General features: G+C 41.5%; 1 long non-coding RNA gene across 2 annotated transcripts; it reads left to right on the top strand.

Annotated features, from left to right (window-relative positions):
• Nucleotides 1–25,216: 25,216 nt before the first annotated feature.
• On the top strand, nucleotides 25,217–47,013 carry LOC125908616 (uncharacterized). Of its 2 annotated transcripts, XR_007453405.1 has the most exons (4): nucleotides 25,217–25,305; nucleotides 27,377–27,560; nucleotides 36,699–36,887; nucleotides 46,862–47,013. It is a non-coding gene; the product is annotated as an uncharacterized LOC125908616 (long non-coding RNA). The 2 variants fall into 2 exon arrangements; XR_007453401.1 differs by lacking the exon at nucleotides 36,699–36,887.
• The last annotated feature ends 25,076 nt before the right edge of the window (nucleotides 47,014–72,089 follow it).

The following is a 72,089-nucleotide window of genomic DNA, read 5'->3' as shown; positions in this document are numbered from 1 at the left end:
GATGTCTCAGTTATGCGAAAGGAAGATGCCCAATTAGCTTGGATATTAGGTCCTAATAGCATTCCTTAAACATACAACCCCATATAGCACCCCTCCATCTCTGATACTTTCAAAATGCTATATGAATCACTGAATTCTACTCCTGAAACTAATATTACCCTATCGTTAACTAACTAGAATTTAAATAAAAACTTGAAACATTAAAAAAAAAAAGACAGAATGCTATCTGTCATTATTTGAGCTTGTCTTTCTTATTTATGTGTGTGTGTGTTTGTGCTGACCCCCTCCTTTCATGAGAATGGAACTCCACGAGACAGGAACATTATATTCCAAGTGCTTAAAAAAGTGCCTGGTGCAGAGTAGGCTCTCAGCATTTGCTGAGCAAAAGAATGAAGTTACAAGACCCTTTCTGAAAATGCTTTTTCTCTGGACATAGCCAGTCACCTCTAATGGGTCCCCTCTGAACCTCAGGGTTTTTAAGCTCTACTAACATTTGTGGTTGTATCTTAGCAGGGACAGGTTCAGAGGCAAGCATAAGGCAGAGATTCTATCACCAAATTTCCCATAGTCAACTTGGGAACAGTATCAGTCAAGGTCCTGCAGAGAACAAGAGTTAACTCTAATTGGACAATTTGAGGAGAGGCCAATAAAGGGAGGCAGTTGAGGTTTAAAGAATCTAATGAAAGATGCTGCCATCCACTTTGGCTAGTGATGCCAGGAAGCTGTTCTCTTCCTGGAACCCCAAGACTGTGTCCATAAAGAGAGGGCTTTCTGAGAGAGGCTGGGACATTCAGGAGAGAAAATACGGCCAGCTTTGCAAAATGCTGCCAGAACAGAGCCAGAATTGAAGGGGAGCCCGTGAGGCTGACAGGGGCATGGAGAGGACAGAGGGGGATGAGAGAGTAAAGCCCTCTTGGACCTGCTTAGTGGGAACAGAGGTACAGCATCTTCTGGATTCATTGTGTGTTTGTGATTTCCTGATGGGAATGCTGCAGTGTTCTCAAAATGATTACGCCCATAATTTTTGGCTTTATCCCAAAAAAGTACCTGTGGACGCCTTTGGAGTATTTAGAGTATAACATCTTCTAATATTAATTGTCTTTATAGAAGAGCTTGCAGAAGTTATTAGGCTAACTATTCTGTGCTAGTTTGCACCAGGGTAACAATGACCTTCCCCCATCCCCACTCAGGGAGGATGAGGAGGACAAAGCAGATTGTATGTTGGGGATAGGACACCTGTCTTGCCCCATACAGAAAGCGCACGTTAAGATGTTTGGCACACAGTGAGTGACCACAACATGGTCAGTAATACGTATATTAGACTCCCCAGTGGATAGTTTGGCTTTTGAGGTTTTTGTGGCCCCTCTTGGACACTTGAAACAAGCAGAAGTGGAATTCATCATGGACCTTTCAGTAGACCACCCGGAGTTGCCCTCAAAAGAAGCAAATCCAGCCCAGTTCACACTCAGGCAGTCTGGCTCCAGGGCCTTTGCTCTCAAAGCACTATGGATGCCACACCCATGTCTCCTTAGTACTTTCTCTTCTAGGGATGGACAACAGCTGCTTACTGCTGGCCTTATGTTCTCACCCAATGGCTCTCTCTGACTGGAGGCACTGGTACACCAGAAGTACTGAGGAGGTAGAATGCAGGAGCATCCCTCCACCAACAGCTGAGACTTGGTGGGTAAGTACTCCAGTGACTCACTCTTCAAATCTATTCTTTGTGGTCTCTCATGGCCTCCCGGCAGGACTGAGCCTTGGGAGCTCTGCTTGCCCACAGCATGACCTGACTCATTCCTGTACCTGGGATTGGCTTTCTTCCCTTCCCTGGCCCTCTGTCCATGCCTCTCCTGGTTCTCTGTGGGATCATCTCCCTCATAAACTGTTTATACTCAGAGTCTTGTCCCAGAGCCACTTTGGAAGCAAAGCAAGCCTAACATACTGCTCACTCTGATCTTCTTAGCTTAAATTTCCCCCTTGCTTTAATGTTTTCATCCTCCTAATCAACCCTCCCATTAGGAAACAATCTCATATAACACTCAGTGATCATCCTAATGAGTGCCCTCCTTATTGCCCATCACTCATTTAGCCCATCACTAAATTCTACTCCTGAAACCATTATTATACTATATGTTAACTAATTTGGATTTAAATTTTAAAAAGGAAGAAGAAAGCAGGATGCCTGGGTGGCTCAGTTGGTTAAGGCTCCAACTCTTGATTTGGCCTCAGGTCATGATCTCACAGTTTGTGAGTCAAGCCCCACGGCAGGCTCTGCGCTGACTCGTGCAGCCTGCTTGGGATTCTCATTCTCTCTCTCTTTCTCTCTGACCCTCCCCTGCTTGGGCTCTCTCTCTCTCTCTCTCTCTCAAAATAAATAAAACATTTTTACACATTTTTTAAAAAGAAAGGAAATAAAAAGGAAAACAGTCTTATATTAGTTATTTAAACCTTCGAGTGAATGAAGGCAATGTGTCACGATTCCTAAAGTTTCTTACATTTAATGAAGTCAACCAAACTGATTGTGCTTCACCTCCATCTTTCATTAGATGCAGGGAGAATTCAACAGAACTTTCTTTTACTTAATCATTCCCCTGTTTTGCATTCCAAAGTATCACCAAGCTTTGCCCCTCCTTTCTCTCCAATGACCTGCTATGCTTCCATTCTTGGAAAAATAGCTACTTTCTAGAAAAAGAGAAAGAAAGTAACACACAAATCATTTTTATCCCTTTGCTCTTTCTCTCTAGTGCTGGCGTAGTATGTTGATTTTTATGCCATTAGCGATCACATTTGTATGGCGACCTCTAAATCTGTATCACCACCACTGATTTTGCATCAGAATACAGGTCTCCCATTGTTTATGTCTTGAACATTTCTACATACAGGTCCCTTATTCTCATGTACAGCCTGTGGATACAAAGGGGAATTCCTGATGTTCACGTTAAAATATCACCTTTTATTAAGTTGCCTATTTATACTAAAGGTAACCTCATTCCTATAATCCTCCAGCTGCAAAATCCAGTATCCACATGTGGTTCCCTCTTCACATTTGGCTTCTCAACCCCTTACCACTTCCTAACTTCTCTTTAGCCACATTATCTCTCCATTCAGTTTGCCCTGTAGAGGACTGGGCTAATTTTCCTCAAATTCTGCACACATCATGTTCCTGTTGTAGCTCAAAAAAAAAAAAAAAATGCTAGTATAGCTCTCAACTGACTTCAGGACAAAATACAAATTTCTCAAAACCGTGTATGTGTTTTTCCATCTTTTTAAGTTTTGTTTTAAAAATCTGTTCTAGTTTAGCTGAAAACTCTTCATTCAATTTATTTCACTCTGTTTTCCAAAGCAAATTCTTCTCTCCAGGCAGGCTCGTTGATCCAGTGCCCCTAAAAATCACCCTCACTCTTGTCTCTGGGTTTTTGTTCATGACACTTCCCTATTTATAGTAGGGAACATATTTTGAGCCCTTACTGTGTGCTAAATGTTACCCAAAATACTTTCATTACATACTAACTCCTTTGTCTGCTACTTCCGGTTTACATACTGAAAGTTATTACTGTCTACACTTTATAGATGAAGAAACCAGGAACCAAGAAGTTAAGGTACATTGCCACATTTCACAGCTGGAGAGTGGTAGAACAAGATGAGATATTCCCTTCTGCCTGAATACTGTTAAGAAAAAAAAGCCCAAACTTGAAGATCTTTCCAATATCGTGTCCTTTCAGTGTTACTCTGGAGCATTGTCTAACAGTCTTCAACAGAAACACCTTATTCTTCAGCTGTACTTTTGTTGGACTTCCAATTGGCTATTGATTAGGACCCAGACTAATTTAACTTAGTGAAGATTGTCAAGTTTCAAGTGATTTTTATGCCATAGAGATTCAAAGATTCTTGCCCAGTAGGTAGGGGAGCCCCAAAAGTCACTGCTTTGTTGTCCTTTAGAACACAAACCAGTTTTGTTTTTCACTTTGCAATTTTATTTCAGCATTCAAACTCTCACTAATAACATGTTCTTTGATTTCTTCTTTATTCTGTTGAGTCAACATTATTATACCACTGATTCCCCCATTAATGAGCTAAGTGGATCTTTGAAAGGTGCCTACTCTATATTTTTATGAGAGTCACGCTTTTAACTTTTAGAAAATTATGCTTTGACAATGCAGAGCTTACACTCTGAATTATTGTGCTTAGTAATATAGTACCTACCAGTTCCAGAATGCCTGCCCCTTCTATATCCAAACTTTCAAAGTTAAATGAAGGATCACCTCTCCTCTTGACATCTTCCCTGAATATTCCAACTCATGCTCATCATTTTCTTCTCAGAATGTCTAGAATCCTTGGTGGTCTTAATGACATGCTATTTAATTTTACCTTAGTGTCTTATTTGTCTGTCTAGATCTAGATCTAGCTATCCATTCATATATTTTCTACCCCCTCCAGGTGGATAGAGAACTTTATGAAGTATGACTTCAAGAAGCTTTTGAAATTATTCATATATCCTTGCAACCTACTCTGCCCCCAAAGGTGCTCAGAATGGCTTTGGGCACATAGTATACATTCAGTGAAATTGAAATGAGCTTGCAGATTAGCCTTGGCTATAGCTCATACTTCTCCTGATTTATGTTTAAGCAACTCCAGACAAAACAGAGAAGCATTGTATCCAAGAATGAGTAGCCTTTAGGGAAGAATAATAATGAGGAGAAAATTCTGTTATCACACAAGGATGGGAAAAATGTCCTGTGTAAGCTTGAAGATCCTAACAGTTAACTTTAGAATTTACCCTCGTGGTTAAACCTCATTCCAAATGCCACTTCTCTCAAAAGCTAGCTCAGTGGCAATCTGTGCTTTCTCCTTTCAGCCACAATTCTGTTTAATTTCAAGACAAGGGCAGATAAAATATGCTAATACACAGCAAGTCTCCCATTGCTATTCATTAGGAAGTCCCTTTCCAGTGTGAAAGTCCAGTCTTCCGTGAATCCACAAACAAATGATTGCCCTTGTTACTGGCATTCCACACCGGTGATAAAACACGGGAGTGAATCAGCCTTGGCCCAATTGTGTGAGTTTTCTTCTGGAAGGTGCTGTGTTCTTTGTCTTGAATATATATGGGAATGTAACTCTGTGCCCTTGTAGGATGTTTCAAAATCAGTGGGCTTCTACCTGCAGGGACATTAACAGGAAATCTTCCATTTGGTGGTGGTGGTGATGGCGGGGGTGGTGGTGGTGTTTCAGGGGTTCAAAGTCTTTGCACTTGAGCTGTAGGTGCCTGCTGTAAGCAGTGGACTGTTTAGCATGCCATGTGGGCCACAGCCTCTGACATCTTTAACTAGAATAGCAAAGGGCTGGGAAAAGGAGCGTGGTGGAGAACTAGCAGCAAGGAGAGAGCAGGGCTGGAATGCTGGCTCTGACCACAAATTGGTACACGGAACTTGTGTTTTTCATTACAGCTGCTGTAGTAATGCTGGTTTCTAACATTCCAAAGGATATTCAGACTTATATTAAATTAAGTTCTCCTTGAAAATCACTCTATGTTGGAACGACATGAAGGATCAGACTGCAATCAAGAAAAATCAGGAAATATAAAAGAACTAAGTCAGCTCTGGCCTTTGCTTAGGCTGTTGGTATGAATGTAAAACACACGAGCCATGATTCAGCAGGCAATCTGGAGTGTATCTGAAAGATGCAGTATTGCCTTGGGCTTTTCATTGACTACTTAGTTCAAGTTTATGTATATATAACATATGTAATTTGTGGATTGTTGTATCAACTCTGAATGACCATAATACATTTATGTACCAAAGCACAAAGACATGAGGGTATGTTTTATACTGTGCATCAATAAACACTTATGTCAACCATGCATTTGTTTAAATATACATTCATTTGTACAACCTACACCTAAAATTTCCAACTGGCAAAAATCAAGCATTAAGAAACTTGTCCCTCATTCTATAACCAAATCCTCATCATTAGGAAGTTCTATCGTCTGTCTATTGATCTATCATCTATCCCTACTGTCTGTCATCTATCTCTATTTCTCAAACACACACACACACACACATACATACACAAAATCTATACCTGCACAATGATGTTTCTGAGTTTCTCAATAAAGCATATGTAAGGTCAGGATAGGCTAGGCAGTGTTGCAGTGACAAACAAATCTCAGTAGCTTAACACAATCAGAGTTTATTTCTCCCTTGTGTAAAACACCCAGTGAGTATGGACAAATCTTCAGGACAGCTGTCCTCCATGAGCTGACCACACAATCCAGGCTTCTTCAGTCTTATGGCACTTCCATATCAGCCTGTGCATCCAGGACTGTGGCAGCAGAGAAGGAATAGTCTAGAAGGTCAACTGCAGTATTACTACATGTTGTTCCCATGCATATGTTATGGGCCAAAGTTAAGTCACACTGTCTTACATAACTTCAAAGAGGTAGAGAAAAGCTATCTTCCCTGAAAGTAGATATTGGTGAGTAACAAAAATTATATACCATGATTGGTATAGCCTAAGGAATGTGACTGATTTTGAAGTCAATCAGCTAATCCATCTCTCTGTCTCTCTCTGTCTCTTTCTCTCCATCTCTGTCTCTCTCTCTGTCTCTCTCTCTCTCTCTCTCTCTCTCTCTCTCACACACACACACACACACACACACACCGCTGTGTGAGAGTAGGAGATTATTTCTGAAGCACAAGTAAAGGCCTTCCCTTCTTTCCTCAGAATGGACCAATCCTGATTGATTACAGAGGCAGATAGGACATTTCTTTAACTGAAACGTTACTTTTTTTTTTTTTAGGTGTTTCACATTATTCCAAATCCAGTCTTTAATGAAGATGTTCAGTTCTCTTCCTGAAAGTAAGTTGTGTTACAGCAACAGCAACAACAGAGGCCCAAGGTTCTCTTTCTGAGTAAGAGTCAAGGTCAGAAGAAGGAAAGGAAAAGCCAGGCAGGGCTCGGGGAGTATACTTTGTTTCACGCCAATGGCACTCATGTAGCCCTGGAGCAAAGGACTTGGAGTCCTCGAAAAGAGCAAAGTATCTTTTCAGCTGTGATGGATCCAACAGATGAATGGGATGCGATAGGGCTTTTCAAGTTCTAGAAAGGAGCTCTGAGGGAGCCCACTTGCAAAAGGCCTTCTCAGCAGTGCTTCTCCTCATGAAGGTGAAGAGAGAGTGGGGCATCGGGGAGAAGAGAGACACTATGTCCAGGAGGGCTTGTGCATGACCTCCAGGTGAACTTCAGACAACGGTGAATGCTGTTGTATGTATCCAAGGCCAGGCAGGATCTAGCCCCTGGCTACCCAGCTCCAGCTTGGTCTCAGGCCACTCTGCATCCCCTCATCACCTGTCTGCCAAGTCTCTGTTCCCAACATGCCCTTATTCTAGTCCTTGAGTAATGTCTCCTCCTGAACAGGGCCTTTGCATAAGCAGTGCCAAGAGCACATTTCCTTATCTCTCCCCACCTAAGTAAAACCTGCTCATTCTTCTGATCTCAACTCAGATGTCTTTTTCCAGGGAAACCTTCCTTGACGGTCAGAACCACCATTATGTGCATTCACAGTACCACATGTCTTTTCCCCTAACAACTTCTGTAGTTTGTGATCGTATATGGGTTGGCATAGCAGTCTGAATAATGTTGCTCTCCTATAAATGGTCTTTAAGCTTTACAGGGACAATATCTTTTCTTTTTTTTTTCTTTTTTTTTTCTTTCTAAACTTTGTAACTTTATTCTCTATCTTGGTGCCCTGGGTATGTTAGGAAATCAATAAATATTTGCCGAATAAATGCAGTATTATGCAAATAATGACCACAGTCTTCATACTTATATAGCCCTATTTGGGTATCAAGTACTTTCCCTACATTTTCTAATCTTATATTCGCAATAAACAAGTTGAGTAGTGTCAGATGTTCTTCAGTTGTGAATTAAGGGCCAAGGTGGCTGGAGCTCCAAAGCTATGACTATCCATCCAGTGCTCTGACCCTCTTCATTGTCACTCTCCCTTGGGTGTCATCCTTATGTAAATAAGTGCAAGATTCAACATATATCAAGTGGTCCTCCAAATAAATAAGAAAAAAGATCAATACCCAAGAGGCAAGTGGACAAATGGATAAATAGAAAATTGGTAACAGAGAAAACAATAATTAAGCATATACTAAAAGGCCCTATTCCTTAGTGAAATGCAAGGGAAGCAGGTCACAGAAGTACTCACATTGTAATTCAGATGCCCAGAGGAAATGTTTCTTCTTAAAATGTGATCTGGTCTCCCTCTAAGTCACTGTGCACCAGGAAGAAAAAAAGTCACAATCTGAAAAACGTACCCCGATGTAGTGACTGTAGTCAGCACTGATAGGATCATTGAAAGAATTTGCCATAGTTTTGCTCAATAGCCCTAGGTAGAAAGGCTAGTGTCCCGGAGTCCTGCCCACTTTCCTTGTTTCTGTATGACATGACTTCTGGGTGTAGAATGTTAGTGGGTCCTCGTGGTGTGAGAAGAACCCCCAAACCTCTATGTTACGTCTGTGTAATGACTTCTGCTCCAGTGTCCCTGTCCACCTGCTTTGTTGGGCACCCTGATGCTGATGTCTGTAGGTCATGAACTTGTCTGCTATCTCTCTTGACTTGATTATAGCCAGTTGGGCTCAGGACTGGCTGTACCACATCTCTGTTCTCATTGGCCCTCTCTGTGTCTCCCAGCCACACCTTCACCTGAACTTCTGCCTACTTCCCCAGTTCTGTGTGGGGACCATTGTGTCATGCCATGTCGATCCTGTGTCAAAACTGTTGGCTGCAAACTCTGTATCCATGCAGTGACTCAAAATGCCAACCTTGAAGACAACACCCTTCAGGCTCTTATGTGACAGCCTACATTCAGTGAGAGGAATTTTGCTGGACCGACCCAAAAACGGTGACCTAGAGGAAAGTATTTTGAGTTCAAGAAGCAGAAAATGCTGAAATCCGTCAAAAGAGGTGGCATTTAGCCAGCTAGTCTACATGAAAGGATGAGCTTCTTAAAGGTGGCTGAGGAGACACCATCTAGAATCCACTTCTCTGCAGCACCCAGATGGGAGCTGAACTGGGATGCTTAGGGGTTGGGTGGAGGATGTAACCTGAGTGGTGGTATTGAGAGCAGTTGCAAAGGACTCTGGGGACCTTTGCCCCAGAGACTTCAGGGTGTGCCCTGCCTTCAGGAGAGATACAGACTGGGGCTATGAGCCTGTCAGAATAGATCAGCCTGAAATAGAAATACAGAGTCCTCTCAGAATGTTCTGGAAACTAATGACTACTGAAATTAGCCCTCATAGTGTAAAGTACAAAAGAAACCCCGCAGAATCTACTGGAATGGAATCTCCCACCAGCCCAGTGAAATGGGGTTTAGAGCAGATTACATGTGTTTAGGGGTAGAAAATAAATGTGCTGTTGCTCTCAGTCTCTAGTGTGCGAACTAAAATTGTTACCCACACATTAAAGCATAAATATATTAAAAGAGGTCAGGAGAAGAGAAGGCCTGAATGGTTTTCGGGAGTAGCCTTTGCGGGGGGGGGGGGGCGGTGCGGGTAAGTTGAGAATGGTAACAGGGGCCTTTCTGAGTTTTATTCTGTATGTATATTTATTGTTTACATCATTGACCTCAAGACTCCATTGTTGTCCCTTGTGTAATAAGTGTGTACCATCAAAAGAGAAAGGTCGAGCCAGATAATCTCCATGAGTCTTTGGCAGCTCTGTCATCCTTGGGGCTCTGTGACCACGCCCTCTGGAGCAGTTGCAGAAGAGGGTGGCCAGCTCTGCATTGCCAACTGCTTACCTCTCCAGCCATAATCCTCCACCACAGGACCTTGTTGCTTTTCCTTCTTCACATGCTGTGCTCCCTAAATCCCCTGAGGGAGCTATCAAAATGCACCAGACACCCAGACCTACTCCCACAGACCTGGAGTCAGTTGGTCTCAGGAGGAGCCCAGGTTTGGGTGCTTTCAAAGCTCCCAGGTAATCCTCATGGCAGCCAAACTCAGAACCACACTCAACACTTCCTGAGGGTCAACATGAGCACAGCAATGGTTTCCCACCTCGCTTTGTCCTGCTAGACCCTCTGCCTCCATCACAGCCCCTGCTGTCTCCTTCTGTCAAAATCCTATCTCTCCTGGAAGACTCTTCCTAAATGCCACCTTCTCCAAGAAGGCTGTGTTCCTTAGCTGTGACCTTTCCTTCCTAAGCACCCTCACTGGACTTTATTCATCTTTCTTGTGTGGTCTTTATTTTGGCACATTTTGCACTGTAGCTAATTGGGTGCCTGCTTCTGTACAAGACTGGAAGCTCCTTGAGGCTGGTGGCCCATGTTTATTCCTTTCTGCCAGGTCTTTCAGGGGATACATAGGGTTCTAACCACAAACAGTGGGGAAGCTGATTCTGCAGAATCTTCACAATTATTTTAGCCAAGCTAAACTAATCCATGCAGACTAAACTACATAAATGTTTGTGGAAAATGGAAGGAAAAATAAAGGAATCATATTAATTTTCAGAAAAACCCAGCTAAATACTTGTTCCTTGAAAATGTATTCTGTAGAGTTACAATCTCTTTGTGCTTACTGTAGGTGCTGGAAGTCAGGTGAAGAAACTGTCCTGTGCTAGAATAGTATCTATTTGAAGAGTAGTTACTTGAATGGAGGGTCTTGGATTTAGAAATGTGACTTCATTGAAATGAACTTATTTAAAGTTATTTTTTAAGTTTATTTATTTTGAGAGAGCAAGAAAGAGCACACGTGGGAGAAGGGCAGAGAGAGGGAGGCACAAAGGATCCAAAGCGCTGATAGTGCAAAGCTGGATGCGGGTCTCGATCTCATGAACCTCGAGATCATGACCTGAGCCAAAATCAGGAGTCCAGTGTTCAACTGACTGAGCCACCCAGGTGCCCTGAAATGAACTTATTTTAAATTAATCTTCTTAACATCCTCTGGGAGGAAAAATATATCTAGAATTTTGCTCCTACAAGTACAGAGAAAGCATGTCCCAAAGAATCTATGAATGCCAGTTAAGTGGGAAAGGAGAGAAAAAATATATCTATCCTTCCCAAAACATATAGTCATCTCAAACTCAGATTCTTGGAAGTGAAGGTGCTAGTGGGAGCATTGCTGTGAAGTGCTGCTGGCACATGGTCCATGTTGGGATGCAAACCTAAGTTGTGCAAGCCTCTGGATTTAATGACCAGTTTATAGGAAACAGGGACAGAAAAATACATTAAAAGATGGAACAGGGGTGCAGGCAGCAAAATCCAGACTGGGAAAGTCTATCTACTGGACAAATGATCTGGTTGTGTCAACAGGTAAATTGCAAAGGGGGATAAAAGAGATAGAGAGGTAAATTAAAGATTAAGACAACTGGGGTGGCTCAGTCTGTTGAGCATCTGACTTGATTTCTGCTCAGATCATGATCTCATGGTAGTGAGACCAGTTTCCAGTTGAGCTCTGGCACTGGGTGTGGAGCCTGCCTGGGATTCCCTCTCTCTCTCTCTCTCTCTCTCTGTCTGTCTTTTCCTCACTCTCAAAAATAAAATAAAATAAAATAAAATAAAATAAAATAAAATAATAAAATAAAATAAAATAAAATAAAATAAAATAAAATAAATAAAAATAAGCCTGAGGTCAGGGAGTGAGTGAGGGTATGGACAAAATGAGAACATCCCTGAGTTAGTTTTTGAATGAGTACCTGGAGTTTATGATTCTCAGCTTCTGTCAAATTTTGCAAAAGCTTCCAAAGTATTAATAGAAAGCTATAAAAAAAATATTACAGTAAGGCACGTAAAAGTAAATTACTAATAAATTCACACGATCGTCACAGTTTTAAAAACTATCTGGGACCCCGTTTAATGATAAGAACTGTCCGGGCTGCCCGACCTCTGATTCCTTGCAGTAGGTAAGGGCTAAAGCATTTTCCAGCTAGTACTAGAAGGAGGGATGGGGCTGGAGGGAGAAATGTTGCTGATTCAAGAAAGTGTTTGTTTCCTGCCTTAAAATATGATTAAAACAGAAATTAGAGTTTCAAAAAATTAAGGCAATTTGCCTTATGGTAAAAAAACACTGCCTGGCAGTGTTAAGTAAATATCTGGAGGTTATATCTGGAGGTAACAGAGTAAAAAATTGAGCAGAGAACAATTTTTTTTTTTAATTTAAATTTTAGTTAGTCAACAGACAAAGCAATCTTGGTTTCAGGAGTAGAATTCAATGATCCATCACTTAACATACAACCCCCAGTGCTCATCCCAACAAGTGCCCTCCTTAGTATCCATCACCCATGTAGCCCCCCCCCCCCCACCCACTACCCTCCATCAACCCTCAGTTTGTTCTTTATCGTTAAGAGTCTTTTGTGATTGAACAATTTGTTTTTATAAACTCTCAAGCCTGTTGGAAAACGGGAAATTGGGGGAAATGCCAAATCAGAGGGTGGAGGCTGGATTGCACAGAGATGGGGACCCTTCATGGACTAATAAGATGTCGGTCGCTTTTCTATCATGACAAGAATGCCAATGAGCCCCATTTAAAAAATCTATTCATGTATGCAAGATGAGAAGAAATTCATAATCCACCTTTGAACATGAGTCTCTGGAGAGTGACAGACAATGACGAGAAATGATGGTGAAAAATGTCAGGCATTGGAATGGAACAACCAGAAGGGAAGGTCGTCAGCAGGGCTTGATGATGTAAGAAAAATGTATAATTTCTTTTGCTTTCCCTAGATTTTTCATTATTCCTGCTCATTCTTACAGCGGGGCATCAGCTATACTGGTTACCAGTGATTGTCCCAGGACAAGATCTTTACAGGAAAATGAATTGAAAAAAATAGAGACTCCAAATGATTCAGGGCAAAGAAAAAAAACTTGTGGGGTCACTGCATTCATATCACCACACACACACACACACACACCCCTAAGAAAGGATTCTCTGGGCTTCTGGGAGTAGGAAAGGCAGTTGAAGAGGGTGAGGGTAGGGAGAGAGGCAGAGCCCAGCAAAAATCATGGAAATGCATCATCAGGTAGCCTGAGAGAACACTCAACCTCTCTTCAAGCATCCACCCCAAAAAGCACATCTGGGGTCCCTCAAAATCATGGACAGCTGCACTGTGTGCCTTCTACATCAAGTGGTCTTGTGGGATTGTCCCTTCTATAGTTGTGGAACCTCAGAAAAGCCTCAGGAATTAGAGCAACAGGAATGTCTAGAAAGGGTGAGGGTGGGGGCATGGAGGGTTGGGAGGTTTGGTTGAAATTTTACATGAGAAGCTGTCAGACATCTAGACACAACTGATAAAATGCCTCAGTGTAGAATATCTGTGTGAGAGACTGGGGATGGGTTCTCAGAAATCTAAAAAAATATAAAAATAAAAAAATAAAAGAGTTTTTTTTTTTAAGTTTACTTTATTCATTTTGAGAGGGAGAGAGTGTGCATGTGAGCTGGGGAGGGACAGAGAGAGGGAGAGAAAGAATCCCAAGGAGTCTCCATGATGTCAGTGCAGAGCCCCCCAAAAGTTTTTTTTTTCAATTTAACTACAAAAAAAGCAAAATTTTGTGCAAGAAAAGAATATACTTTCAGTACACTTACATGGCTCAACATGAATAATATTTATGTTCCCATAATAATGTAAGCAACGGAAGTCCATTTACTAAAAAAAAAAATAACAGTTCTATTGGGCAGAAGGGCGGGATATTTATATGGGAAGGTAGGTAGAGCAAAATCCTCAACTTTCATAGTATAAAAACAATGAATATTTAAAGGTAGTTGGAATCAAGAAATTAGCAGGATATCTGCTGGTTATTTTGAAATATGGATCTAAGCATCACAAAAAAACATCAAAAATAGTTAGAAGTGGTTGCCTCTAGAAAGCTGAAATTGAGGACAGAAAGTATGAGGTAAGGATTGCAAAATTTCTTTCTTTTGAGGGGAAGGCGGTTATATTTAAGGCAGGCTCTGCACCATCAGCTCAGAGCCCGATTGCAAGCTCAAACTCATGAATTGTGAGATCATGACCTGAGCTGAGATCAAGAGTCGAATGCCCAACCAACTGCACCACCCAGGTGCCCTAAAGTGCACAAATCTTAAGTGCACAGCCTGATAAGTTTTTGCAAAGTGAATACACCTATATGACCAGTGCTCTGATCAAGAAGCAGAACATGTCTAGCAGCCCTACCAAATAACTTTCCCTGCCAACCTCTCCAAAGGGTAACTAACATTTTCAATTCCAAACCAAATATAGTATGTATTCTTTTGTGCCTAGACTTGCCCTTCCCTCAAGTTTTCTAATGTAATTCTTCAACTGCCACTTAACACAATGTATCTATTTGATAGGTGAATAACGCTGCTGTGAAGAATCTGAATTTCTTTTGGGCAATTACCTATGGGAAGAACCACTATGTCACAAGGTATATTTTACGGTCAGCATTAACATATTATCAAGTACTCCTCCAAAGTGATTTTTCCCAATTTACAGTCCCAATAGCTATGACCATGGCCATGTACTTCAATTTTGCCAATAATTGTATGACTAGCTTAAAAAATAGTAGGCTCCTTGGTGAGTGGTATCTTATTATGGTTTTGATTTCCATTTCCCTATGGACTAATAAGTTCGGAATTTTCATAAATTTTATAATTTTCTTTTTATATTTTTGGCTTGGCATTTACGGTAGATCTTAAATCCACAATTTGGTATCCTTATTCAGGTTTTTAAAATTCTCAATCACCATAATTTCAAATAATATTTTTATTCAATTCTCCTTTTCCTCCCAGGACTCCAACTCTTCATAGGTTAAAATTTTCGATCATGTCTCATGTTTTGCTTTCTTGCCCTCTTTATATATATAAAGACACTGGATGATAATTTAGATTGAATGTACATATTAAATCTATATGTAGATCTAACTTATCTATATATAGACCTAACTTATCCAGTGTCTTTTAATATGACATTAAAGCCATTTGACAAGCGTTTAATAGTTACTATATTTTTCAGTTCTAGAATTTTCATGTTTAAAATCTTTTCCAACTTACAAAAAAAAATCATCTCATTTAATTCCTTGGACATACTTAGCATCATGTTTTTCAAGTCTGTGGTTAATAGTTGCAGTTTCCGGTTGCTTTTTTCTCTTTGTTTTCAGTCAACTGATTTCAAATAAACTCATGTATTCTTGTATCCCTGGTTATTTTTTAAAATAAATTATTTTTGGCTTGGAGTACATTTAAATGTATAGAAAAATTGTCAAAATACAGAGCTCCTATATATCCCTCATCCAGCTTTAGTTTCTCCTAATGTTTTCATCTTACATCATGATGGTACAATTTTCAGAATGAAGACACCAACATTACTATTAACTGAATTCTAGACTTCACCTGGTTATTCTTTATTGGGTGCCAGGCATTTTTAATGATAAATTGTCAAGAATTTGAAGCATTGATGTTATTACTTTTCTACAGTGAAAATTTACTTTTTCTTCTTTTGGCAGATCACTGGTTAAGGGAAGGCCCCCTCATTCCACGCCGAAATAGAAATAATCTGAACATGGATTTCAGTCATTCTGAGGACCAATCCGTTTCTGGTTTACCTTTATCCTTTGCTGTATCCATTTGGAGTCCCAAACAAAGCCCTGGGAGGTGTATCAGCGCTGCTCCCCATTGCTAGCCCGGGAACTCCATTTTTTCCCCCTCCGTCTGTGTGGGACTACCAAAAGCTCAGTCCAGCTTCTCAGCCTTGCAGCCACCACTTTCCCTTTTGGAATTCGTAATGGGTTTGAAGGGAAAAGTGACCCCATCTATGTGCATCTTGCCTCTCGTAGCTTCCTTCAGGCGCTGAATCTTCAAAGTCTCCCTGTCCTGTTTACTCTCATGACTTCAAGCGGAATAGATATACACTTTTTCCCCCTTGAATCTAACTTTTCTAGCTGCTCTTAGAGAAGGGGTTGGCCCAAAAGAAACTATTTAGGCATTACCGGGAGTTAAACCCTCAAAACATATTTTTTTTTTAATTTAAAATTTGTGATAAGATACACGTGCCGTAACATTTATCATCTTAACCATTTTTAAGGGCGCAGTTCGGGGCATGAAGTACGTTCACACTTTGTGCAGCCATCGCACCGTTCATCCACAGAACTCTTTTCACCTTGCAAAACCCTAACTCTGAGCACACAAACCAACAATCGCTCAGCCCCTGGCCACCACCATTTTAGTTTGTCTTTATGAAAAGGACCGGTCTAGGGGTCTCACGTGAGTGAAACCTTACCGAATTGTTCTTTCTGTGACGGATTTATTTCATTTAGCACAACGTCCTCAAGTTTCACCCATGTTGTCAGAATCTTCTTCCTTTTTAAGGCTGGCTAATGTTCGATTGTATGTATACATCCCATACAGTAACCACCACACTGTTTTCCATAAAGGCTACACTATTTTACATTCCCACCAACAGTGCACAAGCGTTTCAATGTTTCCACATCCTCTCCGACACTTGTTTCCTTTTTTTTCTTTCTTTTTTCTTTTATGTCAGCCGTCTTAATGGATGGGAGAGGGTGGCTCATTGTGGTTTTGATCAGCGCACTTTTGATGTTTATTGCTTAAATTTGCATTTTGGACTTCATTTTATACCTGTAGGTCATCTCTAAAAGATAATCTTATAGATTATCTCCATAAATAGTGTGTAGTAGGGACTCAGCTTGAGCCAAGCTGAGAATTTTACTTGTCAGGCCTTCCAGGTGAACTGATGCTCTAAGCCTGTTGGATGTCTGTCTCAATGATGGTGAGGTCTCAGTTAAGGCCAAGAGCTATCCTGGTCCAGTGCTGTCTGTCAGCATTGTTTCTGCCCTAGGCCCCGTCCTTTGGACTCCTCTGCCGCTTGGATCCTGAGAAAAAGCTCACATTAGCACAACCTAAAAAAGTGACTTTGATTAAAATCTGTTTATGGCATTGCTTGGTGTCTCCCTAAGGAGAAGATCCACATACTCAGTGAGAAAAGAAGTCATCTGGCTCTGAGTACATCTTCCAGAGTGGGAGCAGTCTGGGTTGTGAGACCCAGAGAAGGTGGCCAGAGGCCGAGCAGGGTCTGTCTGCGTGCTTGCTCTCCTCACGAGGAAGCTGACCGCATCCTGAAGAGCGGTGGGTTTGGAAGGAATCATGCTTTGTGTTGCAAGTGACAGCAGCACCTGGGGGATGTCAGGACACATCTGACCAGACTTGTTAATAAGCTCGTGTGAACCACCCTGGATAATGTCAGAAATATTTATTTAGGGGAGCTTTTTATGGAGAAAAAATTTAGAATGCGAAGCAGAGGTCTGGTTGGGTGAAATATGGACTATTTGTATTAATGTGACTTCATTTGTACCCAGAGCTGGTGAAATATTAGGAAACTTAAGATGCAGGCAGGTAGAAGGTCTTGGGATCTAGTTGCTAAATAGAAGCTAGCTGGAGCCTGCTGGGTTTAGCAGCTATTTGACGAAACCTATCCTCCTAGTTCTTCACACACATTCCTGAGATAGAAATCAACCACATTTCTGGAGGCCATTTCTTCCATAGCATTTCTCACTTTGTTGTACTAAAAAAACAACAACAGAACCCCTCATGTTCCTATATTTTCAGGAAGTGATATCATATGTACATAATGGTAGAATTAGCCCCAGGATTTCGCTCTATTGAAACACAACAAAAGAAAGCTTTGTCACTAATTACTTACAAACTTATTATTGGTGTCATGTAACTGTGTAGGTAGTGATTTCAGCAGAAAAACAAGAATTGTAGGCAGCTATGCCTAAGTCCCAGCGTAAACCACGTATTATCTATAATAATGGTAATCAAACTAGCTGACTATTAGGTCCTTAAAAGATCTTGGTTTAGATGTAACGCTTATGTTCACTGTCTAAATACAATTTTAAATAGGCCCACTTTTAATGCCCAGTGTGAATAGAGAGGAAAGTGATGTGTGGGGTGTGTGTGTGTGTGTGTGTGTGTGTGTGTGTGTGTATTCAAGTTCCAAAAACTGCCCTTTCTATATGGGTGAAAACCTGCAGACACATACTTACATGTTAAATGTTTTTTAATGTTTATTTATTTATTTTGAGAGAGAGAGAGAGAGAGAGAGAGAGAGAGAGAGAGACCGTGCTCATTAGAGCAGGGAAAAAGCAGAGAGAATCCCAAGCAAGCTCAGCCCTGTCAGCACAGAGCCTGTGCACAGGGCTCAATCCCATAAGCCATAAGATCATGACCCAAGCTGAGACCAAGAGCCAGACACTTAACTGACTGAGCCACCCAGGTGCCCCAGCATACAAACATTTTTATTAAGAGCTTAGAATATAGATGTATTGGCCACAGTTTTTGCCCGCAAGAAACAAAGAATCTAATTAGATATAGACACAGTGTTTAGTAGACCTGGGAGAACAAAACTCCTAGGAATGGAATAAAGTTTGATTTATAACTTGAAGTACCAAATGAACTAGGGCTCAGATTTGATCAAGCCTGAAAGGTTAGCGAGAATCCAGCACCAAAGGTTAAAGCAACAAGGTGGAAAAACAAAGCTGGTTAGGCTGAGATATCTTCTGAAAGCTTGAGGGAGAATCTGTGACAGAAAGCTCCAGTTGCCTTGGCAAAGAAAATGGCCAGAATATTTCTCAGAGCAAAGGAAAAAGCTGACCTCTTAAAAGTAGGGCAGCTGGGTTGAAATTTATGCATTCAGTCTCCTGTGTGCAAAAAAACTATAACTTTGTTTTGTATTACTGAGTTCATCTTTCTCTGGAATCTTCCAGTTAATGTAAACTTGCCAAGTTGAAGGTAACCCAATCTCTTCTGGTTTAAATTCCAGTTCACTTCAAGGTTAAAGTCTCTATCAGGATGGCTCCTCTCTTTTTTCCTCCTTTCTATGAGCTCCCAAACTGGAAGCTCTGTGTAGAGGGGTGGAGGGGGGTGCTCCCACTACCTCCTGCCAATAAGAGCTGGAAGGACCAAAAGTCTGAACACTGATTGGTCTTCACAGGTTTCTAATACACTAGGGCCAGATAATAAGGCAGTGGTGCCATCTGGTTCTATTGGACACCGGCACTGGCAGCTGAAGCACTCATGGGTAGGGTAAGTTATGGTCTCTTCTCTCCTCACGGATAAGGTACCATGTTGATTGTTCTTGGGAACTTGTCCACCTCCCCAGGCGGGGCCTAACTTTCTTTCTTTCTTATTCTGCAGATTTGGCAAGATCTTGCCAAGTCTACCAAGTAGTCCTAAGTGTGGGCACACTTAGGTTTCTTTGTCCCTATCGTGGTAGTTCTCCCTGGCAAGCTAGCTAGCCTTTCCCTTTAGCTACCTTTTGTGCACCAGCTACCGTGCTTGTAGAAACTGCTGGAGTCCACATGCAGTGCATGAAGACTAGGGAATGCCATTTTAGGCCCAATTGTTTAGAAATCTCATAGTGCCCTTGCTCTTCTACGTGCTTGCACCATATTGGTTTCCACAGGAAAGTGGAAAGCCAGTCTGGATGTTCTCAGATTCCCCTTCATCTATTCAAGATTTCCATCAGACTTACTGTTTTCTCACATTCTCCTTTTGGCTGACTCCTAGGACTGTCTGGGGTTCTGGCCGACTTCTCAGTCGAGTCTTATGTTTTCCATCTCTCTCTATCTCCTTTACCCTTTCCTATCCATCTTCTCTAGTGAAGAGGCCCTTTCTTTTTTCTTGGTTTGGAACTTCTTTCTTCTTATCCTCTTTCTTGACTGTACGTCCACATAAAAACTCTGTTTTCTGAGTAGACCAGGACTGGTATATAATTGGGATATTTATTAAAGGAGAGACATAAACATATATAAGGAAAGATTTTGAGGAAAAAATATTCTCAAAAAAGCCTGGTTTTTAACAATATTATCTTCCTATGAATCCAGAATAATCAACTTTGTTGATTAATCCAGAATAAATACATCTTTATTGAAGGTATATCTACCCCTCCTTCCCTGGGATAATAGTCTCATGAATTATCCTCAATGTCAAATATTCACAAGGCATTTTATTTACTGAAGGATTAAAGAGTACATTGCAACTATTTTCAATGTACCTACATACCCACAGCTACTGAATAGATAGGCTTCTAAAGTTCCCTTATGCCCATCTTTCAACCATGTTCTTCTGTAGTGTGTCCACTTTGAGTTGGACAATAAAAAAAAAGGCACCTAATTATACTTCAAGGAGTATGAACAGGTATCCCTAATAAGCAATTGCCTGGAGTGATGTGTGGCTGCACAAATACTTATAGGTTGTCTGTACACTTTACTCGATGTTATAACTTTGATATCAAATGGTACATGCCATTAGGTTACTTTTTCAAAGCATTCCCTTGATGTTCAACTTTTATTTTCTTCTTCCAGCAATGATACAAATGGGATAAAATATTAACTCATCAAGGGGAGGCTCTGTTTCCCAACGGTTCTTTCCATATAATTTTTTTTTATCTGAAAAGGAATGTAAATAATATAAATTCTCCCTAGGCATAAATAGTTTCAGTTTTATAGGTGAGTTTTTTTTTTTAACTTCATAATACTCTTGCTTAACATTCTTCCTAAACACTGAGTTAGACTTTTCCTTTTAAGTACAAGCCAGCCAGAAGACAATTGGAATTCATGAAATCTGCCCATAAATAACAGTAGTCCTCTGGAGTCTGTGATCCAATCCTGTATATTTCCATACTGTCTATCAACACAAGCATAAGAAAATAAAATTTCATGGAGGCAAAAAACACAAACTAATTGCGAATGGCATTCAGATTGTAGTGCCTCGATATGCCTTATGTTAGTTTACGTAAAGTATGTTTGATAAATACTTATTACTTATGGGCTGGAAGGAGATGCAAAGATCAGTTTATAGTATTTTGAAGTGATTAAGAATTAAAGCCATCACTTACTGATACATAAATATCTGGACCTATGCTAAATCATTTTATTACAAACTAAAATATATTCAGTTACCATTGATAAGATCTGGCTTCCTTGCCAAGGATTGTGCCTCAGGGACAGGAGTAAGTAAGATGTTGTTATCCTATTCATAATTCTATTACTAATCTCACCATTTTTATCCCTCTACATAAGGGTAGGTTGCGAGTCTTTTAAAAAGGCTAGATTTACAACTATCTCAGCAAAAGTCAAGAATGAATTATCTGGATTTGCCAGACAGTGTTTAGTGAGAAGAGCTTTATGTGATGGGGTGGTTCTTTGAAGATATTCTCATTGTTACTTGTTTCAAAAGACAACTTGTAGCATTTTTCGTTTCATATTAATTTCATTAAAGTATGTTTGATACATACTCATTATGTGCCAGGAACTGGGCCGGAAGGAGATGCCATTTCCCTTCGGCTTGAAAACATTTCTTGTAAGCTTTATTTTTCATACTGTACAATAGGAACAAGAAGGCAAAACTATTCTGCTCTTGGTGCGGAAAGAGACGGACAGCATAGATTGATAAAAATAACCATGCACATTTATCTACGGCTTTCTATTTCTTAAGGTACATTGGCATGTATTATTTATCTCATAAGAAGAACTCTGGGGGTGCCTGGGTGGCTCAGTCGGTTAAGAGTCCGACTTCAGCTCAGGTCATGATCTCGCGGTCCGTCAGTTCGAGCCCCGCGTCAGGCTCTGGGCTGATGGCTCAGAGCCTGGAGCCTGCTTCCCATTCTGTGTCCCCCTCTCTCTCTGCCCCTCCCCTGTTCATGCTCTGTCTCTCTCTGTCTCAAAAATAAATAAATGTAATAAAAAAAAATTTTTTTTTAAAAAAGAAGAACTCTGGTGATATCAAAGATTTTAAAATAGGAAATGGGCTGCTGGCTTGGAGCCAGCAGAAATGGATTTCCTTCTTGTCTAAGGAATAAAGTCCCTTTGACTTTATTTTTCCATCCCATGCTGGCCTTTTGAGTGTATGTGCCTTGTTCTTATTTAGGTCATTGGAATATGTACTCTTTGAACCCATCCAAAAGGGCAGTTATGATTAAGGGGATTCGATCCAATAAATCAAATCTGCAAGGTTCCAAGCCAGGAAGAATTTGCTTCCCGTGGACTAGAAGGATACATTTTATTATTTCTCCATCTGTAAGTTGTTTCTCCGGATTCATAGGAGGCCCTAATCTACTACATAGCCACACTAGTTCATTACAGTGTAACGCTAGGTGATGGATGGAATTGGAAGGCTATAGACAGCAGAGGAAGGAAAGGCGGAAAGGGAAGAAGGAGCAGAAGCAGAAAGCCAAAAACTGCTTTAAAGAAAGGGAAAGAAGCAAATCAAGTGCAAGAGCGGGAGGGACCAGGGCAAGGGTAGATGTCCAAAGACACTCAGCTTGATTAGAAAGGAACTAATTATTTCTTTAAAAGAAAATGTTGTAACCAGATAGCTTGCACAATCTTTAGAATAACGTATCTAAGCAGAAAAAAAATTAGCAGCAGCTATGCTAAACATTAATAGTGATTAGCTCCGGGTTGCAATATGAGTGATTATCATTATTGCCATTTGCTTTTTTGCACTTTTCAGACCCCACCAAACGAGACCAAGTCAAAATCAGATCAAATGAACCTTCACAAACTCCTTTCTGGCTTTATTATTGACAGCTGGCAACATCACCGCCTCTCCAGAGAAATTGTTCCATGTAACGTCCAACTCACAGCCATGTCCATACCATAAATCAGAAAAGTTTGTTGAACACGTTACTACATGCAACTTGTGTTGAGTTAAAAGCACTTCATAAAGTGAGTTCAAATTTCTAATTCCTAAAATAAAGCTTTTTTTTTTTTTTTTTAATTTTGCCAATAAGTGCTTATATCCCTTTGGTTCATTTCTGTTCTTTGGAAAGTAGAACATAGTATTAGTAATTGTAGGAAAACACATTTATGCACCCTGGAAAGTTAGTGTTGATGCTGGTCATTTTCCAAATAAACAACTGAACTGAACTTTTTTGAGATGAAAGAGTTATTGCAGTTAACTCCCAGAATTACTTGGTTCTGTCTGGATTCTTGTTTTAATTGATTTAAATACTGTGTGCTATCAAATTCCTGTTTCCCGAGTTCAAAGAGAAGTGGCTGATCCAGAGAGATGAATGTTAATGATAAGAAAAGGACAAATTCAATACTCCCAGACTATCCAAATAAAAACACAATATATTTTCATCCTCGGCCTACTAGTGAAGAATTTAATCTTTAGTAACATAAAGCTTTTGGCTCAAGATTTCTAGGCCACTGACAAAAGAAGATGGTTGTGAATGATTGATACTTGCAAAAATAATTTGTAACTCATTATTTATTCTTAAATAATGAACTCATATTTATTTAAGGCCCAGTCACATGGATGATATTGCCACAAGATTTACTCGCTCATTTAAATGGACTTAAAACCTTTAGTTTTTGGCCTTTTCTTGCATTTTTGCAAGCTGGGAGAACCAGTTTCTTTTAGTTTGTTACCAGTATCAAAGAATGCATCCTAGAGCCTTTGGTGTTTATTGTGTATTTTTATAGGAGAGAAGATTGTTTTTAACTTGTTAAGAAATCGGTTGGTGTAGTTCATTCCGTTGCTTGTTGACTATCAATATAATACGGGTATGGCCCCAACCTGAAAGCAGACTGTTAGCAAGTGAGGGTTTTGGAGTTAGTCTCATCTACTCGGGCAAATCTCTTTCCTCTCTCTGAGCCTCATTTTATGCAACTGTAAAACGGGGACTAACAGGTCTACCTCATGAGGTTATTACATGACTTAAATGAGACGATGTAGCGAAAGCATTAAGCATTAAGACAAGTTATGATACGCATTTAATTTTCAAGGGGCTTACTGCTGTTTTGTTGTTAGCAAACATAGCTTATTCAAGACCAATCAGTCCCTCGCTGTCCTTGTTGAAAACTTACCTAAATCCATTTCTAAACTGCCACTCTGTCCCCAACCCCTCGTGTCTCTTTCATTTGCCCATTCAAATCTCTTAGTCTGGATGTCATTTCTCACATAATGACTCCTTTCTTGAATCTCTTGCAGCTCTTTCCTCCCTTTTAAACAGGCTTTTTCATGCAGCAACATGGATGGACCTAGAGGGTATTATGCTAAGTGAAGTAAGTCAGAGAAAGACAAATACCATATGATTTCACTTACATGTGAGATCACATGTAACAAGTGAACAAACAAACAAACAAACAAGCAAGCAAAGAAAAAGCAGAAATAGGCCCATATATACAGAAAACAAACAACATCAGGTACTTTTTAATAAGTTGTGTTGAAAGGATAGAGAAAAAATTCTTTGCTATAATAAAAAAAAAAAAAAAAAAAAGGAAGAAAGAAAAGAAAAGAAAGAAAAACAATGTATAACCTGATTCTAGTCATGAAGAAATAAATCCAAATTGCTTGACTTTTTCAAAAGTATCAAGGTCACTGGGGAGAAATGAAGACTAAAAAACTGCTCCAGATTAAGAGACAAGAAGCATGTCGAGAAAATGTTGCATGTGATTCTGAATGGGACCCTGGGTGAGATGTTTTTCTTTTATTTATTTATTTATTTATTTGCCCAAAATGACATTATTAGAATAACTGGTGATATTTGAATAAAGCTTATAGATTAGATAATAGCATTCATCAGCGTTAAGCTCCTGGGTTTGATCACTGCACTGTGATTTTGTAAAACAATGTCCCAGTTTATGCGGAGTAAAGAAGCATTATATCTGCAACTGGGTTGCATAGTTCATAAGGAAAATAATTAATACACATATTTACAGAGACTGATAAAGCAAACATGTAAAATGATAACAGTTGGGAAATCTCTGTGAAGCATATACGAGAGTTCTTTGTACTCTTCTCGCAACTGTTTCACAATAAAAAGTTTTAAAAAATGGACTTTTTCTATGATGACAAACATGATTTGTAGTTTCCCGCTTTGTACATATTTGGGGGAAAAAAACTAATCTGCTCCTATTAGGAAAAGTGACGTTTTAAACAATATGTGGCTTAAAAAAATGTTTTTAAAATAGAAACAGCCGCAGAAAGAACATTTTGCAAATGAATGTTTGAAAATATTTCTTGTTCTCATGCCTTTTAAAAAGCTTTATGAGTATACCCATACAAAGCTGCCATGTCTCACCCTTGAAGGAAACCATGAAAATAAAATGATCTAACCCACTGAAAAGTCTTCCAAATGTGGCATTGCAGTAAAATTCTGTTCTACTGTTTGTGATGCAGATAATTTGCACTCTAGAACTACGTGGCTTAAAATAATTTAATACTATCTCTTACAATTCTGGGTATAGACAGGCTTAACTGGATGGTTCTCACTTGGGGATGTCTCACACAACTGCAGTCACAGGTGAGTGGGGTTGAAGTCACCTGAAGATTTTCTCATTCACATGTCTGCTGTCTGGGCAAGCTTGGCTGGAAGTGTTGAGAGCTGGCCAAGCATCTCTTTCCTTTTCTACCTACATGAATGGCCTGGGTTTCCTCACAACCTGGCAATCTCTGGGTACTCTATCTTATGCAGTGGCTGGCTTTCCCCAGAAAGTCCAAAGTCTTCAATATGACCAAGTCTCAGAAGTCAGCCAGCGTCTGGGGCACCTGGGTGGCTCGACTTTGGCTCAGGTCACGATCTCGCAGTCCAGCCTGTGAGTTCGAGCTCCACGTCGGGCTCTGTGCTGACAGCTCAGACCCTGGAGCCTGCTTCGGATTCTGTGTCTCCCTCTCTCTCTCTCTCTCTGCTCTTCCCCTGCTCAGGCTCTGCCTGCCTCTCAAAAAAGTAAGTAAGTAAGTAAATAAATAAATAATAAACAAACATTAAAACAAATTAAATCAAAAAAGAAATCAGGCAGCTTCATTTTAACAATACCCCATTGGCTAAAGCAGTCACACATTAGCCAAGATTCAAGGGAATGAAAGAACAGACTCTGTCTCTCAGTAGGGAAATGACTTGGCATTTGCTAGGAGGGAAGGAATTGATGGCGGCCACATTGGAGACAAGCTACCAACACGCACAGAAACGTGAAATGTTCTGATTACTTCCTAAGGAGAACATATTGACATACAGAGCAAATGGACATTTACCAGCCACACTTTAGGAAAAGACTATGATTAATTGGTGGATGGGATTTAAAAATTCATATCAGGATTTAGTCAGTATGGTCCAGCATGTACTTCTTCCCTCTGAGTCTTTGTGGGGTAACATTTTCAGCTGTGACAGCCAATAAACTGAACCTAAGTTTTGAATGACTGCATCATAAAGTATAGAGTCAAATATTTTTAAGAAGGGAGCATATTCCATCACATATTTTCATAAAAATATTACTATTAAGAATAGTTGTATTAAAAGAAAACGCTTTTGACTATTAATGTTATAAAATATTAACTGGTTTATATAATTTCTTTTAACTTCTATTTTTGTATATAGTTTAGGTACATAATATGTCCATACAGTTACACATTTGAGAGAGACAGCCTACTGTTTTGCTAAGGACATAGATTCTGGAGTGAGATGCCCAGATATGAATTCTGATTCCATGGTGTGACTTTGGACAAGTTACTTGACCTCTCTGTACCTCAGTTTTCTCAGCTCTAAATAGAAGCAATGATATTACCTATGTCATAGGTATAAGGACTGAGTTAATATAGGTCCAAGCATGTAATAGTTAGCTATAACTATTACTATTTAACAGTATTTTTTAAAATAAAACTCCAGTCCCTTTGTCAGAATGATTCCACATCTAGGTATGGCTATGGAGAAATACTCATGTGCTCAAAGAGCAGCTTTTGCAGGGATGTCCATGGAAGCATCATTTGTAATGGGGAAAAATGGAAACTGTATAAATGCATAAGGGAAGAGTTAACAGAGTGTGGGATACAGACACAATCGAATACTTCACAGTGGTTCCAAAGAGAAAGGCAAATTTACATGTATTGATGTGGCAACATCCCCAAGACATGAAGTTAAAAATCAAGTTATGGAACAGTTGGGTACGATATAATTCCATATATGTAAAAGACAATCATAAAATTAAACCATATGCCTCTAATGTAAATATTTGTGTTTATATATAAATATTTGTATGTCTATACGTGCGTATAAAATAGGTCTAGAAGAATCTATGCCACACTGAGCTTACAGAGATGTGGGTGGAACAGGGTGGAATGGGTTGTTCCCCATTTTGTAAATGTTTTATAAGAATGTATCAGTATAATGATCATACAACTTAAGATAGATTTTAAAAAGAGTGTGAGAGTCACCTATCTAGATTGTGGCAGGGAAAGTGCATTGAACTTGATAATTAGTTATGTAATTGTGGTCAGAATGGGGAAAGTGACCGGTGGGTTTTTGGTGTTCTTTATTCTTAAAGACTACATTTCACCCATTAATTTCAATATAGTAAGAATTTTTTTCTTCATTTTTAAAGTTAACAAGTGATGGCAAGAGATGTCTTGAGAACATTTATGTAGTCAAGATCACAAGAAGAACATCCAAGAACTTGCTCATTTTGTTCCTTTTAAGACCCATCATGGATAATAGTTTATGAACTAAAAAAAAAAAAAAAAATTATTGATTAATCATGCCTATGGTGAGAGATTGCTTTTGCTACGGTAAGTATTCCATTCACTTCCTTGAGGAAAGAAAGAAAGTAGTATGGCAGATTATTAAATTCATATTGTATATTATTGCTAAGTGCGAATCACTTTTCAAAAGTCCTGAGTGTAAACTTGTCTTGATATATAACTTCACTACATGCCTTGAAGCCATTGGCAGGTCTCCAAAGAGACAAAGCAAAACTTCAAATGTTATTTCAGATCGCTGAGGAAACAGGGGAAGTGAGATCGATCTTGCTTTAAATGACTGGAGTCGGGCTCCGCATGGGCTAGTCTTTTCTGCCTTATTTTGGGGGCTGTGCTTTGCCGATGAAGCGGTGTTGCCGGGATTCAAAAGCTGAGCTAAGCCAAGAGCTCAGTGGAACAAAGAGGGAAAGGGGTGCCCTCCTCCAACAGCTGTCTGCGTGTGTCAGCCCAGGTTACAGCCGGGAGCAGCTGTGCCCGGACCCACATGTGTCCCCGTGGGAAAGCCAGCTCAAAACTAACAGGAAGAAAAGTGACTCCTCTGATTTCAGAAAAGCAACTTGATCCCCTTATGGAAAGTGAGGGCCATTGCAGTTTTTGCTACAGGTTAGAGAGAGTCTAAGGCAAGACTCCATCCTCAAACTCTGCCTTTCAGGGGGCTGAACAGCTCTGATGAAAACCCAAACAAAACTCCTGAGCCAGGGAAGGAGGTCCTTCCACGTGGCAGGTGCCCAAGGGCCAGCTATGATGAGGTTTTGCTTTGGGTACCTGGAATGGGAACGGAAGAGAACTTGCTTGCTCTGCCTGGTTTCCATATGAAACCATTAACACCGATCTGGAGAGCTGGGAGCTGGGTGAATGGTCATCACCAACCAGCTTATGGTATTTCCAAAAAGAAAGCCTTTTCAAAACCCACAAGGGAGCACCACGTGATGAGCTGAAAGCAGTGAGGGGCTGGAAGTGTAGAGGAGGCAATTTTCGAGCCTCCAGTGCCCCAGGCCATGGAGAAAAATATTTGTAAGCAAAATGCTTCCATCCTCCCCAGTGCCTGTGGTGATCCAGGGGCTCTGCTTCCCCGTAAGGATGATGGGAGGCATGTTGACTAACAGAGCCTGAGATGAAACAGCATCCCTGCTCATATTGAAGCCACCTTAATGGAAACGCTGAATAGGTTTACTGGGTCCAGACATAAAGGGACCTCTATGATACAGCCCTGGGACTGGACATTAGGACTGTTTCTGGGTTTGTGCATGTGTGTGTGTGTTTAATTGTTTTTGGTTTAGTTTTTTTTTTTTTTTTTCAGATAGGCAATGCATTCACATAGTTCAATAACCGGAACATATTAGTAGGCATCTAGTAAGACTGTTTTCCATCTTACCAGCTTCTGCTCCTCTCCATGGGTGGCCACTTCCTGTTTAACTATCCTTTCAGGTTCTCCTTATGCAAACACACACACATGAATATGGATTATTGCTCTCCTTTTGTTTACTTAATGGTAGTAAGTTATAGAGAGTTCTCATTCCTGCCCTCCCCCTTTTTCTTCTTACATTTTATAACCTCCCACTATATGGACCTATAAGGATTAGTTTAACCAGTAGCCTGTGGATGGACCTTAAATTATTTCTTAGTCTTCGGTGATTATGCAAAGAATGACATTGTCATTTCATGCATATACAAGTTTTCTGTATAATAGATTTCCACAAGTAGAATTACGGGGCCAAATGGCATGTGGGTTTTAGAGATGTGGCCAATATTCTAGATGCTCATAAGCCATCTATGACAATTTTCCATTCTCACCAATAGAGTAAGTGTATTCACACCAAGCATGAATACACTTGGGAGCTATGCCACCTTGACAGGTGAAAATTAGTATCTCCTCATAGTTTTAATTTTTTTTAATGTTTATTTATTTTCGAGAGAGAAAGAGAGAGAGAGAGAGAATGAGTGGGAGGGGCAGAGGGAGATGGACACAGAATCTGAAGCAGGCTCCAGGTTCCGAGCTGTCAGCACAGAGCCCGATGCAGGGCTGGAATCCACTAACTGTGAGATTATGACCTGAGCCAAAGTCAGACACTCAACTGACTGAGCCACCCAGGCACCCTCATAGTTTTAATTTTTATTTTTCTCATTATGAGTGAAGTTGAACTCAAACATCTTTGTCTGAGTTATTTGTATTTCCTTTTCTGTAAACTGGTGTGTGCATAAGACCCTGTCCATATCTTTTGCTTATATTTGTGTTGGGTTGTCGGTCTTTTCTCATGAATTTTTGCTATTGAGTACATCCAGTGATTTTTTATTAGCTTTTCATTTTCATTCCAGTATAGTTCACATGCAGTGTTACATTAGTTTCGGATGCACTCTATAGTGATTCAACACTTTCATGTGCTCATCACAAGTGCACTCCTTCTGGTGTGCACTCCTTTCTGGTGCTCATCACAAGTGCACTCCTTAATTCCTATCACCTATTTTACCCCTTCCTGCATCCCACCTCCCCTCTGGTAACCATCAGTTTGTTCTCTATAAGCTTCTTGGTTTCTCTCTCTCTCTCTTTCCTTTGGTCATTGTTTTGTTTCTTTAATTCCACATATGAGTGAAATCATATGGTATTTGTCTTTCTTTGACTGACTTATTTTGCTTAGCATTATACTTTCTAGCTCCATCCACGGTGTTGTAAATCCATCCAGTGATTTAAAAAAAAAATTGGTAACTACATTTTTCATTTGTAGAACTTTTCATTGTTTCTTCATTACATTTTCTATTTATTTGCTGTGACTTTCTATCTTTTCATGTTTCAAGCACTCATAATTACTTTAAAATTAAAACATTTGTATAGTAACTGCTTTAGAATTCTCATCAGATAAGTACAATATCTGCGGCATCTCAATACTGATGTCTGTCGATTGCCTTTTTTAATTTGAGATTTTTATGGTTCTCAGTGTGATGAGATTTTGGATTGTGTTCTAGACATTGTGAGGACTATGTGACTCTGATTCTTACTTAAATCTTTTATTTTAGCAGGCAGTCAACCAGTTTAGACTGAGAATGCATGTCTTGGTCCTCTTTGTGGGCTGTGGTTCAAATGTCAATGTCAAAACCTTGGCAGTACTGTTATGGCATGCCCCACTGTGCATTAAACCCAGACACCAATCTCGAAAATAGGTGATGTTTCAGATCAGTATTCAGTTTTTCTATCCTTTCAAACCATTACTGAATAGTTCTTGTCTGTTTTATGCACAGGTCCCTGAGAGCTCTACCCGGGATTTCATAATCAGATTTAGAAGCTCACTCCCTTTAGTTCTCTCCTTCACACAATCCACCTCACTGTATTCTAGTTAGGGGGTGGGGGGAAGGATATCATCTCTTTGTTGCAGGAAGAGGGATGGCTAATTGGATTCTACCCACTGCTCTTACCTGCAGCACCTGGTAAGAAGGGGAAGGGACAAAGCTTTTTTCTTTCTTTCTTTTTTTGGGGGCAGGGGCGTTTGACTACAGAAGGGAAATATGCAGATATGGTCAAAAGTTTTGTCCTGCAAAACACAAATATTGTATGTTTTGGTCCTTTGGCTATAGAAAGAAGACTTTTCCTGGGCTTTTAAAAATCTGTACCCATGATGCTTCTGGGTGGTCCTCTCCAGAGCTCAAGCTGCCATATATAAGAAGTGAAAAAATTTAACAAAACAAAACAAACAGACAAGCAAACAAAACCCAGGAACTCACTACTGGATGGGTCCTTGAGCCTGGCAGGCCCTTGCCAGTCTATCTTCTTTCCTGTAACTTCTGAGTCTTCTTTCAGTTGCTTTATGAATTTTGTCCTGGCTGTTTTGATACCATCAGCAGGAAGAATAGGGTGGGATGTCCTTATTCTAGCTAGTCTGGAGCCTAATCTAGAACCTTGTTCTATCTAGTTGTGGAGATCTACCCACCTTTGAAGAAACTATAGCCCAGAATCTACTCTTTACCTTCCCCACCTCACTGGTCCCTGAAAACCCCTGCAGCTCATTTCCCTGAATCTGAGTCATTCAGTTTGGATTCTAGTCAGGGACACTTTCTGATCCCATCTCTCTGTCCAGCAAGGACTGTGGGGGTCTCCTAACTCTAGCTCCACATGTCTTCTACCCGGGTGAGCTGAAGGCTTTCATGTCTGTGTAAACTAAACTCCCCCATAAACCATGGCTATTTAGGTAGTAACTCTTGGATCAGTCCCCATGTTTATCTCCTGAGGGCAAACATTAATGCTCAGAGCCAGCTGGTTAAGCCCATAAGAAGGAAATACTTGCATAACCACCTCATAATATGCAAAGTCCTCTCCCACTAAGTCTTCAAATTTCTCATTATTCCGTCTCTTCTAAAATTCTGCTCTGAAATTATGCTCTCATAAGGCTGCCATCCCAAGCCAGCTGAGTCCCAGACACTTCTTTGCCTGCCAGTGCTCTAGGTCTCCCCCTACAGGACTTAATTACGTTCTCAGTCAAGGGTCTTTGCTTGAAGCCCTTTCTGTTTTTTCCCTATGTCTAGGTTCTTTTTCGTTTTAACTCATATCTCTTCCGTTTTAACAAACAAACAAACAAACAAAACAGCATGTAAATAATGATAGCAACAGGAACGGCAATTGAACAAAAGCTTTTTTCACACTGCTATTCTCCTTTTCTTTCCAGTAAAATTTCTCTTTTTGTTTTTATTTGTTTTATTTATTTTTGGATTCTAAATCATTTATTTGGAGGCCTGCTCCCCACCCCCGGGAGGTGCAGCTTAATCTTTTCTGTTCTAAATATAGACTGAACTTAATGAGTTGATTTCAAAAAGTACAGTTTGGAAGAGGGTAAAAAGTAATTTTATAGTGGAGTAACTTGGCAAACACACCTTGGCCAGATAATCGAGGTTAACGTCAATAGCGATAAATCCTCTATTGCTATATACTTCCTTCTTATGACTGTATTTGCTGCATCCCAAAGGTTTTGGACCATTGTGTTTTCATTATCATTTGCTCCCAGGTATTGTTTTTTAATTTATTCTTTAATTTCTTGGTTGAGCCATTAAATCTTTTTTTTTTATTTAACTTTTTTAAAAAAGTTACATCCAAATTAGTTAGCATATAGTGCAACAGTGATTTCGGAAGGAGATTCCTTAGTGCCTCTTCCCCATTTAGCCCATATCACCCCCACACCCCCTCCTGTAACTCTCTGTTTGTTCTCCATATTTATGAGTCTTTTATGTTTTGTCCCCCTCCCTGTTTTTATATTATTTTTGTTTCCCTTCCCTTATGTTCATCTGTTTTGTCTCTTAAAGTCCTCATGTGAGTGAAGTCATATGGTATTTGTCTTTCTCTGACTGACTAATTTCTCTTAGCATAATACCCTCCAGTTCCATTCACGTAGTTGTAAATGGCAAGATTTCATTCTTTTTGATTGCTGAGTAATACTCCATTGTGTGTGTGTGTGTGTGTGTGTGTGTGTGTGTATCACATCTTCTTTATCCATTCATCCATCGATGGACATTTGGGCTCTTTCCATACTTTGGCTATTGTTGATGGTGCTACTATAAACATTGGGGTGCATGTGTCCCTTTGAAGCAGGACACCTGTATCCCTTGGATAAATACCTAGTAGTGCAATTGCTGGGCTGTAGGGTAGTTCTATTTTTAGTTTTTTGAGGAAACTCCATACTGTTTTCCAGAGTGGCTGCACCAGCTTGCATTGCCACCAACAATGCAAAAGAGATCCTCTTTCTCCGCATCCTTGCCAACATCTGTTGTTGCCTGAGTTGTTAATGTTAGCCATTCTGACAGGTGTAAGGTGGTATCTCATTGTGGTTTTGATTTGTATTTCCTTGATGATGACTGATGTTGAGCATTTTTTCATGTGTCGGTTGGCCACCTGGATGTCTTCTTTGGAGAAGTGTCTATTCATGTCTTTTGCCCATTTCTTCACTGGATTATTTGTTTTTTGGGTGTTGAGTTTGATAAGTTCTTCATACATTTTGGGATACTAACCCTTTATCTGATACATCGTTTGCAAATATCTTCTCCCATTCTGTTGGTTGCCTTTTAGTTTTGCTGATTGCTTCCTTTGCTGTGCAGAAGCTTTTTATTTTGGTGAGGTCCCAGTAGTTCATTTTTGCTTAAGTTTCTCTTTTTAGAAAGTAGTTTATTCATTAAAAATTACTTTTATTTATTTTCCAGTTTTATTAAGTTATTATTGTCTTACATTACTGCATAAGTTTTAAGGTACATAGCACAACAGTTTGACATACATATGTTATGAAATGGTCACCACTATAGGCTTAGTTGACATCCATCATCTCATATAGATACAATAAAAAGAAAAAGCAAAGAAAAGAAAGAAAAAATGTTTTTCTTGTAATGAGAACTCTTAGGATTTACTCCCTTAACAACTTCCCTGTATATTGATAACTGTTGTTAATTACAGTCATCACACTGTGCATTTACATCCCTAGTACTTATTTGTTTTGTAACTGGAAGTTTGGACGTTGTGACCACCTTCCTCCAGTTACCCCCTGCCTATACCTGCCTCTGGTAGCCACGAATCAGATCCCTTTCTATATAAGCTTGTTTTGTGTGTGTGTGTGTTTTAGATTCCACACATAAGTGAGATCATACAGTATTTGTCTTTCCCTGACTTATTTCACTGAGTATAATGCCCTCAAGGTCCACCCATGTTGTTGCAAATGGCAGGACTTCTTTGTTTCTTTATGTCTTGCCAAATATCTTAAAAGAACAATCTGTGTATTTTCATATCCCACTTCCCAGCTTTGCTAAACTCCTATTACACCATTAAAAATTTCCCCATCAAGGTCCTCAGCAACCTGAATATTGCCAATTCGAGTAAGAACATCCTACCCTCCCACCTCCACCCTGGCTCTTTCTCAAAACTCTCAATTCTTGTGCTTCTGTGACCCTCCTGTCTTCTTCCCAACTCTCTAACAGTTCTTGGTCTCCTTCATGGATATCTCAGCAACCCATCCCTTCAACACAAATTATGATAATAATAATATCAATAGTAGAAACCATCTGCCATTTTTAGCAAGCTCTTATGCCAAGTTCTAGGCCAGGTATTTGGAATGCATTATTACATGAAATATCATATTAAAAACCCACAGCAAAATCCATTGTGGAAATGTGGTCACTGAGAAATGTCCAGCTATTTGCCCAAGTTCATGCAAACTATTCCATGATAGAGAATGAAAGTGTAAGTTTTCTCAAGCTGTGCATTCTTGGCCAATTTCTCAGTTCACTTCAAATCCTCTCCTTGAATTATTTTGTTCACTCTCATAGTCTTTAATGAGTGACATCTATGAGGAGTTTTTCCCCACTGGGTTTCCAACTCCCAGCCAAGCTTCCTCCTGAACCTGCCAATCTGGGTGACACTAAGAACCTCTAATTCACCCTGTGTCTATCCATCCTCATCATATTCCTCTCTCCACCACACATGATTGTCCTTCAGTGTTCTAGGTCTTTGGAACCAAGAAAGCCAGCTTCCACCCACTGTGCAAGAGACACAGAGCACTTTTGACTCTTCCTCTCTTCTTTATTCATCATTTATTGTGAAGTCTATTAAGTCTGCTTCCTGTTTCTAGAATATTGCTTTTATTCTTTGCCTTAACTGGTACTCTCAGGCTGTCATCTTTCCTTCTGATTATGTCAATGGGTTCCTACCAGTTCTCCCTATTTCCATTCGATCTCTTTTAAGTCAATAGGCTATCCTCCAAGAGGTTTCCCCCCCCTAAAATATAAAAATGACAATTCTGGTTATCTGTTGCTATGTAAAAAATAAGAAACCTTAGAAATCAAAAACAAAATTCATTATCTCTCAAATCCTGCAGTTCTCATCTGGGGTGTCTCATGAAGCTGTATTTAGATGGTACCTGGGACTGAAGTCCTCTGTGTGCTTAACTTGGCTAGCCAGGTCATTCATGATGGCAAACCATGTGATGGTGTTTGGCTGGGAGCTCAGCTAGGGTGATTGAGTGGAGAACCTCTATGTGGCATTTCCCTATGCTTTGAGCTTCTGACAGCACGGGTTTGCTTCCAGGAAGAGGTGTCTTATCCCAAGAGTGAATGTTCCAAGAGTCTAGGCAGAAGCTGTAAGACTCCTTAAGACTCTCCCTTGGAATGTTGATTCTGTTACCTTCTTTTAGTCAAGCAGTTGCTTAGGCCAGCCCAAGATTCATGGGAGGGAATCAGACCCTATCTCTTAATGTGATGAGCACCACACATGTGCAAAGGAAGGAGACCATTGTGGTGTCTATTGTGAAGATCATTTACTTCAGCAATCGTATCATTTTTATGTGTTTAACTCTTTCATTCCTCCCCAGTTCTAGAAGATGAAGTGCAAACTCCCTGGAGTAGCATGTATAGACTTTCCTAGGCTTGCAACACCTACTTCTCCAACACCTTTTCCTTCTATTCCCAGCCTCCCACAATGATTGCTTGTAAATCTCCCCATCTCACCTCTACCATAAACCTTAATGGCTATTCTCTCCCCATCCACCTTAAAATTTCTACTTATATTTCTTCACTTAGGCAACTCCTACTTCACCCTGTAAGACTATCCTCCGGAAGTTCGCCCGGGTGGCCACTGCTGTGCACAGTCTGGGTGCACTCCCTTATCATAATAGTTGTTATAATACCTGTATTGATATTACCTGTTCTGTTTCTCTTTCCCCTCATCCTCCCAGATGATTAGCCTCTTAAAGATGGGAACCAGGTTCCATTCACCATTGCACCTTTGATGCACAGTGCCTGTGCAAAGGAGGTGCTCTAGGTGTCTGTTGACATGACGGCGTGCTCACCATGGGGCGGAGCTGAATTTTCTCCATTGTCTGTGATTCCGTCGTTCTACACGGAACACTGAACCTCCTTTCATGCAAGAAAACGGGGCACAGGGAGTGTGTGTGCATGGTGGCTTTGTAATGTGTCGACTTGCCTAGACTGACCTGTATTTCCCAGAATTCCTTCCCCTGTTTGTTTTGGGTTAGGGTAGGCCCCAAGAGAGACACTGTGGGAGATGTGGAGGGAGGAACTGAAGGAGCAGCCATGATGTAGCTCATATGTTGTTGCTCTCTGCTGGCTCATCTTGTTGGTGTGGGGTGGCAGCCAGTTCTGCAGCTGCTTCTCCTTCTCTTGCATTCTCCTTTGGCTTCTCTGACCAGTCAGCTCCGTGATGAAGGGCACCAGCTTATCCTACAGGACATCAACACCGGCAAAGTCAGAGGCAGCAAGAATTGACGTGGGGTTCTGTCTGTCCTTATGGGTTCCAGCTCATGCTCGCGGGTCCTGGCTTGTCCTTGCTTTTCCACTGTCTGCTCTGTGGACAAAAGCGATCATCTCCCACAATCCTCTAAGGTAAAAGTCGTGTAACAAAGATATCTGTCTATACCCATACCGATACCTCTGCATATGTGTGTAGGTAAGCACATACACATATGTATTACCTCCTGGTGATTATGCTTATCTGATCAAGCCATGACTGATATGGGTGGAAGAGTTTATTGGGCCACAGTTGAGACCCATCAGAAACAACGGCAAGCCATCTGGCTTTGCTAACAGCCACTGCTAATAGCCACTGCTATAATAGTAATAATACAACCCATAATTTGAAGTGTAAAGATACAGCACAGTGCAAAGATAACAAGTACATTTTGAGACCATCCCTAGTCATCTATGGGTTAAACAAGCGAGAATAATTTAAAAGCCAGAAATATGAGTAAGATACAGTCGAAGATTCAAAGGATATAGTCTGCTTGTGCTGCTAATTTAAACTCAGAATTACAGAACCCCTTCATTCCTTTTGCTCTTCTAAGAAATCCTCCTTTGGCCTTACAGTTTTAAATTCCTCCTGCTTTAAAAATTGAATCAACCCATGTATTTAAAACTGCTTTATAAATGATTAACCTTGTATTTGGCTCTTCTTTCCATTTTAAGTTTTTAGGGAGTCATTTAAGAATGCGGCCTTTCAGAGTCCATTTAAATATCGATCCTTCTGGAAGGCTTCCGTGACCTACCAAAAGGAGGAAATAAACACATGTCTCCCAAGCCCCACTGGCTGTCAGGGGCGAGGTTTGCAAGAATATGCACACCAGAGAGTGAGAGAAAGTCTTGGAATGATTTGACTTCTCTATTATTTTTGCCTTTTGGGACATTTGATTTTTCTGAGTTCTCTTTGTTTATGAATTGAAAATGCTTTTGTTTATTAAGCTAATTAAATTATTTTAAGAACATAAACAATGCAAGATAAGGGACTCAAACATTGTGAGCCTCTCTGTCTCTCTCTGTGCTAACAAACGGTCCGTGTCATAATAAAACAAGTCTATTTCTAAATAAGGCAAAAACGACTGGGTCTTGTCTGGTGAAGCAAGACACCAAACCACTGTGTCGGCTGCCCCTGATGCATCCTGGGAACTTCATGAAACCCAGTATTATGTAGCAGAGCCCAAAGGTCACTTCCCAGACCACAAAACACAATGCTCTTGATATTTGCTTATCGCCCCTCGGTGAGTGGAGAAGGCTCTAGATTGTGAGAAGTTGATGCAAGGTCTTCCCTACATCTTCCTGAGACTGTGATAATCTGAATTTGTTCCTGTTCTTACCTCTTAAGCCCATACACAACCTTAAGAGAACTACATAGTTTAAGTTCCCACCTGCCATATAGGAGGCATTAAACATTAACTTTATTCTATAGAATAGAGAGACAATTTGCAATTTTATTTATTTTTTGGGGTGAGAGAGAGAGAGAGAGCACAAGAGGGGGAGGGGAAGAGAGAGAGGGAGACAGAGGATCCCAAGTGGGCTTTGCCTTACAGCAGAGAGCCCTATGCGGGGGCTCAAACTCGAGAACTGAAATCATGACCTGAGCCATGTCAGGTGCTTACTGAGCCACCCAGGCGCCTCTGCAACATTTTTTTTAAATGAAAGTTTAGTTCAAAAATAATCTTTTTTATTTTTTTAAATTTTTTAATGTTTTTTTTTTTAATTATTATTTATTTTTGAAGGAGAGAGAGAGAGACAGAGCATGAGTAGGGGAGGAGCAGAGAGAGGGGGAGACACAGAACCCAAAGCAGGCTCCAGGCTCTAAGCTGTCAGCACAGAGCCTGATGTGGGGCTTGAACTCATGAACTGTGAGATCATGACCTGAGCCGGAGTCGGACGCTTAACCGGCTGAGCCACCCAGGTGCCCCAAATTCAAAAATAATCGTACACAATATACCAATTTGTGAGATAAAGCAAAGACAGCCACTGCCACTCCTACTCTTCTTTCTTTCCTCTTGAGAGAGCTCCTTAGGAGTCCTCAGAAGAGTGTCTTGAAGACAAAAGACACGATGAAAATTCTGGCATTTCCAAATGCTAGTTTCTGAAAAACCCAATGTGATATTCTTCAGGCCCAAGAAGATGGGGGACTGTATGTATCTTAGGCAGAGAGAGAAAATGTACATTCTTCTTGGTACATCTTGCAAGGTGTGCATCACTGCTGGGCACTGCACGTAACTGACAGGTGCTGAACCTGATTCCTTACAGATTCTGAACCCCACCTAGCTCCAGTGGCATTTCCAAGGCACCTGAAGGGTGCAGATCTCCAAGGACAGGGTTCAGGGGCCTGAGATATGCACTCCCCAGTCTCTTTCTTGCCTGCATCTGCCTGCCTTCCCTTACACAAGCCTCCTTCACATTTTTTGTTTACCTAGAATGCTGGAGCACAATAGAAGCTGAGGAAATTAACATTTTCAGGGCTCTGAAAAGAATTAGCATTTGAGTTGCTACCTGGGGCAAGTAACATTCTTCCCCCAGAAAGAAAGCTGGTAAAGGTTAGAATATATTCTCCCACTTCAAGAAACTCCTGGTGTCATTGGAAAGATAGCCTGTGCTGTCCTGTGCTGTGGATTTGTCTGGAGGGCTATTGCAGAGCTGTTTGGTGCAAGAGTAGGGTTCTAACCGTGCCTGGGGTCATTGATCATGTGAGCACGTGGTCATGATGCACAAGACATGGTCTAGTCTGTTCCTAAGTGTTTAAATGTTTATTTATTTTTGAGAGAGAGAGAGGGAGAGGGAGAGCAGGAGAGGGGTAGAGAGAGAGAGAGAGAGAGGAAGACACAGAATCTGAAGCAGGTTCCAGGCTCCGAGCTGTCAGCACAGAGCGTGATGCGGGGCTCGAACCCATGAACTGTGAGATCATGACCTGAGCCGAAGTCAGACGCTTAACTGACTGAGCCACCCAGGTGCCCCTAGTCTGTTCCCATTTAAACAAATTTCAGGAATCCAAGGAAACATCTGTGTCACAGTCTCAAAGATGAAATTCAGAGATGAAGGACCACACTCTTCTGCTGTTAAAGGGGGCTGGCCCAGATTACGGGAAGAAACGTCTCCGTAGGTGGTGTCCCCTCTTACGCGAAGTCCACTTGTTGCCCTTTGGGGACCCCCGTTATTGTGTCAGTCAGGGGGGCGAGAGGACATGAGCCTTACTACGTCTGAGCCACAGAGCTTAATTTATGAAGACGCAGCATCATCCGTGGCCTCTGGCTCTCATTCCTGAGTGTCATCGGGGTTCACTGCAGGGTATCGTAAAGGAAAACCTCCACAAGTGGACATGGTCTTTGGTGAGTTTTAGCTGGAGCCACAGGACTGGCATTCGAGATGATAGCTAGGGGCCCACCCGTTTAGGTGACACTGTTATGTGAACACCCAGATTATAGCCCACGTACAGCGACAAAGCGGACCTGTGGCCCGTACAGTGGAGCGCTGTGTTTACAACGACTATTGACAAAATTTCAAACCTCAGTGATTATACGTATTATGAGGTGTTCGGTGCTTATTGCTTTGCGTCTACCTCAAAACTGTGTCTATTATGGCTCCTCAATTCATCAGGAACCTTTCTTTGGGACACACATGGCACCCTTTCCACTATTTTTGTTTGTTTGTTTTATTTTTTTATTTTTTGTTTTTTTTTTCTTTCCACTATTTTTTAAAAACAGTTTAGGTGGGCGCTCATTTATGAAGATCCTTCAGATAAGAAAGAGCAGAGACCCCGGAAAGGCATGTGTGGACACTTTCCAGTGCTGTCTCCCACGCGCATCATAGCCAGCATGCAGAATTTTCTATTTTCTTCTTTTTTGATGTGGCCTGAGCAAGCCCTCCAACCTGTCTCCCATCCCTACCCTTGGGTGTGAAGAGTGGCGCCCTCCCAGGAGGAGGGAAGGAGGGGAGATCGTGACTCCCTGTCACTAGGACCTTTTCCAGCTCTACTCACCGGCCCAATATTGGGTTCCTAAGCACCATCTTCAGCTCGCCTCTCCCCTCCTCACTTCTCCCTTCCCCTCCCCTCCTCCCTCCAGCGTCAGACTCAGCTGCCGAATTGAATGGCAAAGGATGGTTTCAGTGTGGTTCTTCTCAAAAATCTTTCTTCTGTCTTTTTGGCTGGGTGGAGGGATTACAAAGTTCCAGATTCAGGAATAGGGAAGGGAATGCTGCCCATGGCAGGGCTGAGGCCCACAGAGAAGGGGGTGGAAACCCCCTCCTCGTTCTCAATGCCCCTCTTGATAACAACCCTTAGTTTCCAAAGAACCCAGGGCAGAGACCAAGAGCCAGAGGTGCTGAATGTGTAGGAGATGGTGGGCAGCTGTGGTTGGCCGTAAGCAGAGCTCCTGGGGAGGGGAGGGAAGCAACACCAGAGGAGGAGAGGTGGGTGGGGGCCCCAGAAAGCATCTCCAGGGATTTCTGTCAGCAGTTAACCCTGAATCCCTAACCCCCAGTCCCTGGGAACCCCCCATCTGTGCTTCTCAGTCTTCCTGGTGACTGTTCTGCTCCCTTCTCGGTGTTGACCCCTGCCTTCCATTCCCCCCCCCTCCCCCCGCCTCCACGAAGACAGTCTCTCCCCAGGACAGAGGGCTCTTTGCTGCTCCTCACAGCTTCTCTGGTCCCAGGGAGAGGCAGTGGGGCATCCGGCAGAGCCAGACCCTGCTTATACCATCAGGAGAAGGGCAGGGTGAGGGTCTGGGTTGAAAGCTGACCCCAAACCACCACATGCATGCGACTCCCCGAGCCCCATAAAAGGGGAGACCATTTAGACGTGCGAATGCACTCCTTCAATTCCTAAGCCCTCCCAGGACCCTCAGCTGCCACCTGCTTGTGTCAGAGGCCTCGTGCTCCCCCCGGGGCACACAGGCTCGCATCTGCTGGGCACTAATGGAGAAATGTTGCTGCCTGGCGTGCTGGGCTGGGAGGAAGAGCTCGTGAAACAGATTGTAAAGCCCTGGGCCATGACTCGCTCTCCTCTGACTTGGCACTTACGTAGCTTTTTCCACTGGTGCAGACGGAGCCCGAGGCCAGGCCTCCTTCCTCAGATGGACGCCTGGCCCCAACCACGCCGGGACTCGCTAGTCCTCTTCCCCTCGTTGTTTCAACTCTGCCCCCAGTACCTCCCCCCCGCCCCGCCCTCCCCCAGTGGGTTTATGGAGTGGAGCTGAGCTTGACACCGAGGTGGCAGGTTGCAGGCCATCCCCTGTTACACATTCCAAGTGTGAAACGGCTTGAATCTGTGGGCCTGGCCCCGGGAACCCGAGAGGCCCAGGGGCACCGATGCTGGTTCCCAGACAACGGCCTGTGGGTCACTGGGTGTGAATCTGCTGGTCCCGTTGCCTGCCCCGCCCACATCAGGCTTCCCTGGCTGCTGCCGGAGGCTTCTTGCCGCTCCCCCCCCCCAGGCAGTGCTTGAGTTGCAGGAGCGCACGTTTCCGGCCTGCGGGGGATGGGCCGCCGGCCAGCCTGTTCCAGGCCTCCGGGGCGGCTACAGCCACAGCTGTTATGACTTCATGACTCTCAAATGGCAGAGGGACCGGGAACAGGGCCGGATTGTATTCGCAGGGTGCAAGTGGCAAGGGGTGGAAGAGCCTCGGCAGACTGGCGGCCCTGCCTGCGCGGTTTTGAAAATCACTCCTATCTCCAGCAGAAACTCCCTAGTGCCTCTGCCCCTTCCTGCAAAAGCCCCTGTAGTGGGAAGCATCGGTGGGGCCCTCCTCAGCCGGGGTATTGTGGAGGGAATGTTCAACGCCAGACCACCTTTAGGCGGGTTGCAGATTTTGGGGGAAATGATGAACATTTCATTTAAATCTGCAAAGGGGGCCAAGTTAGCATTTGAGCTGGTTGGGGTCTAGCGGTGAGAGTTTCTCCATCAGCTTTTCTGCCCCCGCCCAGGGGGAGGGTCGAGTCCTCTGGGAAAGGTGGCCTCCAGACCTCCCGCCAAGACCCTTCCACACCAAGGTCCAGGTCATGTGAGAACCAAGACTCAGGCACCATGTCATTGGATTGTCAAACTTCCTGACATTTCATTGTGGACACAAGGGTCTTGGCCATAGCTGGGTGGGAGGGACACGTGCACACACAATGTCAGACACGATTATGTTCATCTCAGTGTTGTTCGTAATGGTAAAAATTGGAATAACCTAAATGTCTATCAACAGGGGAGCGGGTAAATAAAATGTGGTGTATTTATATGATGAAATTGGATGCAGCAGTTAAAACAAATAACCGGCTTGGGCTAGAGCTCGAAAAAAGAAACAAATGAGTAAGTTGCAGATTGATAACTACAGGATGAAGCCATTTCTGTAAAGAGAGAGAGAGATGAAAAAAAGAAAAATCCTCACGAAACACAAGGCCATGTTATGTTGTCCATTCTGTCCTGCATACCTGCATATATATATATATATATATATATGTATAGATCCACATTTATATTTATGTTTGTTCATGGATATGTACTTGTCTATGTACATGGTCTAGAAGCCTAAACCCCAAACCCCACCCTATCTATGGGAGGGACTAAAATTGGAGAAGGTGGCCAAAAGTTCGTTTTGAGTAAACATTCTAATGTTTAAGGGGAGAATGACTTCACTTATTTCTTCTGCAATTAAAAATTCATTATAAAATAGAAGAAAATGAGGTGTTAGTGGTTTACAAACTTCATCCGTCCAGATTTAACAGATGTGGGACTTTGAGTGTTTGCCGAGTTGTGGATAGTCAGTGGTTTCAGTTCCCTTTTTTTTTTTTTTTCTTTTCCTCTGCTGAGATGACCAAATTGACAGGATGTAAAAGGTGAGTGTGAGTGCGTGTTCATAAATCAACAGGTGACTGTGTTGGGTAACACTCAAGAAGATCCTTTTCTAAGTACTTCGTCTGTCATACTGCAGCCTTGCTGAGCCACAGGGCCATCGTCCTGTCCCGCCAAATATGGGGGTGCAACACTCATTGCTGTCGTTGACCCATCTAGAAAGGTCTGGGGCCAGGAGGGCAGGTGTGATCTATTACATGGAGTCCTCACATCTCCTGTTGTTCCTCGCACTTGAAAATGTTGCAAGTAGATGTAAGTCAGCAGTGCAAATAGCATGTTGGAAATTCACTTTGTTTGGCAGTTCAGCGAATACTATAGCATAAAATTTCTGTAAGCCTATACGTGGTGATTATTATGCTCACAGAGATTTTCAAATACAAGGTGTAATTTTGCGTGCGTGTTTGTGAGTGAATTAATAATATAGAATTTTAAAGATAATAAAAGGAAAACACCTTTTTTTTTGTGGGTAACATTGAAAATCAGAAAATATAGTTGTTTTCAAAAATAATCTTTTCCCTAGTTATAATGATTGTGTTCTTATTGGAGAAAATTTAGCAGTTCAGGAAAAGAATAAATAACAGAATCAAAAGCAGACAAAAATGAAGCAGAGGCTAACCCTTCATGACTTGATTATGGATATTATCTTCTAGGCTTTACTGTTATTAATATAACAGAATCGCCATCCTACTGGTCACATTGTTTTCCAGCCCATTTTTATACTGCTTTGATTAATATTTGAAAGTCCATCATCCCCCAAATTTCCCTCATACGCATTTCTAGTCAATTTTCTACCCACCCCAGGCCTTGGTGTCCACGGATCTAACCTCTATCACTATACTTTGGCCTTTTTCGGAATGTCAGAAAAATGGGATTGTATAGCCTATGGCCTTTTGTGACTAGCTTTCTTCACTCATCATAATGCTTTTGAGATTTGTCTATTTTGTGGCATGTATCAGAAGGTGATTTATTTTTGTTGCTAAATACAATTTCATTATATGGGTATATCACAATTTACAATTCACTGGTCACTTTTGAGATTTGCTGAGCTTTTTTTTAAAATTTTTTTTTAACGTTTTATTTATTTTTGAGACAGGGAGAGACAGAGCATGAACAGGGGAGGGTCAGAGAGAGGGAGACACAGAATCCGAAACAGGCTGCAGGCTCTGAGCTGTCAGCACAGAGCCTGACACGGGGCTCGAACTCACGGACCGCGAGATCATGACCTGAGCCGAAGTCGGCCGCTTAACTGACTGAGCCACCCAGGAGCCCCTGGGATTTGCTGAGCTTTTGGAATCTGTGGGTTGAGGTCTTTTCATCCCTTCTGGAATATTCTTAGAGATCATTTTTCCCCCCAAATATTGCTTCTGCCCCAATCCCAGTCTCTCCTCTTTTTCTGGGACTCATAGTACAGCTTTGCCACAGCACTTGATTGGGTTCCCACATCTCTTATGCTCTGCTCTGTTCTTTCCATTCTTTTTCTCTCTGTGTCATTTTGGATCTTCTCTACTAATTTCAGCTACATTCTGTCTTTTCAGGTTCTTGAGTAATCATGATGCTATTGCCATAAGGCTTGTGCAAATAGAACCCAAAAATGTACTCCTGCCCTTCCTTTGTATAGTTACCTCTAGTGTCTTCTAGACCTCATTCCCTTAGGAATACTTTCTCTGATCTCCAAGATGAGGCCAGAGTCCCTGGCCACTCAAGCCACCACACACCTTTCCTTCTGAGTACTGGCCAAACTTGCCATTTTGTTGACACTTTACTTAACTGCAGAATTGTTTGTCTACCTCCTCGTCTAGACCATGAGCTCCACAGGGCAGGGCCTATGGAGACAGCTCCCTTCTGTTTATTATTGTTTCCCTATCCATAGCCTGGTGACTGAAATAGTGGAGGATCTTAATATTTTTTAAATCTATGTGGAATGAGTCCCTCTCTAGCTACTTGGGGCCTGTCTCCTGAGACTGTTCCGGTTACCTCATCATAGCTCAGAGTATGTCATCTTGCCCGCACCCCAAACCATTTCCTAGGTACTGACTCAGTTGACTTCAGAGGTGGAAGATCCAAACACTTACAGAAGCTGCTAGCTCTGGCCGAATGTCGTCGTGCCAAGTGGTGCTCAGAATTACCAGAGATCTTGATATTCCAAGAGAATTTGGAAATCTGAATTTTGATTTCAACTATTCTTATTTTTAAATGACAGCAACGAATGCCTGTTTAAAACGCAATGTGGGTGAACGTTGTGCGAGCCAAGCAAAACACAACCATAAAGTGCTTTTGTTTGATACACGGACAGCCAGTTTGTGACTTCTACTCAACTAATAGGACATCCGTGTAAGACTGAGGGGAAAACCATGGAGGATAGGGATGGTGCTACTTAAATTTATGTTAACCCTTCTTTTTCAGGGACGTCGCAGTGTTAGCAAATTTGGCTTGCCAGTGCATAGCTCTGACCAAATCCCTCTACTGTTTCAAACCTCCGGTGGTCCCTTAACCAATGTTTTCACCAAAGCCTGGCAAGTTTACATGTCAACTTCCTTTTTCTGCTTTCTCTCTAAAATAATACAGAATTGTTGAATATAAACTTCCTATTTTAGGGAGCAGTGTGCTAATTATTTTTATTCATTTTTCAGGATCATATAGAAATAAGCATCACACCCACACATTTACATACACACTCATATGCAAATGGAAAGTGCAGTCACACCTGTATTTGGCTCACACATTTTCCAGATTCACCTCGTTTTGAAGTTTGCTAACTTTACGACTGGGCAGCAGACTATTCTTCTTTTCCTCATTCCTTAGGGAGCCACTTGCAGTATGTGAAAGTGGTCAGCACTCTTCAGTCACAAGCCCCCAAGACCAATGGGTGCTTGATTGGAACTACTCTTTTTAAAAAAAAAAAAAATGTTTATTTATAAAAGAAAAACCTAAATAAATGCAAAAATGTATCCTGCAAAAAATAAATAAATAAATAAATGTTTATTTATTTTGAGGGGGGAGGGGCAGAGAGAGAGGGAGAGAGAGAATCCCAAGCAGGTTCTGTACTATCATCAGTGCAGAGCGCAATGTGGGGCTCGATCTAATGAACTGTGAGACCATGACCTGAGCAAGAATCAAGAGTGGGGTGCCCCTGAGCCGCCCAGGCACCCCGGGACTACTTTTTATAACATCTATTTGTATGTGTGAGACTGGTGGTAATTTCTGGGTATCCATATGTTTGCAGCTAAAGCCTCCTAAAACGTCTGCAGAGGAAGGTGAAATTTACGTTGCAGGATGAGCTCATTTGCAGTCACCTGGCAAGAAATTGACAGAGGTGGGAAACTGGATAGAAGAAAAGATACTGCTATTCTCCTTAAGAAGTTCCATGCTTTTTAAAGTAGGTAATAAATCATTCCTCTTAATCCCATTTAAGTAGAACTCCAGTTAAGATACTACTGAGGCATGTATTCTGTAGGCGTGAAGATCGCTGTTGGCATGTTGACTGTTGGATGTAGCCATTGGGCTTGTGTTGGGTATGTCTCTCCTACCGCTTGTAGTCAAGCTTCACTTTTCTAACTGCCTTGCTCTCCCTACCTGTGGAGTGTTACTGTAGCATACATCCGGCACATCGGGGGCACCTTCTGAAAATGTTGCTGGAGAATAACGTCACTGCTCGTCCATCCTTCCATGGGCATGCAACTCTAAGGGCTATAACCCCTTTCCTCATGTTGCATCTGGCACCCAGGAGGCGCTCAACATATGGGGAATGAATGGTCATTTGAACAAACATGGAAATTTAGAAGGTATCAACTAGAATAATAGCCACAACTATCTACACACAGCCTGGGCAGCTGTGACAGCTGAGCCCCCCACCCCTTGGAATGTTCAGGTAGAGGCTGGATGATCCCTATAGAAAATATTCCTGCATGGAACTAGGACTGGGGGAGACCCTCTCCCAGCTTGTTCCAAGCTGTGATGTTTAACAGGGTTTTCAGCTTGCCCGGCTCTTTGCTCCAGTACCTGGGGTGTGGAGTTAGTGGGGCAGATACTGTTCTCCTCTATTCCTACCCTACCCACAAACCCCCACACCAGCCTTACCATTTTAACATACAGGCCTGACTTCTACCTGCAGGCACCTGCATTTCTCTGCTGGGGCCTTTGTCTGGTCTCTGGAGCCCACTCTACCTGCAGAGGCTGCGGGGTCCTGGAAACATCCCTTAACACAAACACCCCAGCTCCCTTGTGTGTCAGGGACAATACTGCCACCTTGGCTCCCGGCGCCCCCAACGGAAGTCAAGCTCCGCAGCCCGCAGTGGAAACTCACTTTACGGCTTGTCTTCCCTTCCCCCACTCTCCAACTAGCGATTACCTCCCAGATAATTAATTGCCTTACACTCTACTCCTTACCCTGGGTTCCCCTTCTAGGGGAAACCCAAAATGAGTGCCGGCATCTCCGTAGTTTCCTCCCATGGACTAACTCAGAGAAGACCCACATCTGTTCCTCAAAGTCGGATTCAATTCAGCAAAGAGCAGCTCCCACACAGAGGATTCGGGAGTCACAGGGACAGGGGCCTTGGCGAGAAATGCAGAGGCAGGAATACAGCTGCGTTGTTTCAGATGCTAATTTACAGCTCCCACACCTCAGAGCTGAGGCAACGTCTAGCACTAAAGCAAACAGTGTGATTGAAACTCTCCCCAGCCCCGCAGTGCAGGTCAGCAATTCAATCCTACTACGCGCGTCACCTTCTCCGGCTGCTCTGGGTAGGTGACACAGTGCGATTTAAAACACCGCTCCTGGCTGAAATGATAGCAAGCCGAGGGTTCAGTAGTCTCCAGGGATAATTGTGTGGGAACTAGGTAAGGAGACAGGTGAGAAGTAAATTAAAATCCTCGTAGATTGCCTTAAACCTGGAGCCAGTTAATATGCTGTGGCAAGGTGGATGGAGTTGACAGTTACAAAACACCCACATAACAGCAGGGGGTGGGGGTTTTACAGGATCCCTCATAATGACCCAGCTATTAAACATCAAGCAGGAACTGGCTTTTTTTTTTTTTTTCCCTCCCTCTCGTCTAACTTGAGATTTCTCCAGGGAAAAAGCACAGCTATAGGCAAGTATGAGATGCCATCATCACAGCAAACTCAACCCTGAGAGCGGCATGTCTCATGATTAATACTGACGCCCCAAACCCCCAACCTTAGGATGGCTGCATGAGCAGCCAAGCCAGGAAACACAATACGGGCAACACATGATTGATGAGAAAACCCAGTCCGCTGGGAAACGGCGTTGGAGAGCAGGAGCCACAGTTTGACCCATGTGAGAGTTCTAGCCTGGCGTGGCTCCTGCGGGCCAAATCTGGTATCAGAACTGGAAAGAAGACGTGAGTGGTGGATTAAGGGGTTCCTTTCATTCCCCTCGGTTAAGGAGGGTCGGTCTGTTGCTCTTCTAAAAACAGAACTCTGAGAGAGTCTAATGAAGGCCGCAAAGCCGTAAGCTGAGCACGGGCTCATAGGCACACTGCCTGCTTGAACTTGACCAGACTTTCCAAGCCAAACCAGGCTTTTATATGCACTGGAAGGGGTTTCTCTGCTTCTGCTCAGTTCGGAAAGTGTAGACAATGGTTGAATAAAGAAGCAGAGGGGGGGAAAAAAGTAGTTCCAAGGGCCCCATGTGTCCATGTGTATAACTGCCACTTGGAAAAGAGTCCATTTGTAAAAACAAACAAACAAACAAAAAACAACAAACAAAAAAACCTTGTAATTTTATTAGAAGTCTCTAAAACAGACTGCTGCTGAGCCAGGCCAGGATTAACTCAATATATTTTTTTTAAATGCTTATTTTTGAGAGAGAGAGAGGGGGGAGGTAGGGGCATAGAGGGAGAGAGAGAGAGAGAGAGAGAGAGAGAGAGAATTTTAAGCAGGCTCTGTACTGTCAGCACAGAGCTCAACACGGGGCTTGAACTCATGAACAGTGAGATCATGACCTGAGTGAAAATCAAGAGTTGGATGCTTGACTGACTGAGCCACCCAGGTGCCTCATCAATACATATATATTTTTAACTCAGTATTTGTATTCAGTCTTTGGTAGGTGCCTACGTATTTCATGGTATATGAGAAGCCAGATGACACGTGAGCAAACCTAATTATTCACCATACGGTGGATTCTATGACTCCATCCTTTGTGATTTGTGAGCCCTGCTGCTCTCCCCTCTCCCAACATTCTGAGTGGCAACTATTTTTCAATTCCAAGTTGGTCTAAATAAATTCCGTGTTTGGGGAAGGCTTTACAGGTATTTCCACCTTTCTAGGGTCTTTAGAAGAATCTCGAATTCCTTCTCATTCTGTCTTTTGTCCCTATGGAAGGTTAGTCAGTGATTTGAGACCAATATGTCAATATGACATCAGACAGTGTCTTTTCTGTTCAATACAAATCAGTTTGCCTCCCATGTGGTCATGAACTCTGAGTGGAAACAGTTCAACTCGAAGCCTCAGAGCTACACAGGTAGCAGGACTCTGATGGCCAACTTTCAAAATGTAATGATTAAACTGGGACTGGGCTAACTTGCTAAGCATTGACTTGGGGTCCCATTCATAACGCTTAATTCTTGTCATCCCCATGTCATGGAGCACTTAGGACTCTGCTGTCTCAGATAAAGAAGCAACCTCTGGGAGGCCTTGGTCACTTGTCCCAGGCTCTGTCATCTGTCCCAGGAAAGATTTAGAAAGACCCAAGCTGAAAATCCACTCTAAGCCCCTGGTTCTTTCCATTACAGATGTCTGAGCAATAATTAAATGGAAATGACAGCAGAGAGGAAAATTCTAGCGTACCAATAACTTCATTTTCCTGGCTGCTCTTAAAATGCAAAAGAGTATAATTTAAACAATAAATCATACTTAAAAAATATAAACGTCTGAATTTTTTCCTTCTTGCCTATGACAGACTCCTGGCCTCTTTCACAATTAGGCTTCTCTCCTTTCTCTGCTAGATTTCTATTTTCCTAATGTGTTTAAAAGGCCCACAGCCATGGGTGCTCCATAGGGAAAGGGTAGTCAGAATTGCTTTCGAATGCCCTCAGCAAACCCAGGAGGACACATTCACCACTCGCGGCCCTGAAATGGACCGTTGAAGTGCAATTCAGCACCCACCGGGCATGCAGCAGACTCAAATATCTGCAAACTTCCAGATTTGAAGTGTCTGAGTTTTCCTGCCTTGCGCTGGGTACTTGTCCTTTTTTTGTAAGCACTGGGAAATTTCAGGCCAGGTGGCCTAGCCAGCGGGATAAGGAATGTAGAACTCTTTGGTGCTAGTTTCAAGTTTGATAACACAAATGATTACATACCAAGGAAATGTGAATTACTAAAAGGTTATTGTATTATCCACTTAGGGAATACAGGTGTTTCTATTTTAAATACAGTATTTTTGTTTCAGGGCTTGGAACTGAGTTGTAACTCAACTTACGGCCCCTGAAATTTTAAAGTGGAAGACATTCCAGTCAAGCCACATAAAATTGTTTTTTGGTAGTGTTTACCATCCCAAACACAATAGTCAAATTCTGGAGTGGGAAGCCAGCAAAGATACAGGGAAAGGAAATACTCTTAAGAAAGAAATATTAAGGGATGTTTCTCCCACCTCTTTCTACCTTTGAGGGAAAAGTTACAGAAGTAATGTTCACACAATGTTAAATTCTTGTTCAGAATATCCTACAAACTCTCAACATTTGGCAAGTGATTGATTCATTGGTTTGTGCATGAAGCTATGTCACATTTGAAATCCCCAGAGAAGCACTTCTGAGGCTGCAAGATCCCAGATACAATCAACAGGAGTCGTTTTCATTATAAAGTTGGATTGTGGTCTGAACAAGTTGACTAGACATTCTTGAGATTCATAAGTCAGTAAATTTCCTTATATTCTAAAGTTATTTCTTTTTCTTCTTCTTCTTATAGTTATTATTTAAGTGGAAGCAAGTTTGACACTAAAGAATTATATAATCAGTGAAAGAAATGTCCAAATAAGGGAGCTTATTGCTTCTCTAGAAACAAACACCTGCCTCATTGGGATACCAGGTCCTGTGTCTGGGTTGAACCAGTACATTCTTGATCCACAGGCTTTACTTGTGATACTTATGACTTCACTCTCCCTGGATTTTAAAACACCTGCAAACCTAACCATATAGACGCTTCCACAAGGGTAAGAGGTGTCAAATGCGAGCTTTATAAATTTGACATTTTGATGCCTGTTTCTTTTAGGGTTTTAGTTCAAATCTTACAGAATCTACCTGCAGAAGGCAGGGGAATGGCAGGAAGCTGGGGCGCCTTTCTCCATCGAACCATCTGGGTTTTGTCCTGGGAAACGGATTGGCTTTCATCCAGTGTCACTTGACCCACAGAATGCTGTCTAGCCCAAATCCCAGGCCCATGGCTCCTGCCATATTTCCTCCAGTTAATGCAACCAATAAGCACCTGGTAGTTACAAATTTCCTATTGCCCTCACTTTTACTCTGTTTTATATGGGCTTTTACATCCACAGACATTTCATGGAAGATAAATCACAGAGAATAGCATGGGGACACAGCTACCAGCAAAAATGCACCGGCAGCCAATTCTCTCTCATGCAACAACAGACCTGGATTCTTAGGTCTCCAAGAAACAGGGTAACCTGGGAACTGGATGAAGTAAGGGCTCACCTTCAAGCCCAGCTACAAGTGTGGTTTATTTATACGCAGACATTTAAAAGTCCCCAGAGCCACAAAAAAAATCCACACTTTTAATTAAGGACATTTCCTTTTATGAGTTCCTGAAGGTAATGGCATCGTGAGCAGGGATTTAATAGTTTGGGGGATTTGGTTTAAGTACTGATCATTCTCCCAAACAACTGAAGCCTATTGTACAGACAGACGTCTTTCATTTTCAGATATTTTTCATCCTCACTGCCCTTCTTCTCAAGCAACAGTTAAAGAAGGTTTACTGATTTGAACTTAAGGATTATAGGTGTCTGTCTTATAGCTTCTTCAATTATTCATCATCAACATGTATTTAGTAAAAACCTAACTGTGCTGTCCAATGTGGAAACGACTAGCCATATGTGGCTATTTAAGATGAACTTAAAATTAATTAAATTAAATATTTGGTTTCTCAGTCAAACTAGTCACATTTCTTTCTTTTTTTTCTTTTAGCTTCCTGTCTTTTTAAAATTAGTATCATTCCAGTGTTGTTAACATACAGTGCTGTATTATTTTCAGGTGTATGATATAGTGATTCCACAGTTCCATACATTACTAAGTGCTCATCAAGATAAGTGCCCTCCTTAATTCCCTCCACCAGTTTCACATATCCCTTAGAATGTGTTTTCATATTCTTTGGGTAAATAACCAGTAGTGTAATTACTGGATTGCGGGGTAGTTCTATTTCTCAGTTTTTTGAGGAATCTCCATACTGTCTTCCACAATGGGTGCACCAGTTTGCATTCCCACTAACAGAGCACAAGGGTTCCTTTTTTTCCACATCCTCACCCACACTTGTTGTTTCTTGAGTGTTTAAGCCATTTTGACAGTCAAGAGGTGATATTTCATTGTGGTTTTGATTTGCATCTCCCTGATGATGAGTGATGTTGAGTATTTTTTCATCCGTCTGTTGGACACCTGTATGTCTTCTTTGCAAAAGTGTCTCTCTACCTGTCTTCTGTCCGTTTTTTAATTGGATTATTTCTTTTTTGTTTTGAGTTGTATAAGTTCTTTATATATATTGGATACGAACCCTTTATTGAATATGTAATTTTCAAATATCTTCTCCCATTCCGTAGGTTGCCTTTTAGTTGTGTTGATTGTTCCCTTTACTGTGAAAAAGCTTCTTATTTTGATGCAGTCCCAATAGTTTATTTTTGCTTTTGTTTCCCTGGTCTTAGGAGACATATCTAAAAGGATGTTGCTATGACCAATGTCAGAGAAATTACTGCCTGTGCTCTCTTCTAGGACTTTTATGGTTTCAGGTCCCACACATAGGTCTTTAATCCATTTTGACTTTATTTTTGTGTATGGTTTAAGAAAGTGGCCCCGGTTCATCGTTTTGCACGTAGCTGTCCAGTTTTCCCAACACCATTTGTTGAGAGCCTTCTTCCCATTGCAAATTCTTGCCTCCTTTGTTGAAGATTAATTAACCATGTCATTGTGGGTTTATTTCTGGGCTTTTTATTCTGTCCCATTGGTCTATATGTCCATTTTTGTGCCTACTGTTTTGATTACTAGAGCTTTGTAATATAACTTGAAGTCTGGAATTGTGATACTTCCAGTTTTGTTTTTCTTTTTCAAGATTGCTTTGGCTATTTGAGGTCTTTTGTGGTTCCATACAAACTTTAGGAATGTTCAGTCTAGTTCTGTAAAAATTGCTGTTGGTATTTTAATAAGGATTACATTAAATCTGTAGATTACTTTGGCTAGTATAGACATTTTAACAATACTTGTTATTCCAATCCACGAATATGGAATTCTTTTCATTTCTTTGTGTCATCTTCAATTTCTTTCATTAATGTTTTATAGTTTTCAGAGTACAGATCTTTCACTTCTTTGGTTAAGTTTATTCCTAGATATTTTATTATTTTTGGTGTAATTGAAAATGGGGTTGTTGTCTTAATTTCACTTTCTCCTGCTTCATTATTAGCATAGAGAAATGCAATGGATTTCTGTACATTGATTTTGTATCCTGCAGCTTTATTGAAATTCATTTATCCATTCTAGTAGTTTTTTGGTGGAATCTTTAGGGTTTTCTACATATAGTATCGTGTCATCTGCAAATAGTCAAATGTTTATTTCTTCCTTACCAGTTTAGGTGCCTTTTATTTCTTTTTGTTGTCTGACTGCTGTAGCTAAGACTTCCAGTACTACCTTGAATAAAAGTGGTAAGAGTGAAGATCCTCGTTTTGTTTCTGACCTTAGGAGAAAAAGCTCTCAGCTTTTCCCCATTGAGTATTATATCAGCTGTGGATCTTTCATATATGGCCTTTATTACGTTGAGGTATATTCCCTCTAAATCTATTCTGTTGAGGGTTTTTATCACGAATGGATGTTATACTTTGTTGAATGCTTTTTCTGCATCTATTGAAATGATTATATGGTTTTTATCCTGTCTTATTGATGTGATGTATCACATTGATTGATTCGTAAATATTAAACCATCCTTGCCTCCCAGGAATAAACTCCATTTGATCGTAGTGAATTTTTTAATGTATTGTTGGATTTAGTTTGCTACTATTTTGTTGGGGATTTTTACATCTATGTTCATTTCATATATTGCATGTAGTTTTGTGTGTGTGTGTGTGTGTGTGTGTGTGTGTGATGTCTTTATCTGGTTTGGGTATCAGTATAATGCTGGCCTCATAGAATGAATTTAGAAGTTTTCCTTCCTCTTCTATTTTTTGGAAAAGTTTGAGAAGAACAGGTGTTAACTCTTCTTTAAATGTTTGGTAGAATTTACCTGTGAAGCCATCTGGTCCTGGACTTTTGTTGGGAGTTTTTTGATTACTGATTTACTTTCATTTCTGCTAATTGGCCTATTCAAATTTTTCTGTTTCTTCCTGCTTCAATTTTGGGAGGTTATATGTTTTTAGGAATTTAACTATGTCTTATAAGTTGTCCAATTTATTGGCATATAATTTTTCACAATATTCTCTTAATGTGTGTATTTCTGTGGTGTCAGATGTTATTTTTCCTCTTTCATTTGCGATTTTGTTTGAGTCCTCTCTCCACACAAGTCATGTTTCAATAGCCACATATGATGAGTGGGTACCATATTGGACGTACAGATAGAACATTTCCATCATTGCAACAGTTCTTCTGGCTGGCATTGGGTCCTAATGGATGAAGGCAGATAGGTTGCCCAGTGGGTACTCTAGAGATGTGGGAAGTTGTCAGCCTATGGAAATTGAGCACCATTTAGTTAAAGAGATGAACAATGAAACAGATATTCTGTAAGGGTACACTACCCAGGTGGAACAGGGGCAACACATTAATGTCAAAATGGAGGCATGAAGTTCAAAGCTAAACAATCCCGAGCAGGATGGTAGAATCTAGACCATACACCGTGACCAAACTTGGGGCTGAAGAGTGATTACAAAGTCTGTGGGGTAGGAGAGAATAACAGAGAAAAAGAGAAACCATATAAGCCCAGTTGTGACATGGAGCTAATCTAGAATTCTCAAGGAGTGTTGTATTAGGTTACTGCTGCTTTAACTAATTATCACAAGCTTTCTCTCTTAAAGCAACACAAATTTGGGGTGCCTGGGTAACTCGGTTGGTTAAACTTCCAACTCTTGATTTCAGCTCAGGTCATAATCTCATGGTTCATGAGACTGAGCCCCATGTGGAACTCTGTACTGATTTCGCAAAGCCTTCCTAGGATCTTCACTATCCCTCTCTTTCTGCCCCTCTTCTCTCTCTCTCCCACTCTCTCTCTCTCACCTTATCTCTGTCAAAATAAATAAATAAACTTAGAAAAAGCAACAAAAGTTTATTCTTACAGTTCTGGAAGTCAGAAGTCTCACTGGACTTAAAATAAAGGTGTTGGCAAGAACATTTGTTCTAGAGGCTCTAGATTTCTTGCCTTTTCCAGCTTCTGGGGCTGCTTGCATTGCTTGGATCTGTGGCACCTCTTCCATCTTCAAAGCCAACAATGTAGCCATCTTCCAATCTCTGAATCTTATCTCTAGTTGCATCATCATATATCCTTCTCAGAACCCCATGCACCTGCCTCCCTCTTATTATCCCACTCAGATAATTCCCCCATGTCAGGGGCCATAGTCTTAATTACATCAGCAAAGTCCCTTTTGCTGTGTAAATGACATATCCATGGGTTTTGAAAATTAGGTTTGGACATCTTTAGGGGAGGGATTATTCTGGCTACCACAAGTGTGGTAACACCAAAGGGTCTGTTTGAAGGCCTGTGACCTCATGGGTATTTATGATTTAGAGGTTGCCAAGCTTTCAGACCATAATAAATTATTTATTAATTTATATTCTACCTAGTTCCAGAAAGGAGTTATTGGTCTATAACAACATTTACATATAAGGTAGAACTTCCAATGTAAATAGGATACAAGGGGAAAGAAGGAGTAGTGTAAAAATCCAATGTTGGAAAGAATGAGGCTAAGAAGTATGGTGTATAATGACCTCATCTTCTCTGTTGATCTATCCATGGCCATATTAAAGGCAGAATACTTTGAATTTAGAATATAACAGCATGTTCTAAATGTTACCTGAGTGATTCAGACAAGGGGTACAACCAGAAATTCCAAATAATTACATCCTGAAGGTCAAGAAAATAAAGATGGGAACTGTAGGTATAGGGAAGCGTAGCAGAAAAGAACTGCCCCATCACTTCCTTTAAGATTTGAAAGGTAGAGGGGCACCTGGGTGGCTCAGTCAGTTAAGCGTCTGACTTCAGCTCAGGTCATGATCTCACAGTTTGTGGGTTTGAGCCCTGTGTCGAGTTCTGTGCTGACAGCTTGGAGCCTGCTTCGGATTATTTGTCTCCCTCTCTCTCTGCCTCTCCCCTGCTCATGCTCGCTCTCTCTCTCTCTCTCAAAAATAAATAAAACATCCCCTGCTCATACTCTGTCTCTCTCTCTCTCTCTCTCAAAAATAAATAAAACATTTAAATTTTTTTAAAAAAATTGGAAGGTACAGTCTCTAAGAAGTGATATAACTTACAATGTTCACCATTTCCAGGCACTAACCACGAGGATATGTAGAAGTTAAAGTTCATTGAGCTTTTAGATCTTACAAAATTATTTATTAATTTATGTTCCTCCTAATTTCAGGAATGAGTTAGCTGACTATAACACCATGCATAAGGTATGATGGCAAATATAATTTAGGTGAAAGAAAAAAGATGGGTGAGGAAAAGAATACAATGAAGGAATGGATGAAGCTTTAAAAATGGGTATTGGTTTAAACCTGTTTTGGTTGGCTTGAACCAATGAACTTGGTCAAAAGACAATCAATAATATTTTTAAGGGGCATCTGGGTGGCTCATTCAGTTAAGCATCCGACTTTGGTTCCGGTCATGATTTCGTGGTTGACAGGTTCCAGCCCCATGTCAGGCTCTGTGCTAACATTTCAGAGCCTGGATCTGGCTTCAGATTGTGTCTCCTCTGTCTGCCCCTCTCCTGCTTGTGTTCTGTCTCTCTTTCTCAAATATAAATAAACGTTAAAAAATAATATTTTTAAGATGGAAAACAACAAAATGCGTTACTGAGAAAAGCTCTAACTAGTGTTCTTACTAAAGCCAGGTCATTCTTTCTGGGATACTCATAAACAAGACATAATGATCGATGTGTTCAACAGTATCCTTTCTTTGGATGTTGGAGTTTCATAAGGCTTTTTCTAGTAATGACCTTTTATTTAGGCTCTTGGCATCCCCAAAGCATAATTCATAAAAATCAATTCTTCAGGGATCCAATAATATGAAATCTGTGTAGCTGGCTCCTTTCTAATCTTCCTAAGCCAGGGGGATAGTTTAGAACACCTAGAAGAGAAAATTGACAGTGATCCTTCAAACAGTTTTGAAGACTGCTTCTTTCCATTGGACTTTGGAATAAGTAATGGGCCCATGTTCACCTGACATCATTCTCCCCGGCAAATGTCTGGAGTGTATTATTTTATATTACTAACTCAGTATAATGAGAGCCTCAGCAGGCGCAAATAGTGTAATCTCACCTCTGCCCAGGAGAAAGCTAAAACAGTCCCCACTGACAGGATTCTTAAGGCATAACTATAAATCTTCTCCAGGTCATAGGACACTATCAGACAGTTGAGAACTAGATGGTGCTAGCTGGATGGATTTTGTGCCAGGTGACATCAGACACCCTTGATTGGCCAGGGCTTCTAACATCAAACTATGGGGTCAAGGAGGTGTCCGTTTCTTCAGCCCAGGTTATGGCTTTCTACTTGCAGTCAGACTCCTATCTTTATCTTTATCCTTTCAGGACTCAGAAATAGTGCAAGCATTACACTGGACTTATAGAATGCTTCAGGAGGGGGCTCTAGGACCTTTGCCCATACTGATTATATCTCTTGATTCACAGGAATCAAGAAATCACAGAAAATGTGATTCGTGACCTCAGAGGGACATGGAAAGAAAAATGTGGGGAAGAGCAGAGGTGGGTTTGTAAGGGGTATTGAGGGGCCTTTGTATGGGTCAAGTGGGAGACCCCCCATACTTCTGAGTGAGTACTGCAAGCCCTGCTAACAAGCTAACAAGGGACCTAAACCAACCTAACACTTCAGGGCCATTTCCAAAAAGTTCCAGCTTTCCTCCATGGTTCATGAGGAAGTCTTTTCTCCTACTTCTCATCTCTTGAGCAATTTAAGAACAACCTACTCTTTGATTTATAACGTGAGGGTCTGGTAAAACTGTGAATGAAGTGTCTTGAGGGAAAGAAGATAATGTTTTTCAAGTGCCTTGACTAATATGTTCAGACTTGGTTCAGATGGGTCTGTGTAATTATAAGCTCCCATCGTGGATTTCACAAAGGCTTCTCTGTCTTTCCAGCAGTGCAGAGGGAAGACAGGGATAGGAGGAGAATCCATCTAGAGAGCATCCCATGCTGTTTCCCAGAGTCAGACGTTCAGCTGAGAGAGAAGAAGCGTTGTGTTTGGGGCCCAGTCTTCTACGTGGATGACACATACATGACCCCAAAGGGTAGAAAAACGCCTTCATTTCTTCTGTGCTCTCTGATTGTTTAAGATCTAGAGAGACAGAACTATGCACCTTCCTGGGTCGGGGAGAAGCTGTGTTCTTCTCATCCTTCAGCTGTTAGCCTGGGTGTCCTTTCTGAAAGGCTCCCCTGAGCCCTGATGGAGGTAAGCTGAGGTAACCGACCCCCACATGACTTTCAGTCCCAGCATTTCCTGCACTACAGATGAGAGGCTATCTGGTGTCAGGTTTAGAAGCACAGATCCTGAAAGTGAAGGAAAATCTGAATTGAAACCTCAACTCTCTCATAGTTGGGGTACTTTGAGAAAGTTATTGAACTGTTTTATGCTTTAACTTTGTTATATGTAGAATGAGGATGTGAATTACTCCTACCTCATGGAGAATTCTGACAATTAAATCACTTAAATAGTCATAAAGAGCTTAGCACCTCACATACGGAAACCCTATGTAAACGTTCACTATTACTATGTATGTATTTGTTTACTTGTTTATTGTTTCTGTTCCTTAAAAAGCTGTAAGATCCACTAAGGCAAAGGTTATATAGATAACATTTGTTTTCATATTGAATGAAAGGAAACACAAGATACCAATCTAAAGTATTACATTAGAATCCCTGGCTCAAATCATATATACAGATCAAGGATTAAAACCTTAATATGGAAAGTATAACATTCATTTTAAAGTTTTGGAGAATGCCATTATGACCTTGGGGTTAGGGAAGGATTTCTTAGTTAATAAGAAAGGGCTTATCATTAAGAAAATGTTAAATGTATTAAAATTCTCTATAGCAAAAACCATCATAAACAAAGGGGGGAAAGTTGCATTCTTGGGAAAGATATTTGCAACCATATGGCTGATAGAGAATTCGTGATTGACTATATAACAGGAAACCTGAGTTGAGGACAGACACAAGAAGGCTGGCATCATTAGTTATTAAAGGAACACGGATTAATATTCCAATAGATAATATTTCATGTCTGTCAATTGGCAAGACTTAAAAATCCCTGACAGTACCAAATGATGGAAGTACATGGCAAAATGGGGTTCTTATGCCTGTTAATGAGAATGTAGATTTATACAAGTACTTTGGCAAATAATTAGGAAATGATAAGCACTGAATCCATTGGCGTGGCTTCCCTCTGGAGAGGGGAGAGGGGATGAGACTGGGAAAAAGTCATGCAAATAGATTTGAAGTGTATATATTTTAATATTTTTGAGTAAATATGACATAATATTAACAAATGCTAAATTGAGTTATTAGTGACTGATGATTTTTGTATCATTTTCTATTTTTAAGTCTATATGTGAAATACTTTTGTAATTTAAAAAGCTAAAAAAGGGCTGCCTGGGTGACTCCGTCGGTTGAGCATCAGACTCTCGATTTCAGTTCAGGTCATGATCCCAGGGTGGTGTAATCGAGCCCCACATGGGTCTCTGTGCTGTGTGTGAAGCCTACTTAAGATTGTCTCTCTCTCTTTCTCTCTTTCTCTCTCTCTCTCTCTCTCTCGCTCCCTCTCCCCCACCCCCTCCCCCCTGCTTGTACACACATGTGGTACAGTGATGCTCAGACTTAACATACATTCACAGGGCTGCTAAGTCACAGGTCTCTGATGTGTCAGGTTTATGTGGGGCCTGAGAATCTGAATTTTCTAACAAGTCCCCAGGCTGATGTTGCTGATCCAGGGACCCTACTTTGAGAATTACTGATCTAACCCAGCTTTTTCATTATAGAGATAATGAAACCAATGAACCAATCTTTTCCTGATCAGAAAAGACAAGTCACGGGGTGCCTGGGTCGCTTAGTCGGTTAAGTGGCCAACTTTGGCTCAGGTCATGATCTCAAGGTTGGTGGGTTCGAGCCCTACATCGGGCTCTGCTCACAGTTCAGAGCCTGGAGCCTGCTTCAGATTCTGTGTCTCCCTCTCTCTCTCCATCCCCCACTCACAGTCTGTCTCTCTCTGTCTCTTAAAAATAAATAAATGTTAAAAAAAATTAAAAATTTAAAAAAAGAAAAGATAAGTCATTCCATTTTCTTTTTCTCCAAAATGTGCTTGTAAATGTACCAAAATGTACTTGCTATGTGCCAGGCATGGCTCCAGTGCTGGTGACAGAGATCTTAGCAAAATATACACAGTTTCTGTTCTCCTGCCGATTTTGCTCAGTCGGGGGAAAGAGAGGAGGGTATGATCAAAAAGTAAACAAACAAGATCATTCCAGACAGCGGTAAGTTCTAAGAGGAAAACAAAATAAGGTCATATCAAAGACAGAGTTGAGAAGGACAGGTGCATTACTAAAACGGATGGTCAGCTAAAGCCTCTTTGAGGAGGTGACACTTAAGTTCAGATGGAAGAATGAGAAGGAAAAGTTGGGGGATTGAGTTCTAAGCAGAAGAGGGAGAAAGTTCAAAGCTTGACACAAGTTAGAAATAAGGAAACATAAGAGGTATGAAAAGAAGTTTAACATGTTTGGTGATTAGAGAAATAACTAATTGCTAATTGGTAACTAACTAATAACCATTGGAGAGGTAGTCGGTGTAGTTGGATCATAGTGACCAAAGGGCAGAGAGTAGGATGTGAGGTCAGAAAGGTAAGTGGGGACCATGGATTTTCTTCTCTGGGGAGGCACTGGATGTCCTAATGTCCAAGGTTACAAGTTTGTATCTCAGTTCAGGGTCTCCTGTTCTTCATACCAGCCACACTCCACATGAGTAAGACACAGATTAAGTGCAGCACAAACAAAACACAGCCAGCCCTGCTCCAATCTCAATGTCATTGCATTGTCCCTCTTGTGATCTAATCAAAGTAAATAAATTCAACGTTTCAAAACAACTCCTTCCACATCTAAAACATTTTCTTTTTTAAAAAAAATTTTTTTTTAATGTTTATTTATTTTTGAGACAGAGAGAGACAGAGCATGAATGGGGGAGGGTCAGAGAGAGAGGGAGACACAGAATCCGAAGCAGGCTCCGGGCTCCACGCTGTCAGCACAGAGCCTGATGCAGGGCTCGAACTCACGGACCGTGAGATCATGACCTGAGCCGAAGTCAGACGCTTAACCGACGGAGCTACCCAGGCGCCCCTCTAAAACATTTTCAAGACAGTGTCAGAAAACTGGCCAAAGATATTAGTTTGCAAATAAAATTTATGTATTTGTGTGTGTGTGTAGAGTTGTTTTCTTTCCTTTGAGAGCCAAGGAGACAGATTATTATCAGCAAAAAAAATAACAGATTTACAATGGTTCAGGGTCTTCTATGGACAATCAAAATGTCAAATGTGAATTTTCTTGAAAAATTTCTATATCTCCTCTTAATTCATGTAGTCAACATGTATGTGTTAAGCATTTACTTTCCTTGCCATTTGTATCTTTCTTTAACCGACAGTTATGTGTCACACTCAGGGTTCTCCTTTCGACTATGATATGGTTCTGGGATATGGATATCTTACTGTATATGCAGAGATATTTTAAAATAACTACTAGTGTTGTCTTTCACGAGCAAATTTCTCTTCCTATTCTAATGTTTCTGGGGTTTATTGTTGTTGTTGTTATTGTTTTGTTTTGTAGCTGGTTTTGCTGGCCCAAAAAAGATGATCAAAAAGTGCTTAATGCTAAACCAATACTTGAATCTGATTCAGGGCTTATATTATTATTAAATGTTCTCATTAAAAATTAATTTATTCATTCCATATGTGTTTACTGGTCATCTACTATATCTCAGAGACCTTTGGATACAGCAATGAAATGAGAAAAACCAGTGTTATTATGGAGCTTGTTTTCTAGTAGAGGTAATATAATAAACAAATAAATGTATTATGTCAGGTGGTGGTGAGTGCCAAGGGAAAATAAAGCAGGGTTAGTAGACAGAAAAAGAATGAATGGCGTGGGATACTTTCAGTAGAATAGAGACGAAAGTTTTTGGGTAATTTGACATTGGAGAAAAGCTCTGAATGAAATGAGATGGACAGACATCTGAGAGAAGCAAGTGCAAATGACCTGTGATGAGAACCCACGTAGCTAGAGGTGAGTGGATGGGGGACAGGCAGCCACAGGAGATGAGATAGAGAAGTAGCAGGGGGGCAGATCAGGCAGAGTTGTAAAAGCTATGGTGAAAACTTTGGATTTTATTCTGAGAGAGATAGAAGCTCTTGGTAGATTTTGGGGAGAGGAACAATAGGTCCAACTTAGATCTTAAAAGCACTCTGGTTGTTGTATTAAAACAAGACAAATGCACACACACTGAAATGGAAGCCAAAAAAGATGGAATCAGGAAGAACATATGAAGGTTTTGCAATAGTTTGGGCAAGAAACGATGGCAGAACAGAAGCAGAACAAAGGATTTGAGGGGTGACCAGATTCTGGATTCATTCCAAAGATAGAGCTATAAGTATTTGATAATACATTGGAAGAAGGATCTGAGAGAAAGGAGTCAAGGAATGAGCACCTCAAGGATTTGGGTTTCAACAACTGGAAAGATGGATTTGTCATTTACCCAGATGAGGAAGGTGGGAGAAAAAGTGAGCTTGGGTGGGTAATCAAGAGTGAGATTGATATTCAAGAAGGCAGGAAGATAAATGTCTGGAGTTCAGGAGAATGACCTAAGCTGCAGGCAGACATTTGGGAGTAATAGTGTGTAAATGGTATTTTCCAGACGAGACTAAATGGGGGGTATTTATCAGTAGAGAAGAGAGGTGATTTGAAGACTGAACTTGGGAACACACTAACATATGGAGGTTGGGGGAATGAGAAGAATCCAATAAAGGATGTAAGAAAGAGGAGACAGTGACATAAGAAGAAAACTAGAAGCAAATGGGGCTCTGGAAACCAAGTGAGAAAAATTGCCTTAAGGAGAAGAGAAAGGGCAACTGACAGAAATTCTGCAGGCAGATCAAGAAAGAAGACCAAGAAATGAATACTAGATTGGATTGACAGGAGTTTTAGTGGCAAAACCTGACTGCAAAGTGGTCAAGAGAGGATTAAAAGAGATACTAGGGGAACTGTAGATTTAATTTATTTTTTAACATTTGTTTATTATTGAGAGACAGAGAGAGACAGAGCATGAGCAGGGGAGGGGCTGAGAGACCGGGAGACACAGAATCCAAAGCAGGCTCCAGGCTCTGAGCTGTCAACACAGAGCCTGATGCTCACAAACCGCGAGATCATGACCCAAGCTGAAGTTGGACGCTCAACCGACGGAGCCACGCAGGTGCCCCGGGGAACTGTAGATTTAGATAAGTCTTTGGAGAATTTATGCTGTGGAAGAGTGGAGAAATATGGCAAGTAGTAGAAAGGGGAAGGGCTGTCAAGGGAGCAATTCCAACGTGGTTGGGTGCTCACTGCAATAACCAAATTGATAGAAGAATAGACAATTTTGTGAAAGGAGGACACAACTACAGAAGGGGAGCCCTTGACAACTCTGGATGGGATAGAATTCAGTATCTGAAGGAAGAGTGGCCTTAGGGACAAAGGAACAGGACGAAGGTATGGTACGCAGGCTCAGATGCAGGTAGATTAGCACATTTGGAGGGGGGAACTTTCGGAATTTCTCTTATTACTGACTCTCTTTTTCCTGAAGTAAGAAGGTCTTTACTTGAGTAAGAAAGGAATGGGGGCTAAATTTTAGTGGTTTAGGGATAGAAAAGGAATTATGAAATGGTAGAGTCAAAGATTGATAGTGTGAGCTGACCAGGGAGATGTGTAGAGTTTCTGGCCAGCAATCTGGGCTCAATGAGGTTTAGTTAAGAATTTAGATCAAGAAGAGACAGTAGACACAAAGTAGCTGGATTTAGTTAGCTTGTGGCTAATGGAGGGGGTGAGAAAGGGAGTTGAAGACAGTGCGAGGGACTGATTATAGTTTTAGAGCAAGGGATCAGGGTCAGGTCTGAAAAAATAGGAGAGAGGCGCTTAGAAGTCACAGAAGGCCAACTGGTTAATGGAGTTTGAACACAGGTAATGATTTGAAAAAATGGGAGGTAGTGATCATCAGGGGGGATATTTGAAATTAAGATTATGGAGGGGCACACGCTACTAATGATAAAGTCTGGAGTGGGATCATTTGAAATGAGGTAGAGCGCAAGCTCATAAAAGGAAGGAGGGGGAGGGAGAATTAAGAAACTAGATTATTGGAAGAATTCTCTATGTAGGCATTGAAATAATAGAAGTAGCAGTGGAGAGAATGACAGTAAGATAAGAGAAAAACTAAACTCCACAAGGAATGAAGATGAGTGATTGGGGGTCTGAAGATGACTGCCCCTAAGAGGACTGGCATGTGGCATAGATTTATTGCATGGACTTCAGAGGAGCTGAGATGAGGGGTGGGGTGGGAGGAGGGTGGACGGTCCAGAGGAGGCAGCAAGGAGCAGGGAAGACACTCATTTTGTCATACTGTGGGAGACAGACATGGGTGACCTGCTGAACTCATGCACAGAAGAAGATAAAAATACTCGACTACGGCTTTCTTCTTTTTCCTGGCCTTCCTGGCCTCAGCATTTAAGTCCTGGTTGTATGTTTTTTCTTTTTCTCCCATTTCCAGATAAAACTAATGATCTTTCAAGTCACTGAATAAGCTCTTAAGTTTTGTTTGGCCAAACAAGACGTGTATCGTCTGTGTGTATATGTGTGTGTGTACAAGAGCATCTACGCTTGTTCGTTCATTATGAAGAGCGAGCCAGTTATTTTATGTTATTGTTATTTCCATGGCTTTAAAATAAATGAGTTTATCTAGATTTCTAGAAATGAAACTGCCTACTTGACATCTCATAGCTGTTTGGGGTCTTTTGGGACTTGAGTTTTTCAAAAACCTTTTCCCTGTATGTGAAAACAGCAGGGAACAGGAGAGGCAGACATTGACTTGAAGAATGAAATGCAGCTAAAAGCTAGATTTTAAACAAATGTCCATCTTTTTCCGGAAGTCCTTTAACATTTCCATCAGCCTTATCTGCAAAATTTTCTGGATTCTTAAAAAGACTTGGCTTTTTCTATTTTCTTTCAACTCATTCAATATAAAAGCAAAATAAAACCTAGTTATGGCCACAGTATTCATTCAATTGTTCAACACTATTGCACAAAACTCCATACAAGCTTTTCATTCTTGAAGATCATTTTATGTTTTCTCATTTGTAGAATCAGATGCAGTCAGTGCCAGGAAAGCAACTTTAGAGCGAGAAATGATCCAGTAGTGACTTGGCGATTCTTCTTACATCCTGTTCAGTGCTTGAAGAATGTGGTTAATGGGGGAGGGAATGAATTACTCAGCTGAATATATGTTTGAAGTATGTTTTAATTAAAACACTACAATAATGCATTTCAGATATGGGTTACATTTCCCTTTCTGGAGGAAAAATAACGTGCTGTTTTCTTCATCTATTTTTGAGAATATTGTGTTAGTCAACTAGACAGTGGTATGTTTGGGGAGACTTGGATGTGTCTTTTGCCCGTGGCTCTGTCTTAACTTCCTCTGAATTTGACCAGATGCCTCTTTGGCCCATTTATGAAAAATAGAAAGTTCTATTTCTCTCTTGATAATTCATGATAGCCTTCCCATCTTCTCGCTTACAGAGGGAGCAGGGCGATGACTAACTCTTTCCTTCACGTGGTAACTTCACAGGGAAATGAAGTCCACACCATCACCCACATGCACAGATTTGTTTTTAGCCCATAAAATGATCTACGATTTACACACTCATTCCCAGGGAGGCTGAATGCTGTTTTCCATGTACTCGCTCCTCAGAGAAAGAAAAGAGAAGGGATAAAAGAAAAACCAGAATCTTTTATATCAATCTTTTGGTGTCTTCATTAACCTCTGCTTCATTTCAAGGTACTTTACTAATCCTTGCTCAGTATTTATTTGTTGAGCTCACTTATTTAAAATAAAAATACCTTCACAAAAATATTTCCGTGCCATAGAGAGTGAAAGGGACTGTGCTGCTCCTGGATAGTTCCAGAAGACTTTTGCTTGAGGGGCCATAAATATTCACAACCTTCCTGGGGTTCAGGGGCTGGTAGGTCCTAGGCAGTAAATTACTGCCCTGGTCCTGTGTTAGGAACAGCCCTGTAGGCAGAGATGTGCAGGCTGCTGACATTTTAAAAGCTTTTGTGGACGGAAAATGATTTGCAAGTGTTTGGCAAACAAAACCTCTGTGTAGCTCTGTGTCACTTTCAAAGTCAACTTTGACTTCTAAAACTTCCATGTTTATGAGAACAGAAAACTATTATTTAGCCTGAGGCATAAGAAGCACTCCAAGTGGCTCTGTGTGCGAAGGTGAAGCCTAAGGACTGAGAAGAGGGGTTTTATGTTCTGTAGCCATGAACTTCAGCGGGAGCCTCAGAGAAATGGGCATAAATGCAGAGAATTTTTTTTAGAGAGATAGAGTGTGAGCAGGGGAGGGCAGAGAGAGAGGGAGACACAGAATCCAAAGGCTTCAGGCTCTGAGCTGTCAGCACAGAGCTCAACGCGGAGCTCGAACCCACAGACCTCGAGATCATGATCTGAGGCAAAGTCAGACACTCAACCGACTGAGCCATCCAGGCACCCCTAGAAGGAACTTTTAAATGCAGATTCTGAGTCAGTGAGGTCTGGGGTGGGGCCTGAGATTCTGCCTTGCTATCAAGCTCTAGGGTGATGCTACCCCACAGACCACTCTCTTGAGTATCAAGGAGGAGATCGAGTGGCTAGCTTCGGGTTATACAACTAGTTAGTGGCTCCTTCAATGACTGTAATCATTATCGACTAATTTCTGGTGACTTAGAGCTGTGTAACTTTACGCAAGTTTCTGAAATGCTGAGTTACCGTTTCTTTATCTATAAAAAGTCTAGTTTATGGGATTTGTGGCCCCATTGGCCTGGCGGTGCGGATAGCATAGGCTTCATATAGACTTATTTACAAAGGAGAGCAGTATAAGGAAAACATTTTGAGTTGGGAGCTGAGAGCTCCCGGGTGACCCAGCTATGTGACCAGAGGAAACACTCAGTCCTCAGCTTCTTTCCCTGAAAGAAGAGGTTGGCCTGGGTCACCTTTAAGATTTAAGATCCTATTTTTTAAAAAAGGTGAAACCGAGTTTATTATTTAGGATAGGCAGTTTTTTATACAGCTGCCTTCTGGGCAAACATGAAAATACAATTAAGAGCTGATACTTGCCCTGTGCCAGGCACTGTTCTAAGAGCTTTCCCCGTAGCAACTCGTTGCATATTTACTACAACCCAATAAGGCAGGCACTGCTGTCCCCACTTGCCAGACAAGGAAGCTGAGGCACAGAGAGGTTCAAGGTCATGTAGGTGTAAGTGGAAAAGCCAAGCCCCACATCACATGGCTTCAGTCTGTGCGCTCACCGACTCAGCTAACTGTACGGAGTGTCTGTTCTCCTGAGTGTGATCATTGCCTCCATCGTACAGGTGAGAAAACCAAGATTCACGTGAGTGGCGAATGGAGAAGCCAGGATGTAAATGGAGTCTGATTGCATCCAACGCCACCTCCTTCGTAGTTTCTCTGCTTCCTCAAACCTGAATCACCAAATTTATTCTGAAGCTCTGGCTACGAACACCAAATTTATTCAGATACGGGAAAGCTTGATCTCCCGAGCTAGCCAGCTAACCAATGTATTCCTAAGTTAGTGGCCAGTTTTAAAATTTAAAAATGCGTTGACTTCTCAGCCACTAACCTTGCTGTATGTACTCGTCAAATGTACTAATTAAGATATAGAGACTTCTGGGTTTTCTAGGTAGACAATAATACCATTTATAAATAATAATTTTTTTTTTTTTGGTTTTTATCCCCAAAAGAAAATTCCTTCTATTTGTAACAGTCCCATCACATGGAACATAATGTTCCTCGTTCAAATAAGTACAGTGATTTGGAGTTGTGGTATCTTTATTCCTGCAGCATATCAATGGCTCATTGAATGCCAAGCTCTTGAACAGTAACAGAGACCCATAATTAGGCATAATTTCTATGGGAAAAACTGTCCTTGCTCCACTCGAGGACATATTTTTTCAAGAACATAATGAGTGAGGGGGGATATGATGGTGTTTGTAGGCTCATAACATTCCAGTGACTGGGAGTATTCTGGAGTTATGCCTTTTTTCGATCTGTCACCCAAGCTGAGTGCCCTGATCTTTGGATATAGCCCCAGGAGATTACCACAGATCCCTTAATTGCAAATTACACTGATGTCAACCTGCAGTCACTGCATACTCAGGTGGGGCCACAGTCCGCATACATCTTTGGCTGTCTCATGAGATGAGGAATCTCAGAATTAACTTGTTTTTTCAAAAAAGGGGAAAAAAGAATTTGGGCAGTTTAGGATGCCCAACTGCTTCCTGCTTCATAGAGAATTATGGTAACCATCCAAGAATGGTTGGATATGCCTTTCAGGAAAATGCGACCTTCCTGATGATACTTGACATACGTCCAAAAGACGCCATCTTGACAAACCATATTTATTTCTGTCAATCTCGTCCTGCCACCACAGGAACCAGGAGAAGTAGGCACTCCCCTCCCACCTGTAGAGGAAAAATTGAAGTTTCCAGGTCTCACTTGCCTTGTGGCTGCGTCAGGACTACAATTTGGACCCCTGTTTTGGGGGGGGGGGTTGTTTTGTTTTTTTGTTTTTTTGTCCAGGGCTTTCTTCCATCCACCAAGACTACGGTCCTAACATCTTACAAATATCCTGTGAGAACCTCCGTATGAAATATACAGTCTTTTCTAAGTCTGTTTACTTCTGACTCTGTGGAAAAATTTAAGAGACATTAGTAACTCCTTTTTTTTCCCTCTCTCTCTTTTCTCAAGTCCCTGTGAAGAAATGAGTGTATCTGCAGTGCTTTTTGTCTGGGCTCTGGAAGGACTCCAAAGCTGTCATGTGTTTTCCATCTGGCACTTTTTCAAGAATCTCTTTGCTGCTTCCTATAGCCTGGAGGCCGTCCTGCAGAGCTCTGTAAATTCACTCCTAGCAGGTTGGCCGAGGCAGGAACGCAGGCAACAGGGAGCCTCCAAGGAGACAGAAAAGGTTTGTGGAATGTGCAGGCGCACCCCGCTATGTACAAGCTCACTCTAAGACACCAGGGGCCCCCAGAGAGGCTGCTTTTCAAAAGCAGACCACTACCTGTTCATTTGTCATGGAGCGTTTAAATAGCGAAGTACCTGAGTGCCTTCTTAAAGTATAATTCAGTTTTTGAAAAAAAGCTCAACTTGACTTTCCCGCGGCAGTCACAGGTCACAGGTTTGAAAGGCAATACAGAAAAGAAACTCTAGAACTTCCAAAAGATGATCGATGGGGCGTGAGCCCCTGCATTGCAGAGTCTGAGCTGTCTCACTGCCCTGAGGCCCAGCTGCAGAAGACCAGTGAGATAACTGAAGTCACAGCTTTGCCGAAGCTTCGGTAATTCGGTACTTACAAAGCCATTGGAACACCTGGGTGGCTCGGTCCCTTAAGAGTCGGACTTTGGCTCAGGTTGTGATCTCGCGGTTCATGAGTTCGAATCCCTCCTGGGGCTCTGCTGCTGTCAGCACAGAGCCCACTTCAGCTCTTCTGTCCACCACCCCCCCGCCCCTCCCCTGCTCTCTCTCAAAAGTAAATAAACATTAAAAAAAAAACACATAAAGAAAGTGAAACTTTGGAAGGCAATCGATGGGCAAGATCTAAATACTACACACTGAGGACTACTCAACCACTGTTACCCAAATTTTGAAAAGTGCTTGCAATCTTCCTTGCCCAAGTTCAGATCAATCAAGGTGGAAAAGAAAACAAGATGGCCTTGCCTAGACATTCATACTTGGATGAGCCAAGTGTGAATCCATTTTTGGGTATTAAGCGTGTTCCTGATCATTTGAGCAGACTCTTGTTCCCTCTCTTCCTCTTCACCTCTTCCCTTTTTCCTTTGTTCCCTCTGTTAACCACCACTGAAAAGGCATTGGGGAAGTCTGTTGTTTAAGGACCCCTGTGGGCGATCCCAGAACTTTGAAACTGGAAAGGAACCAACAACCATTCAATACCTTTTGCAAATGAGGAAAAACCCAGAGCCAGGACGTTGGGCCCATTGCATGTGTGCAGTGCTTGAGGGCTGTCAAAGCCAAGTCCACCAGTGCCGAGGCCCTCAGAGCCATGCCCTCTCCTGTCTTCTGCTCTGCTCTCAGGCAGAGCATGGTCTTCAGAAATCCCTGTATATAGGAGTCAGTCCCCAGGGAGAGCAGCCTGGCACTTTGCCAACCCCTAATGTAGAGGTCCACCTGATGAGCAAGGTCCCTTCCATGTGTCTTTTCCATCAGGCATGACACGCCTGTAAGACTTTCCTGTGGCCATCATAACAAATTACCACAAACTGGGTGGCTTGAAATAATAGACATTTATTTTCTTATTGTTTAAAAGGTCAGAGGTCCAAAATGAATGTCTTGGAAGGGTCACACTCCCTCCAGAGACTCTGGAAGGGAGCCTTACTTACCCCTTCCAGCTTTTGGTGGCTCAGCTCTCCCTTGGCTTGTGGCTGCATACGTCTAATCTCTGCCTCTGTGGTCACCTGGTCTTCTCCTCTGTGCCTGTGGCTTCTCTTCTTTGTCTTACAAGAACACTTGTCATTAGATTTGGGCCAACCCAGCTAATGCAAGATGATTTTTTCATCTCAAGATCCTTAATTTAATTATATCTTTTCCAAATTAGATCACATTCCCAGGTTCTAGAGGTTAGGACTTGGAAATATCTTATTGGGGGCCACCATTCAACACACTACAGCTCTCATGTGAATAAACTCTCAGAAACACCCCCAATCTTCAGTATAAGATATGATA

This window comes from Panthera uncia, chromosome D4 (genome assembly GCF_023721935.1).
Source record: "Panthera uncia isolate 11264 chromosome D4, Puncia_PCG_1.0, whole genome shotgun sequence".
In the NCBI taxonomy this organism is placed as follows: Eukaryota; Metazoa; Chordata; class Mammalia; order Carnivora; family Felidae; genus Panthera; species Panthera uncia.
Note: the sequence above shows the minus strand (reverse complement) of the source record. Positions and strands in the feature narration are given on the sequence as shown.